Genomic DNA, 72,089 nt, shown 5'->3' on the forward strand with positions numbered 1-72,089 from the left:
GTAGCGTTCGTTGCTTAGTAAACGTGCTGCGAACATAGTTGGCAGCTTACTGAGATTTTAGATGGAAACTGTATTCACGAATCATATGTTGATTTTCGATGGTTAAATTGTTCTTTCATACTGTAAGTCACTGAATTCTTGCATGAAGGGAATCGTGATGAACACTGCTGGACGGTATAAGGAGAGAGAAAAGACTAGTTTATTATTAGGTTAACATCCCGATGATGTTCTAATAATAGCTATGCAAAACAGATGTAAGCGGAGTCAACGTCTGTTGCCAAACCGACATAAAGTGAGGATAAGGAGAAGTGAGAAATGGCCGATGGATTTCTAAGACAATTATTGCTAATGCCCCGGAGTAACTAGAGTAACAAGTTTTGGCCCTACGTAAGAACTGTACGAGGATAAAAATCACTTGCTAAGCCCCTCAGTGACTAGCAACGAAACGGAATATTCCAGATAGAAGGCCTTGGTACTGATTTTGGTTTCTAGAAATTGTTCCTTTGGTTTGTCCTTTAAATCTTCGTATGAAAGCTGCACTGAAAAATAGTGAGATGCGTGACAGCGAAATAGAAAATTTACTAACGCAATCAACTGCGGAGAGACATTCGCACTCTGCTCCCCTACGGGTAGCATGTAACGCCGGAAATGCATATCCTCCTATTTCCATCCATTGTACTATTTTTTTTTCCTTGTTTTGTTACCTTAAGATATGACATTTCTGTCTCTTTACATGTTGTAATTGTTTTACTATTTGTATATATACACTCCTGGAAATTGAAATAAGAACACCGTGAATTCATTGTCCCAGGAAAGGGAAACTTTATTGATACATTCCTGGGGTCAGATACATCACATGATCACACTGACAGAACCACAGGCACATAGACACAGGCAACAGAGCATGCACAATGTCGGCACTAGTACAGTGTATATCCACCTTTCGCAGCAATGCAGGCTGCTATTCTCCCATGGAGACGATCGTAGAGATGCTGGATGTAGTCCTGTGGAACGGCTTGCCATGCCATTTCCACCTGGCGCCTCAGTTGGACCAGCGTTCGTGCTGGACGTGCAGACCGCGTGAGACGACGCTTCATCCAGTCCCAAACATGCTCAATGGGGGACAGATCCGGAGATCTTGCTGGCCAGGGTAGTTGACTTACACCTTCTAGAGCACGTTGGGTGGCACGGGATACATGCGGACGTGCATTGTCCTGTTGGAACAGCAAGTTCCCTTGCCGGTCTAGGAATGGTAGAACGATGGGTTCGATGACGGTTTGGATGTACCGTGCACTATTCAGTGTCCCCTCGACGATCACCAGTGGTGTACGGCCAGTGTAGGAGATCGCTCCCCACACCATGATGCCGGGTGTTGGCCCTGTGTGTCTCGGTCGTATGTAGTCCTGATTGTGGCGCTCACCTGCACGGCGCCAAACACGCATACGACCATCATTGGCACCAAGGCAGAAGCGACTCTCATCGCTGAAGACGACACGTCTCCATTCGTCCCTCCATTCACGCCTGTCGCGACACCACTGGAGGCGGGCTGCACGATGTTGGGGCGTGAGCGGAAGACGGCCTAACGGTGTGCGGGACCGTAGCCCAGCTTCATGGAGACGGTTGCGAATGGTCCTCGCCGATACCCCAGGAGCAACAGTGTCCCTAATTTGCTGGGAAGTGGCGGTGCGGTCCCCTACGGCACTGCGTAGGATCCCACGGTCTTGGCGTGCATCCGTGCGTCGCTGCGGTCCGGTCCCAGGTCGACGGGCACGTGCACCTTCCGCCGACCACTGGCGACAACATCGATGTACTGTGGAGACCTCACGCCCCACGTGTTGAGCAATTCGGCGTTACGTCCACCCGGCCTCCAGCATGCCCACTATACGCCCTCGCTCAAAGTCCGTCAACTGCACATACGGTTCACGTCCACGCTGTCGCGGCATGCTACCAGTGTTAAAGACTGCGATGGAGCTCCGTATGCCACGGCAAACTGGCTGACACTGACGGCGGCGGTGCACAAATGCTGCGCAGCTAGCGCCATTCGACGGCCAACACCGCGGTTCCTGGTGTGTCCGCTGTGCCGTGCGTGTGATCATTGCTTGTACAGCCCTCTCGCAGTGTCCGGAGCAAGTATGGTGGGTCTGACACACCGGTGTCCATGTGTTCTTTTTTCCATTTCCAGGAGTGTATATTTATGCATTTATGTCGATGTATAATTGGTTTGTTTCGTAAATATTATTTTTTTTTTTACGCTGCGTCTTGCCTAGGGAAAACTGCTATCGAATGATTACATCGATATGTCGTGTGAAGACTCAAAGTGTGTAGGATCTTTGGTAGTGTTAACTCTGCCGCGTGGAGCGCGGGCAGAGCTGTGGGGGTCCGGCGGGAGTAGCGAGTGGAGCAGGTGTGGTGTGACGCTCCCGTGAGTTGCCGCGCTTTCGGGGTTTGGCAGCATGTAATTGCGCTCGACTCGCGATGATAGTTTCTGACATGGTGTCGCGGACGGGAAGCATTAGCTGGCGCACATCAAGAGCCCGTTTCGCCTGGTGACCGTGTCTAGAAGAAGGCGCGCCAACATCCAGCTTCTGCAACAGCGACGGCCGACAATGAGTGACTGTCGCCACCTCCTCGATCCACGACTTCAAACCTTCAATCAACCAACAAGGAAGACTAAAAGCACGTAAAGTTTCAGAACTGTATGGCAGACCTCAGCTTTTCAAATTGTTCCATTTGCCTCGCAAAATTACAGCAACTTAGCATGAACCTTTGTTGTTAATTGTCCCAATTGCATTGCCCAGCAGGGTCCCTTCCTTATCCGAAATGAACCCGAGTGTCGTTGAAATTCAAACGCCAGCATAATTCCATTTCACTGCTTTAATTTCAAAGTTCAATTTTAGTATTCATAGCTGGCTACAATAGTTAGATTATGCAAGCACAAATTAAGAGTGCGAGTTTTGTTACCGTATTTTAGCTTACCTGTGACTGCCGCTCAGCTTGGTACGTACTAAATTTTACTATTGTTAATTGTTCAGAATCGTTTAATTCAAGTTCAAAGTTAAATCTCTTCTTTCTAAATTACGTAGATTCAAGTAGCTTTAGAAATGATTGTTGAGGTAGTCCAAGACTAACTGTATTTCGATGTGCTTCAGAAAGAAAGCTCACTATTAACTTCAGTCACTAAATTAACTTTCGATTTTCCGGTTTCATTAATTCTTTTGCTAAATTAAGTGTAGCGAAATTTATTACTTCTGACAAACTTTCAGTTTTCACAATACACGTGTCAACCTTCAGTTGCCACGCTTCTAGTGCTAATTATATGTGTAATAACCTTTCTTTTTCAGTTATTATAGTAATTGTCCATCGGACTGGCGACCGTAATTTCCCCAAATCTCAAATATCTAATTACCGCTAGTTGATTGTTAACGTAACGGCCGCACATTTACTTTCTTTATTAACTTTATCCCTATTTCAAAACTAATTTCCACCAGTTTCACTTGCATTTTTCCTTTCATTTAGATGTAACCCTTTCCTCCCTCTTTACCGACAGGCTAACTTCGGTGACGATTGCTTTTCCAAAATTCCCATTAGGTACACGCGGTTTCATTTTTCACTGTCATTAAGGTCGATAAGTGAGGGGGAGGTTGCAAGCAGATAATCGCAAATCATTGCTGGAATTAATGGCACCAAACTATTGGAATATGGCGCACTGCGTTCCGGTTTTGCAAGAAGCAGCATGGACAGGCACACGTAATTATGGGGCTACATGCCTGAAGTTTATCTGTTAAACATTATGCAGAGGTAATACACCGATAAGCCAAAACATAATGACCACTGCCCACCGCGACGTCGGATGCCGCCTGATGGCATTGCCGGCACGTGACGCAGTAACAAAAGTACGTAAGTTGGCCAGACGCGGACAGCATATCATTCTAGCGAAGATATGGCTGGAAATGGGGAAATCCATTCAGATAAGCGACTTTGAGAAATGGCAGTTATCACTACGCAAAGCCTGTGAACGAGATAGCAGATCACTCAGTTTTTATAATTATACTACGATTAAGTGGTCTGACTGCTGCTTCTCGTAATCCGAGGAAGTGTTCGTGAACTAGCTGTTGACGTAGTGAGTGCATGATGTGTACGAGTTACTGGCTTCACTTGCACTGCAGTTCATCCGTAATTGTTTCATAAAGTCAAGTATTGCATTTGTCATACAATTACTTCTTACTTGAAGTGTCTGGATGTCAGACAAATTGTGGGTTGGTTTAGATGGTATGAGAGGGAGCACTCATCTTTTGGCTTAATTCACAGATGACTAAATTAAAAGGTTAAAATTAAATGGGTTAGTGCCGTTTAATGCCAAGGGATAATTCTAATACACTACTGGCCATTAAAATTGCTACACCATGAATAAATGTAGATGATATACGGGTATTCATTGGACAAATATATTATACTAGAACTGACATGCGATTACATTTTCACGCAATTTGAGTGTATCGATCCTGAGAAATCAGTACCCAGAACAACCAACTCTGACCGTGATAAAGACCTTGATACGCTTGGGCATTGAGTCAAACGGAATTTGGAAGACGTGTACAGGTACAGCTGCCCATGGAGCTTCAACACGATACCACAGTTCATCAAGAGTAGTGACTGGCGTATTGTGACGAGCCAGTTTCTCGGTAGGGTTTCCCGGCGGAGGTTTGAGTCGTCCCTCGGGCATAGGTGTGTATGTTTGTCCTTGGGATAATTTGGGTTAAGTAGAGTGTAAGCTTGGGGACTGATGACCTAAGCTGTTAAGTCCCATAAGATATCACACACATTTGAACATTTTTTTTTTGTTTCTTTGGTAGGATTTCGCCGGGATCGAATGAAGGGTAGAGCCACGGGTCCACTGTCCAATCTGACGTCAATGAGAACAAGAGGTGACCGAGACGCGTAACCAATGGCACCCCATAACATCACGCCGAGTGATACGCCATTATGGTGATGACGAATACACGCTTCCAATGTGCGTTCACCGCGATGACCCAAACACAGATGCGACCATCATGATGCTGTAAACAGAACCTGGATTCATCCGAAAACATGACTTTTTGCCATTCGCCGACCCAGGTTCGTCGTTGAGTACACCATCGCAGGCGCTCCTGTCTGTGATGCAGCGTCAATGGTAACCACAGCCATGGTCTCCGAGCTGATTGTCCATGCTGCTGCAAACGTCGTCGAACTGTTCGTGTAGATGGTTGTTATGTTGCAAACGTCCCCATCAGTTGACTCAGGGATCGAGATGTGGCTGCACGATCCGTTACAGCCATGCGCCACCACCGGCACAACCTTCTGTGAATGCTCTGAAAAGCTAATCATTTGCATACCACAGCATCTTCTTCCTGTCGGTTAAGTTTCGCGTCTGTAGCACGTCATCTCCGTGGTGTTGCAATTTTAATGGCCAGTAGTGTACATAACAATGACAATGAGGAAGAGGTTATGACAGTGAGAACAGACAGTAGCAGTAGGAAGCAAGGAATGAGACGTCAACAGTAATGGAGGCAGTCAGAGTGAGAGGTGGCTGTAGTAGTAGCACAGAAAGAAGGTAACTGTGGCTCTGACTGAGAATTTAAAGACATGGAGAGACAAAGAGATTATGACAATGAGTCTGGCTTAATGAAGCGAGATAGGGCCACTGAGAGTTTATGGGTATTAGTGACTAACTGTGATAGACTAATGCATGTGAATGAGTTACAATTAGGGTTACTTCTGGGACTTTGAGATGCGTTGCACGTGTAAGAAAAAAAAGCGTGAATAAGTTCGCACGCCAAAAGCTTTCGGAAAAATTTTAAAGATGCTCAGGAAGATAGAATGAGGCAGGTGGTACCCTCTCTTCCTGTCGAAATCTTTAAAACAAACAGAATCATATTAGCGTTTTTCAGCCCTGAAAGGAACATTTTTCCTCTGCTTATTTTTGCTTGATAATGATGCTTAGGTTCTGTGTCTTTGGATTAAATTTCATAAAGAAATAAAGCAACCAGTTTTAATAACAAGGAGAAGCGTTTAGTATACTCGTCCATACTCAGTGGGCGTAAATCTACATTTTCATTAATTCGACATTTTGTCGATTTCGGTTTAAAATATGCTACTGTATCCTGCGAATTAATAATCCATTTAACTACAACCATTCTACCGTTTTGTATTTATATTTTGTCTGCAAATTGTACTTAATGTTTTACTTGTATTTAATAATTAATCCTTAAACTGTAGCAGAGGCGTTCAGGAGCTGTAAGTTATTAAATAAAAGGAAGCTCAAACAGGTATTAATTAAATGAAAATATACATTATAGAAACGTGTTAGCTTAAGAACCAGTAACCATCACCCCACATTTTGGTGTCGATCTCTTCTGTATAAAACATTCCTTCACACATCTAAATGTTTGTGACGACATACCTCTTGAACCAATATCGTAAAACGGCAAAGTTAAACTTCCGCGCTCTGGATCTACACGAGCCAGTCGGTCCCGACTGACCGTCGTGTCATACTCTGGCAATGGCGTCAATGGAAGCGGAATGGAAGGGAAAACGGTCAGCACACCGTTCTTCCGGATATTCTCGGATTTATTGACCTTGGAAATGCTATTGATTGGTCGAGTATCTCCTCAGTATATCTCATGAGGCGGAGTGCACCCTTGGCATTCTTACCACCAAGTAAAAAACCCAGGCAGTACCGCGGCTAGACGTTGGACCTCCACATGCCAGTAAACAGTGCTTACCTCCCAGCTTTGGAGGCGGACTGTTGCTGTCGTACAATGGTATAATTCAGTAGACAAATTCCGTAGTGTACTTGGATATTGTCTCGAGAATGTATTGATGAATGGATGGCTGGATGGATATGTTGGTATGGACACACGGCAGCAACGTCTTCAGGGCCTGTTCGACACTCGTCGGTAAAATTCAATAACAGGAGTATAAGCAGCACGCAAAATGAAGGTAACAGAAGTTGGAAAACTATGTGCGTGCCCACACAGAAGCACGGAAGGAAGCATCACGTCAATCTTAAAACATTAACTAAACGGGAATAAAGTGGTATAAGGAGCTAAAACAATATAGCAGATGGAAGTGGCTGGCTGACCGCAACAGGAGGAGCCAGCCTTTCTGCAGCACACTGTAACCTCCAGCCTAAATGTTTACGCCAGAGTCTAAACACATCTCAAATCTTTAAAACCTTAGTCATCCTCGTCTCAACATCAACTAAAATAGAGGGCGGGTGCCCACCAATATTTCCTTCTGCCCTTGCATCACGGTACGAAATGTACTCTATTAAAAATGGTGCAAGGGGATGCGCACGCTACAAGCATCACAAAACGGGGATCCTGTCACCGTAGTAAAAAGCAATGTGTAAGTGGCCCGGTCCAGTGCGAAGATGTGTAAGGGTCATTTCATCCCGCCTGTGCTACTGGACGGAGGAACGCCACGGCGGGATAGCTGATTTCACCAGCCCCAGGCCGGCAGGAGTGGCCGTGCGGTTCTCGGCGCTACAGTCTGGAACCGAGCGACCACTGTAGTCGCAAGTTCGAATCTTGCCTCGGGCATGGATGTGTGTGATGTCCTTAGGTTAGTTAGGTTTAATTAGTTCTAAGTTCTAGGCGACTGATGACCGCAGAAGTTAAGTCGCATAGTGCTCAGAGCCATTTGAACCATTTGAACCAGCCGCAGCTTATTGTCCGTTAGCGCCCGCCGTTCCTCATCCCACAACTGCATGTACTTCCCGTACGAGTATAGTGCGGAAACGACAACCTGCAAGGGAACAGAAGTCTCTTTCACATCCTGTCCTGTCTCCTTGCAACATGATTGGCCTGTTCATTTCCCCATATTCCTACAAGACCTGGAAAGAAGCAATAAATTAAAACGTCGTGTCTGGTTCTGAGGATTTACAATACGAATAGCAAAAATGTACTTAACGATAAACCTTTTCCCTTTACTTTTGGGGCTAGGGGAGGGGGAATCAGCGAAAGAAGTTTCATATAAGTTTGAAATCGACACTTCTATATACAGACACGTCGCTGATTAAAGCTTTTACCAGTAATACTGGGAAGTTCTTTACCAATTTACTTAAGACTTTTACACAGCACTTTAACATACTTCGGCTATACATTTTTTAAACAATAAAAGGAAATGCTGCTGGCAAAAATCTCGAACTATACCTTCGTTGAGTTCCGTAATATTCTGATACTACTATAATTCAAACAGGTGGAGGCTACATATATTTTTTAAAATAATAATGTCCAGGTTTTCTCTTAAAACTGACAGCAAGAAAAAAATTGTAGTGCTGTGCTGTGGTGTGACAACGCCTGATTTCATGTTTTTCCCGCAGTTTTAGCTGCATTAGCAGGGCATACAAACAAATTGCCCTCCAAATTCCTTCCCATTCTATATAATTTTAAAGGAAAATTGTACAAACAATTACGTGCTGTTTTGGTTTCTTCCTTGCAGTCAGTTTTAACAGAAACAGAAACTTGTATTTAATGATTATCAGCTTGCGATTAGAATACTACTACGGAATTTGAATCACCAGAAATGTGATAATCCTACCCATTCACATATTAAAACAGTTGAAGTAATGTCATTGAAGCTACCATTCTTACAGGTGCAGCAGCAATTGTGGTCTGCCATGCTCCGTATATTGTACTACCATTCATTTTATGGCACTTCTACTCCCAATCAAAGATTCGTTGGCACTAACAGTAAATAAAACTCTGAGTCATAGAGAAGCGAGTAGGGAAAATGGATAGCGCAGGAGGTGTGGGTTGGCGGAGGATACGGGAGCAAGTTGATATACAGGGTGGTCACACACAGTCTAGAGAGCTTGTAACAGTGCTGTAGGATGGGTTGCGCTGAGAAATAATTGTTAAAAAATCGAGTTAAGTAGCATTGAACTTATACAGTCAGATCGATGAGATTGAAATTTCAAGCGACCTGCCATGCAGAATTAGTGTCAGAGGTACCCATAACGTGGAAGATAGTGGACGAGACTGCACACCCTTTGGCTCGTGTTCGATCCTTTATACCGTCTCATGTCCTACGTTTGTATCGTTTTCTTGATTGGCTTCAGGTAATGAAACGAAGAAAAAGTTTGGTGACACCGTCTCTGGCGGGCCGTTTCAGTTTAACCAAGCAACTGCCTAAAATTCTAAATTCAATGTTAGAGAACTCGGAAACGGCATGAAGTATAGAATTTTTTTGAACATATATTCCCCAGCACAAGCTAACCTGTGAAACCCTATAAAAATTTTCAGACTCTTTCTGACGACAGCTGGGAAGAAGGAGTTGTCAGGAGATAGAAGGTGATGTACACAAAGAGGGGGATGAAAAGGAGATCGACAAACAGAAGAGGAGGACAGGGAAAGGAGGCTGGCTGGCTCTGAGCACTATGGGACTCAACTGCTGAGGTCATTAGTCCCCTAGAACTTAGAACTAGTTAAACCGAACTAACCTAAGGACATTACAAACATCCATGCCCGAGGCAGGATTCGAACCTGCGACCGTAGCGGTCTTGCGGTTCCAGACTGCAGCGCCTTTAACCGCACGGCCACTTCGGCCGGCTGCCTTTAGGTGACACAGACGAAGCTTACGGCTAATACACGAGCAAAAACAATTCTTTTTCAAGAAATTCGTTTCGCTAGTTGCCTCACAGTTATCAGAAATTAGGCAGTGATCCCGGAGATGCATGCGAATTTATCTCTCTTGCATGCTCAGGACTCACACTGTCGTCAGAAGTAGCTTTCGCGCTAGAATCAGTATCAGCAAGCGAAGCACACAGAGGTCGGCCCCAGAGCATTCCGTTGCGCAACTGCACTGCGATTTGCGCATGCAGGTAGCCACTATGCGGGCGCCCCTGGCGCTGCGGGCTATGCTCGCGATAGGAATCGCAACAGCCTGCCCTGGCGAACCCGGCTGTGGGCCCTGCATGTCACCACCACCTCAGACAGAGTGCACCGGCTTCCACCGTCGCCACTATTCAGAAAGTCAAAGTGGCGTCAGACCCAAGATTAGGCTAAAACCCAAACCATTCGAGGTTAGCGAGAAGCTATTGTGATTCAAACAGGTCATATACAGGCTGAGAGCCTCACAGCGAGGAAGTCGCTACTCTCAAGACAGCGCATGCACAGAGCAGATTGTACGACAGCATTTCCGTCAGTAGAAATCGTCTTCTTCACTTCACGGAGCAGACTTAGCGCCTGTTCAGTCTTCACTAAAGCCATCTGTTCATCGTACGTTCTATATCTCTCTTTTCGGTTCGTTTATATTGATTGTTTGATTAATTAATCTATAATCCTACATTCTGTTGACAAATTGTTTCCATTTCCTGCGCCTTACTTCTGTGTTTTCATTCATGAAATATTATTCAGCTCTTGCCTTAAAAATTTACTTTTTGATCACTAACGATACAAACAACAACGTCTTTAAAACTTCCGTTCCTTCAGATTGAATCCTTCCATCGCCTGTTTCAGTTGCAGTCCAATATTCTATTACACGTACTGTGATGGCTGTAGCAGTTAATATGTAAATTTTAACTGTGTATCTTTCCTTGTCTCGAGACCCAATTTGCTGTGTATTTAGCTACATTCCATCTATAACTTATCTGACTTATAAGTGACATCATTTTCATAATTATCGTTAATAATGCAGTCCAGCAGCAAAACCTGTGACATTTGTCGTATTGACTGTTCATCTACAACTAATAAAAGAAATTCCTTTTCAAGGCGATTACTTTTGGCTACGCAGATGAATAGAAAACTATGCTGTAACGATCCAACACAGCATTAGTAGTGCCGTGGTTGACATACGTTGATTAAATACCTGGGCGTAACGTCGTAAAGTGATACTAAATGGAACTATCACGTGAGGACGGTAGTAGCCAAGGCGAACGGTCTGTCAATATGGAGAATTTTAGGAAAGGGTACCCCCTCCATAATGGAAACCGCGTGCGGAACATTGTTGCGACCCATTCTGCTCCGTGAACTCAAAGGGGAATGGCTCTGACCACTATGGGACTTAACATCTACGGTCATCAGTCCCCTACAACTTATAACTACTTAAACCTAACTAACCTAAGGAACTCACACAACACCCAGTCATCACGAGGCAGAGAAAATCCCTGACCCCACCGGGAATCGAACCCGGGAACCCGTGCGCGGGGAGCGAGAACGCTACCGCACGACCACGAGCTGCGGACTCAAAGGGGGATCCCTCTAGAGAAGACGATGTTTTGTTTCACATGGCACTATTGAGAAAATTTAGAGAAGCAGTATTTGAAGCTTACTACAAGTATTTTCTACTATCTCCAACGTGTACATTTCACGTATCAGTAACATAAGGAGAGAGAAACTGCATCCAGCACAGAGGCATATATACTACTGGCCATTAAAATTGCTACACCACGAAGATGAAGTGCTACAGACAGGAAATTTAACCGACAGCATGAATATGCTGTGATATGCAAATGATTAGCATTTCAGAGCATCCACACAAGGTTGGCGCCGGTGGCGACTCCTACAACGTGCTGACATGAGGAGAGTTTCCAACCGATTTCTCATACACAAACAGCAGTTGACCGGCATTGTCTGGTGACACGTTGTTGAGATTCTTCGTGTAAGCAGGCGAAATGCGTACCGTCATGTTTCCGACTTTGATAAAGGTCGGATTGTAGCCTATCGCGATTGCGGTTTATCGTATCGCGACATAGCTGCTCGCGTTGGTCGAGATCCAATGTCTGTTAGCAGAATATGGAATCGTAGGGTCCAGGAGGGTAATACGGAATGCCATGCTGGATCCCAACGGCCTCGTATCACTATCAGTCGAGATGACAGGCATCTTATCCGCATGGCTGTAACGGATCGTGCAGCTACGTCTCGATCCCTGAATCAACAGATTGGGACGTTTGCAAGACAACAAACCCATCTACACGAACAGTTGGACGACCTTTGCAGCAGCATCGACTATCAGAGACCATGGCTGCGGTTACCCTTGACGCTACATCACAGACAGCAGCGCCTGCGATGGTGTACTCAACTAAGAACATGGGTGCACGAATACCAAAACGTCATTTTTTCGGATGACTCTAAGTTCTGTTTACAACATCATGATGGTCGCATCCGTGTTTGGCGACATCGCGGTGAACGCACATTGGGAGTGTGTATTCGTCATCACCATACTGACGTATCACCCGGCGTGATGGTATGGGGTGCCATTGGTTACACGTCTCGGTCACCTCTTGTTCGCATTGACGGCACTTTGAACAGCGGACGTTACACTTTAGATGTGTTACGACCCGTGGCTCTACCCTTCATTTCATCATTGCGAAACCCTACATCTCAGAAGGATAATGCACGACTGCATGTTGCAGGGCATCCTGGATACAGAAAATGTTCGGGTACTGCCCTGGCCAGCACATTCTCCATATCTCTCACCAACTGACAACGTCTGGTGATTGGCGGCCTAGCTAGTGGCTCGTCACAATACGCCATTCACTACTCTTGATGAACTGTGGTAGCGTGTTGAAGCTGCATGGGCAGCTGTACCTGTACACGCCATCCAAGCTCTGTTTGACTCAATGCCCAGGCGTATCAAGGCCGTTATTACGGCCAGAGGTGGTTGATGTAGATACTGATTTCTCAGGGTCTATGCACTCAAACTACGTGAACATGTAATTACATGTCAGTTCTAATATAATATAATTGTCCAGTGAGTACCCGTTTATTATATACTTTTCTTCTTGGTGTAGCAATTTTAATGGCCAATAGTGTACAATCTAAGACGTAAAAGAAACAAACGCTCAAGGATGTTGTGTTTCAAAGTGGTTTCAAATTGATATTCATACAGATATGGACGGATAATCCAAATTTACAAATTTGGGAGGCCGAGGGACGAACGTGTTAAGCTGCCGGACGATTTTATCAGCGATTTAAACAGTGGTAGTAAAGTGGGGACATGTCCGTACTGTATCAGGAAGTCTATGCCAATTTAATTCCGCGTACTCAATTCTACAGTAACTGTGCCACACAGACAGGCGCGCCAAAAATATACGCAGATTCCAGCATCTGAGAGATGACGTGTAGTTAGACGTAAGGAAGCAGGCTGGAGCAATCAGCGAATCGCTCGACATTTGAATAGGAGAAATGTCACCATTTGACGAATTTGGCAGATATGGGAGAAACATGTCTGAATGCAGTGTCAAGAAGGAAACGTTGGACCCTGAGAGATGAATGACTGAGAAGGGCGAGCAATCGTCAGACAGACCCACAGAGTTCCAGGTTCTTCACTGTCATCGGCTCGAGTGCAACTCGTGCTTCGGTGAGCACAAGGGCCGTTAAGAGGCGGCTCACAGAAAGGGGGCAGAGTTCACGGCAGCCCTAGCGCCGACTGTCATTGTCGTCGATATACAAACAAGCCTGTCTGCAGAGGGGTGGGGCACATTACGACTGGAATTTCATTAATTGGATTGTACTAATTTGGGGGAAGAGAACAAACAGAAAGGTCATCGGGTCCTTCCGATTGGGGATGGGGAAGCAAGGCGGCCGATCCTTGTGAAAGGAACCATAAGGGCATTTGGTTGAAGCGATTTTAGCGAAACCACGGAAAACTTAAATTAGGATGGCCGGACGCGGGATTGAACCGTCGTCCTCCCGAATACGGGTCCAGAGTGCTAACCACTGCGCCACCTCGCTCGGTCATTAACTGGAATAGAATTGTCTTCAGTGATGAGATCTGCTTCGAATTGATCCACCATGTTCAGCGAAGACGTGTTCGGGTGGTGGGATACCAACTATATTGACGCCCGCCGTACGACCCAAACTAGGGGTGGTTGTCCTGGCTGACAAATCATTTCATTGCAGGACCCCTTTGGTTGTGACCCACGTCACCCTTGGCATATTGGTACACTCAATATATTCTACGCCCCGTTTTGTAGCCCTTAATTGGTAGCCATTCTGGGCTTACATTTCGACAAGATAATGTCCGGCCACACGCCGCGAGTGTTTCTATTGATTGTCTTTGTGCTTGCCGACTCTTACGCCAGCAAGGTCAGGTTCTTCCCAGTTGAGAACGTATGGAGCATTTTAAGCAGGGTTCTCCAACCAGCTCGAGATTTTGACGATCTAATGCACAAACCAGAATTTTACAAAACTGTAATCTTTGTATGTCTGCACATATATATGTCACACCTCTCGATTTCAGTCTTATTAAGGAGATCCCGATGTCTATTTATTTATTTATTTTTTTTTTTTTTTTTGAGCGCGCATTCTTTCTTTCCTTGCTCCATTTACCAGTGGAACAGAAATGGAATTAACTAGTACTAGTACAAGGTACCCTCCACCATGCACAATAGGTGACTTGCGAAATATGTATGCAGGTGATGTTTCTCAAATATTTCAAAAAATGTTCAAATGTGTGCGAAATCTTATGGGACTTAACTGCTAGGGTCATCAGTCCCTAAGCTTACACACTACTTAACCTGCATTATCCTAAGGACAAACACACACACCCATACAAGAGGGAGGACTCGAACCTCCGCTGGGACCAGCCGCACAGTCCATGACTGTAGCGCCTTAGACCGCTCAGTTAACCCCTCGCGGCTTTCAAATATTTATGTGGATGTGTTTGGCTATTTATACTTCTACAGTATCAGGTGAAGATGCCATTCTCTGGGTTTGTCGGGATGGCGTTCGTCTCTGGGCGTCGTGAGTTTGATTGTTTGGCGGTGACTTCAGGAACCCGTCGCAGGTGAAAGTGGCTGCAGCCACACAGGCAGCGCTAATGATAAACCTTCACTGTACATCAGCTAGGTAAGAGACAAGTGCCGCAGCCCGGCGTCGACCAACGTGTCTTTGTATCGGTGTAGCCGTGGCGGACCCCACATGCTGATGGGAGGCAGCCTGATCAGAAGGCGATGAATGGTAGCGGCTGCGTCTGAGGCTAGTGTCGTGTTACTGTACGTCGTAGCGACTGTATCTGGCACAGCCTGCGGGAAGTAGGCAAACACTGTGGCTCCGAGGCGAGGCGGCACAGCGACCAAAACTAAAGACCTCAGCGTTCTAGCAGTGGGCTCATGACAGAGGCAGCTCTCTAGGGAATGTTCGAAGGTCCTGCAGCACAGCGACTATCTCCGATTACAATCGCCAGTCCAAATCCGCTTGATGTGATCGGCGGGTGTAAATAACCCCCCCCCCCCCCCCAGTGTCTGTGTGTATGGCTGTATGGCAGTGAAGGTGTGTATTGCCGATCGGCGTAAATGCTACGTCGACGACTCGTCTCGATCCTCTTGCCACATGCTGATGTAACGTGGGGGGCATTTTGCAGGTCGATTGGATCGTCAAACAAGTGTTCTTGCGATGGTAAGACCATGCCCCAATCTTCCTTGTGGCTGCGGTACTCTATCGATACCGCAACACACGTTCTCACATTGGACTAATTTTTCCCAGCAGTTAACTTCATGTAGGTCTGAAGAAAACTAGATTGATCTCACAGTCAGATACCATTACTAACAACAAATCTCTCTATAGCTGTAACAGCTGCAGTCGCTGTCTAGTTCTGAAAACCAGACAAGTTCTTGAATACGATACGTAATGTAAGTTACTATACTTTGCCTTCGATGGTTACTTTTCCTCACATTATTCAAACATGTGTGCAATATAGTGCATGTAATCCACCAGCTGCCCCATGTAATTATCTATGGTCTATCTCAGCTACCTCTAGACAAACGTAATGCATAGAACACAGTCTACGGCATTCCCTCGTCTATTTGGCAGCAATATTACATAATCTCGCAGGGATAGGGTGCTGGTATTATGAACAGGTTCCTAGAAATACCTTAGTACCACTGCTTGACGTGTCTACAAGGGACTGTTAATAAATTATGGAACATATCTTTCTTATCTGGGTCAATTTCCGTTGAAATAATACGAAATTTATTGTGGAACATTGAGAATATTCCCGCTTCAGTTCCTATAGTTTCATGAATTTCCGCAAATTGGCGGTGTTATACGTAGCCTTCAAAAAGTCGGCTGTAGCGGACATGCGTTCCAATCCGAGAGCAGTGATTGACTTTCTTTTGGCAGAAAACAAGAATACCGCGGATATTCATAGGCGCTTTCAGAATGTCTTCGAAGACCTGGTAGTGAACATAGCAAGAGCCGTTGGGGAAGTTGTCTCTCATCATCGCAGCTAGGTCGCTCAAACCTGTCTCATTTCCGGCGTACCATCCTGTGTGATTAAGCTGTGGCTGCTGCAGAGTTGGAACGTGTGGACATTCGAGGTTATCGAAGGGTCATAATCAAACACCTCGCTGCACAACTGGACGCCTCTGTTGGTAGTACTGACATACTCGTCGACTAGTTGGGGTACTCAAGAGGTGTGCGCCCGCTGGGTTCATCCGTACGTAACAGGAGATCATAAATAGCAACAAAGGGCCATCTGCGCGGAATTGCTTTCGAGTCACAAGGCTGATTGCGACAAATTTTAGTCGAACTTCATCACAGGCTACGAAACATGGGTTAATCGCTACGAACCGGAAATAAAACGGCAGTGCATGGAGTGGAGCCACACCACGTCTACTCTGAAGTAAAAGTTCAAAGACAAAACCTCAGCCGATAAAGTCATGGCGACGGTCTTCTGGCACTCTGAAAGGGGTATTCAATTTCATGTCCACCCTCATAATGCAACGATCAATGCTGAAGCGTGTAGAGCTACCCACAGTAAACCGAGGAAACGACTTCTACGTGTTAGGCGCCAAAAAAGTGCAAACGTAGTTCTCCATGACAACGCAAGGCCTCACAAAAGTCTGCGCACCAGAGTGGAGCTCACAATACTTCATTAAACGGTTCTTCCTCATCCACTCCATATCCCGGTTTTCCCACCTTCGTTCTTCATCTGGTTGACCCAATGAAGTGTTCATCCCACGGGAGGAAGTATGTGGGTGATGGAGAGGCCATTGATGCAGCGACATGTTGGCTCCGACGCCAGTCTGTGGAGTGGCACCCAGTGGGCATACAGGCCTTCCCATTATGGCCGTCAAAATGCACTGAGGTTAGGTTCATAAATAGAGTTGAGTAGAAAATTCAGTGCAGAATTATAAGGAGTATAGGATTCCTGACTAAAACAAAGATGCCTGAAGAGAAATAATGTATTGCATTACTTATTGAACGTCCTCGTACGATTATAGAAAGTTGCAGGATTACACACTTGCTGATATACACGAATTAAATCTTATCTGTTAAATCTATACCTGGCTGCACCTCTTCAATGTTCCTGCTGATCCCCACGTTACGCGTCATCCTACTAACGCATTATGTCTTATCACGTCGTAGTGAAACTTGTTATTTAAATTACGAGCAGAAGAACTCTACAGGAAGGACTTCAACTGTATAGAGAAACAACAGTTATGTAGTCACTACCACAGCGTTACTGATCATACAGTCTCGAAAGCTTTCGCTCAGATCTTAAATTTTACCATCTCATCCCATAGAGACACGTTCAGAGTGCATAGGTCCTGTGATATGAGTGACGTATTCATTTAACCACAGGTGGTCTACCTGTTTAAACCTGTGTAAACTTATTTCTGCCCCTACTGCTCAAATAACTTTTTATTCTCGTCAAATTCTACTGAAACTTGAGACGATGTTCCATTATGATTGCCACTCATCTTACAGTAATTCCGAATTTCTCTCAAGTACGTTCTATGAGATGAAATGACTGTACTTCGAGTGACTAAGAGCGGTAAACCGACATGTCACAGCCAGTGACACATCCCTGTTTCGTGAGGTACTGCATTGCCCTACAATGGGGCGTATAGTCAGCGTTGCATGAGAAAACAAAAAACCTGAACCATAGATACTGGCGTGTCACTGTTTATTTCTTATCCTGCCAGAGCTGTATCATGGCTTTCAGCTCCTACACTAGAGAGTACAGTCACCGATTGTAGCTGGAGTGCGGCGCTGAAACTGAAAGGTAGTGCTAAACCTCTCCACATGAGGTATACACACTGATCACACCGCACAAGGTATCTACTAGTATAAATTTCTGCTACGGTCTTAAACTTATACCTTACATTTTATCATTACTTTCGTTGTATTTCGCTTATATTCGTCCAGGTACAAATGGCTTTGAGCACTATGGGACTTAAAATCTGAGGTCATCAGTCCCCTAGAACTTAGAACTACTTAAACCTAACTAACTTAAGGACATCACACATATCTATGCCCGAGGCAGGATTCGAACCTGCGACCGGAGCTGTCACGCGGTTCCAGACTGAAGCGCCTAGACTGCACGGCCACACCGGCCGGCTATATTCGTCCGGTAAACGCGTCTATGCTTCCCAAAGGTCTACAATTCTGTACTTTCAGCCTTGCATTTTCCTACGTTATCTGGCATAATGCCCTCTTTGTCGTCGAGTCCAATATACTATAGCTTGGTACATAGAGCTACATGACATGGTAGGTTGCACTGGGAATATAGTTTTGTCTATTCATTGTCTCCTGGACCCTTCCCCAGTATGACAACCAAACCTAGTCCCAAACTATTTATGATATATGAATGGTCAAATAAGAAGATGGACACAAACCCAGGAATAATAGACACATGGAACCCATTTATGGTTACAGGACACACATGCGGCCACTTACTCTCAATATCGATGATAGTGATGTTACCATTCCACCGATATGACGTCTGATACCACTTATAGAGGTGTCGGGATGTGTTGACCTCTAGGTCGGCAGTGGATGAGCCATTCCTCAGCTTTGTTAGAATGGCGTCGCCTCTTCCACGTGAGTGTTGCGGTTTCAATGGTTGGAGATGAGGGTGGCTACGGAATGACAGACGGTGTTCAAAAAAACTGCTTACCGTTAATCGGCTGGATCAAATACGTGCGCATTAATCTGGTGATTCAGCCTAGCCTCAACCCTCGTGTTTTCATATCGGCGTAGTAGTGGAGGACACATCTGAAGATTTCGCGTGCTGCTGGTAGCCAGCTTGCTAATAAGAGTAACTTCCCATCAAACCTCGTCAAATTTGGTGGTAAAATATCCAAGTGGCTTGCACGTCAAAATCTGAACACAAACAGGAAGAAGGTGTACCGCATTGTGAAGAAAGAAACGAAATAGAAACAGTGAACCGTTCAAGCTCAAGATGTCCAACGTCGAGCGTATTGCCACAACCACGGCGTCGTTGTTGTGTGGTCACGAGGTTGGACTGCAAGGCGGGAAATCCGTGTTAAAATTTCCCTCACGCCCATTTCTACACAAAATTATGAACTTTCTTGCCATTGAAGTGGCTGCCCTCCTTCTGTAGTCTTGACAATTGTCACACTGTACATTGGTTGTAGAATATGAGTCATGTGCTAAGAATATATTAGCGACGCAAATAAATTTAATGAATAGTGAAAGCAGACGAGACGCTTCATAGACCTCTCACAGAAATGAAAACAAGTAAATGAATTCGAACTATGTTACAATAAAGAAATTAAAGAGGCAATTTAAAAAACGGAATGAAAGAGCCATAAGATGTGGTACTTGTGTTTAACAAATAGGACCTTCGTATATCTGCAGGTCTTCCCTTACTCCTTGTTGTTGTAACAAACATTACACCACGATACAAACACAAATCTGAATACAGCGAATAGACAAGTCGATGACCACACGGCAGCTCATATTTTTGTGAAAAAAAATGGGCACGAGGGAGACTTGAACACGGATCTCTCCCTCCGCAGTCCAACATCGTGAGCACCTAAAAACAACGCTGTGGTTTTTCAAATTTACTCGATGTTGCACACCTTGAGCTTGGACCGTTCACTGTTTCGATTCTGCTTCTTTTTGCAAATGTCAGTACATCTTCTTCCTGTGTTAATGCTCGATCTGTGTTCTGTTTTTGAAGAGCTATGCACTGGGACATCTTGCTGCTAAATCCGAGGGGAGTGCAATAGGGAGCTTCCCATGTAAGGAGGCGCTGAGTGCCACCGGAGGCCATCTGAATTTTGCGCAAGCATACCTGCAGGCTGCAGTGACTGTGCGTGGTATTCAGCAGCACAGCGATCATCTGGTTATGGCTGCAGCCAGGAATCCACCTTCTGTTGCGATACTCTGTCCAGTTTGCAACATTAGATTTTAGTCACTTATTGTAAACTTTAGACCATTTTTGGTCTTCTGGACATTACTTTGATCTCTGACTTAGAGCAGAATGTCTATAATTGCGTGTCATGGTATCAAACTCTGTTTAACTTCTCATGTCCACTATCTAACAATGTTGTACAAGTATACAGGTATACTGAACCAGAGGGAAAATGCTGCTACCGGAGCACGTAAAGGGCCCATATGCACAACTCCGACTGAGAAGTGGGGAAATCCCTATTCCTTCCTCAGCAGTTTTAAAAGTTTTCCAAACATTTCGGCATGCGAACAAATTTTCACTCTATTTAACATGCAATGCTCGAAATCATTAACTCGCACTTGACCATTCTCACTATCTCATGCGGCCCAAAATATTGTCATTATCTCTTTGTGGCTCTTTAATTGTCACTTTCACCTGTCTCACAAAAACGTTCTCCTGTGTTGTGTCCTGCTACTCTCTGTCTCCTCTCACTGCCACTGTTCTTGCTCTCTCTTACAAATGGTGCCTGACTCTATTTCGTTCCCTTACGGCTGAGTACTCTCACTAACAATATCCCTCTTCCTCGTTATAGTTTTCATAGAACCTGTCACTCGTTATCACTGGATATCACCTATTTATCGTTTCTCCTTGTTTCTATTCCTCTACAATTGATACTTTCTCCTTTGCTCTTTTCCTATCACTGTTCAGTCACCGGCAACTGTGTTCCAATACACTGTCCCCTTTTCTTTTTTGCTCTTTGCCGTTCTGTCCTTAGCTCATTCTCCCAGTATTTATTGCTTTCCTGACTCTTTCTCTCTGCCACTAACTCTTCCTGTCTCAACATATGAAAGTGCAAATATGATTATACGCCAGAATTTATGGTAAAATTGTTAAAGGTGTTGAGAAAGGTAAAATTTGGCAGCTGGTACCAAACTCTTCAGTCAGTCCGTTAAACAAGAGCCTATTTGCCTCTTTTGTACTCCAATATGAGCACTTTCCGCTGGTTCCCTTCATTTCCCTGCTACAGCAGAACATGTCACTCATCTGAAAAGAACTTAACGGGTCAGTAAAATTTTGATAGTTTTCTTATGTGAAATCTAAATTACGCAAAACTAATATTACAGCTCAGACCGTATTTTACGTACACAAAAATTATGCATGTGCTTCAGTGTTGCAACAGGGAGTTCACAGAAACCTTTTGATGATAACTGGAGCACTGTACAGCATGTTTCTCCGTTCTACGTCAATTAATAAACTACATTTTCGCCTCTAACTCTATTTTATGTACGTATTTTACATTTGGAAGTAGGATAACTTTAAACCTATTTACGTCGTAATCGGATAAAAATATCAAGAAAATTTTCAAGGTTGTTCGAGTCTGGGTCTTAGAAACAGATCGTAAAAATCATAGTCACTTGCTGTGCATAACCGTTTTGGAGTTTGCGGCTCAGTTTTGATAACCATTGTCCATATTACTATGGTGTTTCTCGATAATGGACAAAGACTTACAAAACGAGAGGATTGCACACTAGATAAATAACTAGACAAATTCAAATGTAAACTGTTTTTTGCTGTTATTTCTTTATATATCTGTTGCTGACTGCGAAAGTAGGGTGAAAAACGCATTTTTCGGATTCTCTCAGGAACCGCCTATGTACAAAGTGGTGGGTCTACAAGCCCCATCAGTCGCACCATAGATCCCATCTAATGCAAATAGAATCAACCGACTTGCTCTATTTGCCTAATTTATATTCAAACTTTGACATTTGGCTGTAGGATATCTACATTAAGACGATCCTTCTCTTGGGTACAATAATGCTCCTAACCGATGGGCTATTGTAATCGTATGATCCTATCTTCATAACGCCAAAAGAACCCGAGATACGAGCCTCAAAAAAATCGTTTTTATGCGCTGAGTTTTGGAAAGTTTTGGTAGCGCATGAGTACTAACTACAGTAGGTGGAAGGCTGCCTTGTCATACTCCTTTGCTTAAATGTACTGGCACTGTGTTGTCTTTTCTGACAAGCCGAAGTGGGAGCATCACATTCAGGGGAAAGGTCTCAAGTACAGACCAATGATGAATGACTCAGTATAATCTAATATGCTTATTTTTGTATGTTTTCGAGTTTCTAGATAAGCAAAGAGTAAGGAAAAGGGGCGTAAGTGCAGAAATGGGAAAGCTAGATAAGAGAGGAAAATCCTTGGCTGACAGTCATCACCCGCAGCCGAGAATCTGGCGGCCTGAAAGGGTCACGACAGCCATCCGCAAAAACAGAACTATTTTTATAAAGTCTAAAAATACCGTTCTTTTATTTGAAAATGGTTCCGTACATTATTTTTTGTGTAGGGTCTTAGTAGTGATGTAGTAGGTCATTGCGTCTTAACTGAAAATATTTTTTGAATTGAGATCCCTAGTCTGATCGAATAGAATCCACTAACACCTGAAAGATGAGTGAAATGTAAAGAATTATTTTACTGGTGTTGGATAAAACATAGTAGCAGCACTGCCGTACCATGAAAGATGTGCGTCTAAAGGCATGCGCTCTATATGAGGCTGAAAGCGCTGGCCACCTGAAGTAGTGCAGTGAGCGGCAACGACTACGTTTGGGTCGGGGACTGTTCAAGCCCCGTACCTGTATGTTCAGGAAACATAAACAACGTGCTTGGATCAAGACCGAGGTCAACTCTCATGAAGGACGATGATCATCCTTAATGAGAATAAACGATGTAGTATCTGCCGTCTGCTTCACATCTCCTGTACTGCAAGTTACGTAAATTTAAGTATTAACTCTGTTCTTCTGACTTGTCACTTCTTTTTCCGTGTGTTTTTGCTTTTGGGAAGCTTTAAGTTTCGAGTACTAGTTATAGTGTTCCATAGATTTCGTGTTTGTTTTGAGTACAGTCCAGAGGCAGTTAGTGCTTGTTTTCATTGTTTCTAACAAGAAGTGTCTAGTAATCACAGTTTGGTCAGCTCCCAGCTGCCTTTATTGAACTTGCAGTCTAGTTAAAAGTTGATTACTTAACTCTCTACCGTATATTGTTGATTTATTAGGATGGATAGAATGTGTGACTGCTGTGTACGGACGCAGGAGGAGCTGGCCACTGTTCGCGAATAGCTGAGAGTGTTGATGGCCGCGGCGAGCCGTCTTCAGGCTGCTGCCTCGGAGTGTAGCGGCCGTGGGGAGTCTGGTGCGTCGCATGGTACACTCCAGGTGTTACATGCTTCACCCACTGTCCCTGCTGTCGAGATATCTTTGCTGGGCCACCCTCTCCTCAAGGGGAGTGGCGGGTTCCACGGCGTTCGCGTCGCACGAGGTGGAGGGTCAATGTGGTGGCTGGCCGTGTGACATCGCCCGCACTGCCTATGATTGGACTTTGGCCGCTCCTTCAGCAAAGTCCGAGCAGGCACACGGGGGGAGAGGTCTGTTAGTGACTGGGAGCTCCAATGTTAGGTGGGTAATGGAGCCTCTTAGGGAAATAGCGAAAAGGTCGAGGAAGAAGGCCAGTATCCACACTGTCTGCTTGTCGGGGGGGTCTCATCCGAGATGTGGAGGAGGCCCTACCGGCGACGACAGAGAGAACTGGGTGCACCCGACTCCAAATTGTTGCTCATGTCGGCACCAATGGCACTTACCGTCTGGGTTCAGACGTCATCCTCCCTCAGTTCATACAGGCGGTTGGCGGAGTTGGTGAAGGCGGAAAGCCTCGCTCGCGGGGTGAAATCTGAGCTAACTATCTGCAGTGTCATTCCCAGAACCGATCGCGGTCCTCTGGTTTGGAGCCGAGTGGAAGGCTTAAGCCAAAGGCCCAGTCGATTCTGCGGAGATCTGGGGTGCAAATTTCTCGACCTCCGCTATCAGGTGGAGAAATGTAGGGTCCCCCTGAATGGGTCAAGCGTGCACTACACGCAGGAAACGGATAGAAGGTTAGCGGAGTACGTGTGGAGTGGACATGTGGGTTTTTAGGTTAGAGAATTCACTCCCTAGGCCCGACAAGCCGCCTCCTGAGACGCGACAAGGTAGCAGTAGTCAAAACGCAACAGGGAATAACAACTTTAATGTGGTAATAGTAAACTACAGGAACGTCTATAGAAATGTGCCAACACTGCTCTCATCAATAAACAGTCACAATGCCCACATAGTACTAGGGACTCAAAGTTGACTGAAACCAGATGTAAACAGTAATGAAATTCTAAACTCAGATTGGAATGCATATCGCAGAGACAGGCTGGACAGTGAAGGGGCAGGGGTGTTTATAGAGAAATATGTGCAATAGTATCAAAAGCAATTGACGGAGATCCGAAATGTGAAATAATTTGGGTGTACGTCACGGTTAAAGCAGGCTGAAACATGGTAACTGGATGTCTCTATAGGCCCCCTGGCTCAGTGGCTGTTGTGGCAGAACACCTGAAGGAAAATTTGGAGAATATTTCGAGTAGATTTCCTTACCATGTTATAGTTTTGGGTAACTGAAACGTTTATAACGGGTGTCAGGGACAAAGAATCCAGTGAAATTTTTTTAAGTGCATTATCTGAAAACTACCTTGAGCAGTTAAACAGAGAACCAACTGGTGGCGTTAACATATTAGACCTCTTGGTGACAAACAGACCCGGACTATTTGAAACAGTTGACGTATAACAGCGAATGAGCGATCATAAAGGGGTTACAGCATCGGTGATTTCAGCCGTAGATAAAAATATTAAAAAAGGTAGGAAGATTTTTCTGTTTAGCAAAAGTGATAAAAAGCAGATTTCAGAGTACTTGACTGCTCAACACAAACGTTTTACCTCAAGTACAAATAGTGCTGAGGACCAGTGGAAAAATTTCAAAACCATCGCACATTATGCATTAGATGTGTATGTGCCAAGCAAGATCGTAAGAGAAGGAAAAGAGCCACCGTGGTACAACAAACGAGTTATAAAACTGCTACGGAAGCAAAGGGAACTTCATAGAAAACATAAACATAGCCAAAGCCATGCAGACAAACAAAAATTACACGAAGTGAAATGTAGTGTGAGGAGGGCTATGCAAGAGGCCTTTAACGAATTCGAAAGTAAAGTTCTATGTATTGACTTGGCAGAAAATCCTAAGAAATTTTGGTCTGATGTCAAAGCAGTAGGTGGATAAAAACAAAATATCCAGACACTCGGTGACCAAAATGGTACTGGAACAGAGGATGACAGACTAAACGCCGAAAAACTAAATAACTTTTTCCAAAGCTGTTTCACAGAGGAAGACTGCACTGTAGTTCTCTCTCTAGATTGTCGCACAGATGACAAAATGATAGATATCGAAAGAGAGGGATAGAAAAACAATAAAAATCGCTCAAAAGAGGAACGGCCGCTGGACCTGATGGGATACCAGTTCGATTTTACACAGAGTACGCGAAGGAACTTGCCCTCCTTCTTGCAGCGGTGTACCGTAGGTCTGTAGAAGAGCGTAGCGCTCCAAAATATTGGGAAAGGTCATAGGTCATCCCCGTTTTCAAGAAGGGACGTCGAACAGATGTGCAGAACTATAGACCTATATCTCTAACGTCGATAAGTTGTAGAATTTTGGAACACGTATTATGTTCGAGTATAATGACTTTTCTGGAGACTAGATATCTACTCTTTAGGAATCAGTATGGGTTTCGAAAGAAACGATCGTGTGAAACCTAGCATGCGCGATTCGTCCACGGACCTCAGAGGGCCATAGACACGGGTTACCAGGTAGATGCCGTGTTTCTTGATTTCCGCAAGGCGTTTGATCCGGTCATTTAATGAACAAAAGTAAGAGCATATGAACTATCTGACCAATTGTGTGATAGGATTGAAGAGTTCCTAGACAATAGAATGCAGCATGTCATTCTCAATGAACAGAAGTCTTCCGAAGTAAGAGTGATTTCAGGTCTGCCGCAGGGCAGTGTCGTAGGACCGTTGCTATTCACAATATATATATATATATATATATATATATATATATATATATATATATATATATATATATATATATGACCTGGTGGATAAAAAAGGAAGTTCACTGAGGCTTTCTGCGGATGATGCTGTAGTATATCGAGAGGTTGTTCACAGTGGAAAATTGTACTGAAATACAGGAGGATCTGCAACGAATAGACGCATGGTGCAAGGAATGGTAATTGAATCTCAGTGTAGACATGTGTAATGTGCTGCGAATACGTAGAAAGAATTATCCTTTATCATTTAGCTACAATATAGCACGTTAGCAAATGGATTAGCTAGTTTCTCTGTTCACAACACATTTTGCAGACAGTATCATCATATGCCGCAGAATGTATTTGTAAAAGTATGTCATTGTATGGTGCATAATTCAGGAGATACGTCGTAATTAGTATAGAGCTGAGTGAAAATGAAACTGCTGCGCGCAATTTGATAAAGTTACAGGGGAAATATGTGTTCAAATAATTGCGAATTACTTTAAAATTGTGTGACATAAACGTGATATGTGCGTATGTAGGTAAAACCACACGTAAAACGCTCATCGTAAACAAATTTGGTACATACCTTCGTTAATATCTGGGAAAACATACTATAGGAGTAATAATCACTAGCCTGCTATTGTGGTGAGGAAGATAACGCGCAGAGACCAGAAGTAAGAATGAGATGGAAAGACAGGGAGGTAAAAGAAGATGAACACGGATGTATTGCAGATGGACGGATAGGGGGGAAGGGAGAAATGTATAAAGAAAGAAAAGGACATTGGAGGAGAGAGCGGTAGGGAGAGATGTACAGAGGAAGGAAATAGGGGGAAATGGAACACGCCAGGCGAGAAGAAGAGATTAGTAGAGAGAGGGGAGGAGGAAATGGAGAGATGTAGGGATGAAGAGGAAAGAGACCGAGAGAGGGGAGAGGAAGAGCTGGACAGAGAAAGAAAAGAGGAGGAGATGGACATAGAAGGGAGAGACATATAGATGGACTTATAGGAGGAGAGGAGCAGACAGGGGGATAGGAGAATATGCATAAAGAAAGGGGAGAGGACAAAATAGAATTATATATGGGAGGAAGGACTTACGAGGAAAGAGGAGAAGCACTGGGGTGGGGGGGGGGGGGGGGAAAGGAGAAAAGGGATAGAATGGGAGGAGCAGATTGATAGATGGATCGAAGAGGAGGATGTGAACAGAGAGAGGGGAAGGAGGAGGTAGACAGAGATGGGGAAAGTAGAAGATGGGCAGAGAGAAGGAAGAGATGGCCTGCTAGAAGACTGGAATAATACATACCACGGCAATGTCAGGTACTCAGCTATTAAGTCTCAACATAACTCTCTGACTGACTCACTGATTCGTCATCGCCCAGTCCACACAACTAAGGACAAAAACTTGAAATTTGCAGAGTTTGTTGATCTTACACCATAGGCATTTTCCGAAAAGGAATTTTCTTAAATGCCATCTTTCAGTAGATAAAGTAGGGGATGAAATGTTTCTTGAAAATATATCGCTATTAAGACAATTTTGAGACTAGACTTATGGAAATTTATGTCTGGTTTATCAGTCGGTAATACAGAACTTCGACTTCAAGCATGTTTGAAAATTTAACCCTTATTTGGGTGAAATGGTGGGTGAAATCTATTTTGGGAAATAAATCATTATTAAAGAATTAGTAAAGTATTTTTAATGCTGAATCTATGGAATTGGCATTTGACGTCCCTGTGGCCAATGAAAAATTAGGTATTTCAGTGTTTTTTGGAAATTCAGCGCATAAGGTCGTGTATTAGGGGATGAAATGTTTTATGGAAATATTTCATTATGAAAGTACTATTAAAGTTTAATCTATTAAAATCTGAATTTCGCTCCCAGTTAGAAATAAAAATTTACGTTTTCACTGTTTTTGGAAACTCAATTCCCAAGGGAGTGAAATAGGGCTATCATCATCGGGCACAAACTACTGAAGACAGGAACTTGAAATCTGGAGAAGAAGTTGATTGTATACTGTAGCCATAGTTTAAGAAAGGATTGTTAGAAATTCCACTCCTAAGGGGGAGAAATGAGGGATGAGAAGTTTTATGAAATTATTTCATAATGGAAGCATGTTCAAAGGTAAATCTAAGAAGATTAGTATCTCTGAGGCACGGATTTTGCTATCAGACGTCATTCCTAATGACTAAATGGCCCTCCTTTTTCCTATCCATCGGCTGTCTCCCTACTGCTACATTTCCTTGACAATTTGTTTTGGCGTACGTTAACATTCTGATCAGCGCATTTTGAGTTACATAACAAAGTGGATCGTGCTTCTCGTATAATATTACAGAGGACACCGAGGTCTCACTGTCTCTGTTGCACTGTTCTTTCTGAAACGCTAGGAGTCACATACTGCCCCGTTGAGCTTGCTGTTTCAAAAACTGGCTCTGAGTAGTACAGGCCTTAACATCTGAGGTCATCAGTCCCCTAGACTTAGAGCTACTTAAACCTAACTAACCTAAGGACATCACACACATCCATGTCCGAGGCAGGATTCGAACCTGCAGTCGTAGCAGCAGCGTGGGAGCTTGCTGTTTCTGTCGGCGTGTTTGTGAAACGTACTTCCTTAAGACTCATGCCCCGGCTGTTGACACACTGCCCTCCCCGACAGACGCAATGCTCGGCAGGTAAACTTAGAAATGTTCTATATGCTACAAATGTAGTGTGCGGGCAGTATGTTGTAAATGTGGGTCTCATGGGGAGCGTGCCAGAAATAAATCCCTCAGGTCGCCCTGTCCTCTGTGTCCTCGATGGCCAGTGTCGCCTTGCGCGTCGAGACAGATGGTCGTAGTTAATTCCCGCCTGTGCCGCAGCGCCGCAGCTACTCAGTCTTGTTGGTGTATCAGCCGGAGTCACATCGTAGTTGCGTAGCGGAGTTTCTTCTAGTATTCTGCCCCATTGTGTCTGTTCCTCGTCGAGCTACTGTTAGTTTCAGTTTTGACAAGAGTACGCGTCGTGTTCAACCTGGCACTTTAGAAATTCACGACTGGCTGAAGTTATCCGTGTTACACCTGATCAGGTAGACACTTCTTTCTTTGATTCTGATTTGTATGAATTCTTTGTGAATTTTTATTACCCCGTTCAAGTAGAACGGTTTCTCTCTCGGGTTAGTTCTAAAGTGTTGTTTACAAATCGAGACGGTTCCGTTAGTCAAGTCCTCCTTGAAAATACGGCGCTAGATTATACTCCGGCTGTGTTGGCTGCCACACTTATTGTGCGGTGTGAACGGACAGAGTTACAGTTAAACGCCGGCGAGCTAATTTTTAAGTGGCATCGCGGTGGACTGGTTATCTGACCGGAGTACCATGCCAATAGTTAGACTAGGGGCCAATAGGAGTGCTTGACTTCATCAAGGCGTAGGGACAGTTTGATTGGCGAAGGTCAATCCAGATAGAACGAGAGTTATCTTATTTCTCAGCAGCGAGCGGCGCAGACAGCAGTCATCGCAGCTTACGGTATTGTGCGCTACAGCTCTTGCGAGTCCCATGTTTCCTCCACAACAGTACACTTCACTACCTTTCATACACGACAGCCTCGACCGTACCTAGCAACATTGTAATGGATAATTATTCAAGTTGAGTAGGTGTGGCTCTCAGCCATTCTGGCAAGTCAATAACAATCTTAAACTTTGTATAGAAATTTCATTAGCGAATCCTATCCTTGAAAGGTAACTTCATATTGCGAAAAGAACCCGGAAATAACTTGTTCAGTTCATAACTAAAACTGCCATTGTGATTTCCAAGAATTTTTGCAAAATAAATAATAAGTTTCGTTAGTTTCATGTTTTCCTTACACTAAGTAGCACTACTCAAGTACCCAAGTATCCCACTATTTACGTAAGAAATCTTGTGAATTTTTGTGTCATTTCCTTACAGCGGACGACTCCAGAAGATATTTATTGCTGAAAGTTTTTCAGGCAATTCTCTTTAGAACGTTAGGAGCGTCTGTCTTGACTTCAGTAGTAGTGTGTGGGTGGAAAAAGCATCTTGCAGGAGCTACAGGGTAAAGGGTACATCTCAGATTAATCCGTTGCGCAGAATGACAGAATAGCACCCACACGTAGCTCACAAAGAGTGTATGTTTTCACGGAGTGGTGTGAAACAGCGTTTTCAACCTGCCCGTCTAGCGGCGCATCGTAGAAAGGAATCTGAGGATTCCTCGGCATCCGGTGGGGAGGATTAGAGCTATACCTTCTTTCCACCGCCTCCGGAAATTGAGGAGAGAAGGACGAGATGAGTGATTTTTCCTTAGTGTTGTTTCATTTACCTTACATGTGCTGATGGATGCAGGCATTTACATTATATAAGATATGTTCCCAATTACGCCTTGCTGCGTTACGCCAGGTTATTTACGATTCCCAAGCTGATGTCGTGTGCTTACAAGAGGTATATTTGATCTTACAAGAGGTATTATTTGATGTGTTTTGTCTTCCTGGATACTCCGTTTTTCAGTGTCGCACCTGAAAATTCTACCGGTATGGCTTTGCTTTATCGCAATGTAATCCCGCTAACGGACTTCGAAACGCTGGATAATGGTTGCGGTATAGGCTGTAGCTTTTATGACCTCACTTTAATTTTTCTTTACGCTCCGTTGGGATCCGGTCGTTCATCCGATCGCGCACGGTTTTATAAGGAAGAAGTTTATTTACTCCGACGGAACCCACGCAAGGTTTTGTTGGTGGGCGATTTTAGCTGCGTCTTACGTCGGTAGATCAGACCCCCAGTTATATATATTGTCGTGAAATTAATGATATGGAGACGTCTTTGCATCTCCGAGATGCTTGGGTTCCCTGATATCCTACACTGGTGCGGTTTACGTTTTTTACAGGTACTTCAAATAACCGATTGGACAGCTTTTATTTATCTGCCCCCATACGAAGTCAGCTTCTATCGATTGATGTAATTCCTGCCTGTTTCACTGATCATTGTACTGTTTCAATGACTTTTAATCACATCCCGCAGCGGGTCTGTCTTTCACGCCCTTTATGGAAGCTAAACACTGTCACGAACCACTCTCTCGAAGACATCATCGCAGGCGTATGGCGCGCTATCCCTCACTTCTAGAATGGTGGGTTACCTTTGCTAAACCACGGATTCACAATACACTCAAGCATTTTAGCAAATTAGGGAATTTTATTATGTTGTCCTTCGCGATCTTTACGATAATGCTCGTGAAGCCCCCTTGAGGGTTGTCGATGTCCACCGTGTAAAGGAAAAACATCTACAACTCAAACATAGGCAAATGGATGGTGTCCGATTGCGTTCCCAGCTTCGTTCAATCGTGCAGGATGAGTTGACCTCTTTCTGTCGTCTTATTCGTCTTCACAAGAGATCTCAAAAGGGAGTGACTTACTACCATTCGTTCTCTAGATGGGCGTGAATGGTCCCCCCAATCTGATGTCATGCGTAAACTTTACCAGTATTTTTCCGAGCTTTATACTGAAGTAGATTCAGACAGTCCACCGTCTATTGATTTTACCTCTCTCCTTGATAGTGTTGTTACGCCAGCTCTCCAGGAAGAGTTTTCTCTGCAGACCATCGCGATGATATACTTGATAATGTGGCTCGTTCTCCCTCCCACAAATCTCCTGACCTCGATGGCCTTCCCAAAGAATTTTATATTTGATTTTGGCCACTCATAGGAGATGCGATAACATGCGATAACACCTTTAAGGTTGCTAAAATTGTCCTGATCCACAAAAAGCCGGGACGTTTGCGTGTGGATCAGGTCCGCCCGATACCCTCTTCAACTATGATTATAAATTAATAGAGCGAGCGGTAAAAAGCCGCCTGTCAGTATTGTTGGCTACCATCATCGCGAGCCATCGAAGTGGTCTTCCGGATCGTATTCTCCTGACTCCCGTTGCTGACTGTGGTGATTTAATTTCGATTGCTGCCACCATTTCTGTGCCAAGCGCATTGCTTTTCTTTGATTTTCACCAATCGTTCGACCGCGTTAATCATGGATTCCTTACGCGCGTATTGACGACTGTTGGTTTTAATGATGCTGCACGACGGCTGTTAAGTTCTCTAATTACTGTTATTCGGGCGTGCATTGACGTAAATAGCCGTCTTACATCCCCCATCGCGATGTGTCGGGAAGTCCTTCAAGGGAGTCCATTATCTATGTCGCTCTACGTGCTGTTTCTGGAACTCTTGCAGTGAACTATAGCTGCTCGTTTGGGTAACTGGTCGATGTCGGGAGAATGGCTTATCGTTTATGCACATGCTGATGACTTTATGGTTTCTCTCCGTACCCTTGATGATACACCACTGCCGAAGGAAGTTTTGGATGCCTATTGTCGTCTTACGCGAGCGCGGGTTAATGACCACAAATGTCGTCGATTTGACGCTGTTGAAATCCCATCGGCTTTGAAGGTCACCCGACATCGGTCGTTAGGTGTTATAATTGACAGTTGTCCGCTAAAGTTGGCTACGGTAAACGGGAAGTCTGTCACGGATAAGATTCAGGGAGCAATCATTGAAAATTTGATAAGGTCTGGGCCATCTTGTGTTAAGTAAGACTTATTTTATTTCACAAATCTTTCCACTTCATGTGATGATGTACCGCTAGTTGCAAGGTTTAACTGACAGGTTTATCTCACGCAACTCTATATTTCGCTTGCGTTAGGTCGTCATGGAGAGCCCACGTCTGCTGGATGCTTTGGGCCTCCCTGACATTCGGGTTAAGGCTTCTGCCTTATTCATCGGTCGCACATTTTTAACATGTCCAGGCGCCCCCAGTCACGTAAAGCTCGTCCTCATGACTGTATCCGACCGGCGAGTTTAACACCTCAAATAGATACCGGTAGGATTGGTTATAAACTACGGCACTTTAAGGAACGTTTTCTTGAAGTCAGTTATTTAGAAGTAAATTTTTTTTTCCCAAGTGAATCTCACCCTAAAAATGCTGTTAAGCCCCTGGCTAATTCTTCATAGTATTCACTCTGTGGAAGCCCTATCGCCAGAAACGATCTGAAAGATTGTTTGGTCTAACGTTAACCTCCCGATTTTCCCTATGGAAGTGGCGTCCTCATGGTACCAAGTTGTTCATGATATTGTACCTACCAACGTGCGACTTTTTCGTATTGGCCTCAATGTGACAGATCGCTGCAATCTTTGCGGTGAAACTAATACATCATATCATCATTTGATCTTCTGTGGTCATGGCCATCGGAGATGGCTGCGCCGACAACTGGCTTTTCTCCTCAGGACGTCGGTGGCGAGTATATCGGGGTAGGTTCTCCTGCGTTCGCATTCAGTCTTCTTTCCCCGATCGAAAAACAATGCCATCATGTAGCTTGTTGGACATTATGTACACTACTTGATGGTCAGTGGATATGACGCAGATGCAAGTGCCTTTTCCCAATGTATGGCCTCAGTCCATTGGACGTGGCTCAAGATGCCACGTGATCGTGAGCTTTCTCCTAGTATGCTGCATCTTGTTTTTCATCGACAAGGATTTGGATAAGTTGCAGTCTCCCTTTTCTTTGTGGACACTCTTGTTTGGATTTAAATGTCAACGATGTAGAAGTGACGGAGGAAAAAAGATGTACGCACGATAAAATTAACGCCATAGACCTTCATCCCTTTCGTTTTTGTTGAAATAACGTCTTTTGTTTAAATTATGAACTGTTCATCAAGTAAAAAAAGTAAAGTTAATTCCACTACTGGCCATTAAAATTGCTACACTTCGAAGATGACGTGCTACAGACGCGAAATTTAACCGACAGGAAGATGATGCTGTGATATGCAAATGATTAGCCTTTCAGAGCATTCACACAAGGTTGGCGCCGGTGGCGACACCTACAACGTGCTGACAGGAGGAAAGTTCCCAACCGATTTCTCATACATAAACAGCAGTTGACCGGCGTTGCCTGATGAAACGTTGTTGTGATGCCTCGTGTAAGGAGGAGAAGTGCGTACCATCACGTTCCCGAATTTGATAAAGGACGGATTATAGCCTATCGCGACTGCGATTTATCGTATCCCGACATTGCTGCTCGCGTTGGTCGAGATCCAACGACTGTTAGCAGGATATGGATTCGATGGGTTCAGGAGGGTAATACGGAACTCCATGCTGGATCCCAACTGCCTCGTATCACTAGCAGTCGAGATGACAGGCATCTTATTCGTATGGCTGTAACGGATCGTTCAGCCACGTATCGAACCCTGAGTCAACAGATGAGGACGTTTGCAAGACAACAACCATCTCCACGAACAGTTCGATGACGTTTGCAACAGCATGGACTATCAGCTCGGAGACCATGGCTGCGGTTGCGCTTGACGCTGCATCACAGACGACGAACTTGGGTGCACGAATGGCACAACGTCGATTTGTCAGATGAATCCAGGTTCTGTTTACAGCATCATGATGGTCGCATCCGTGTTTTGCGACATCGCGGTGGACGCACATTGGAAGGGTGTATTCGTCATCGACATACTGGCGTATCACCCGGCGTGATGGTATGGGGTGCCATTGGTTATACGTATCGGTCACCTCTTTTTCCCATTGACGGCACTTTGAACAGTGGACGTTATATTTCAGATGTGTTACGACCCGATGATCTACCCTTCTTTCCATCCCTGCGAAACCCTACATTTCAGCAGGATAATGCACGATCGCATGTTTCAGGTCCTGTACGGGCCTTTCTGGATACAGAAAATGTTCGACTTCTGCCCTGGCCACCACATTCTCCAAATCTCTCTCCAAGTGAAAACGTCTGGTCAATAATAATAATAAGCGAATGACATTGGTGGCCGGGAGACCCCTGGCAGGGCGGTTCAGCCGCCGCTCCACAAGTTCCTTAACGCCACTACGGCGACTTGCGATTGAATGAGGAGGAAATGACGATAAAAGACACACAACATCCAGTCATCTCGAGGCAGAGAAAATCCCTGCCCTCACCGGGAATCGAACCCGGGGCCCAGTGCGCGGGAAGCGAGAACGCTACCGCGAGCCGCGAGCTGCGGACGTCTGGTCAATGGTGGCCGAGCAACTGGCTCGTCACAATACGCCAGTCACTATTGTTGATGAACTGTGGTATCGTGTTGGAGCTGCATGGGCAGCTGTACCTGTAAACGCCATCCAAAATCTGTTTGACTCAATTCCCACGACCAGACGTGGTTGTTATGGGTACTGATTTCTCAGGATCTATGCACCCAAACTGCGTGAAAATGTAATCACATGTCAGTTCTAGTATAATATGTTTGTCCGATGAATACCCGTTTATCATCTGCATTTCTTCTGGGTGTAGCAATTTTAATGGCGAGTAGTGTCTATCTGTGTATCTAGGAAACAAAGCTGTATTTATTGTGTTTATGAGGACTTTCATTAATTTCTGTCAGTTTAATCTCTTAATTATTAATGTGTAGGGGAAAAAATGGCTCTGTCGGATAGAGCGTCTACCATGTAAGCAGGAGATCCAGGGTTCGAGTCGGGGTCGAGGTACACATTTTCAACTGTCCACGTTGATAATTATTTGTAAGCAGCTAAAGGTCTGGATTTCATTGTAATTTCATAGAAATTTTCTGTCTTCCGGAACTGAACTATTCTGCTGCGCAACATAACTGCTGTAGCAATTATCATAAGATGGGTATATGTCATTATTCAACAGTTCTGATCTTTGTGTTAAGCTGTGTGGAGTACCGTAAGAACGAGTTTGGCGGAAAATTAATAACAGATGTATATTCAAAGTCAAAATAATATTTCAAGACGACATAGAGGGATAAAATCGTGAGCGATAGATGCAAAAGTATTTCATAAAAAGGGGCTAATAATCAACGTGGTAGTAAAAATACTGCTTTTGTAGCAGAAAAAGGTCCAAGAATACTAAGGCTGATATTGAAATATCACATTTGTTTCAAGAAAATTTCTTTGACAAATTGAATATGATAATACTCGTATAATAAGGAACTTTGTTAAAGTTAGTCCTTGGTCAAATTTTCTTTGATTAATTCCAGCGCCTTGCGTTAGATTAGATCCAAGAGAGCGTTCTGTACGCTGCATAGAGAAATGCACAGACCACAGATAACATAGACTGTGCATGACGTCATTAAACGGAACCAACATGTACGTCACGTGATTCTGGGTAGGACGCCCAGTTTCTGTTATCACGCACGGTGTGGGGTGGAATTGACACAATTTTTCTCATTTATAGGTGAAATGAAGCATTGATTTTAACAATAAAGTAATTAACCTTATTGCTGTTGTACATTTTAATAGTGCAGTTAATCTGATTGATCCGAAATTAATAACATTAATGCGACCGTTACCGTTTTTATGTGCGGCCATGGGAATCGTACTGTCAGTTCTGTATAAAAGCAACAAAATTACAGTTCTTCAGTGAGTATATATGCCCAGAGAAGTCTTGTTTTGACGCTACACACTTCACAAATGGATGAAAATCCCAATTTTGAAAGGGAACTCTTTCAAAATACTTGCAGAGATATTTAAGTAAGTTGGCAGTTACGATGGCTGTTGGTCCTTGGATGCAAAACTTGATGAATGACTTAGGTTTTAAGACGACATACTGTTAATATCTAGCTTGCTTCACAAGTACAATCAAAGTTTTGCAATATATTACGCTTCCTAGCTTGATATCATTTTGGTATCTGTACTGGATTGGGAAAAAGTCAGAAAATATATGCGCTTGTTTTATGTATATACCTGTCATGCACATAAACGAATTTCCTTTCCTTCGTATAACATTTCACACAAATTCATGTGGAATCGTTCCAAAAGTAATGCTGCGTGCTCCTGTACAAGTGCTGAATACAAGAATTCACAGTACTTTAGCCAACTACAGCTAATCTCCGTCTGCTAAAGAGATACAACGTAGTAGTCCGACAGGAACTTTTTATTTCCTAAAACTCGAACACCAAGAAACTGAAAAAATCTAATGAAATATAAAGAATATTAGTAAAAATCAAAGACTAAAGCAGACTGTCTGTGTGCACGTCACCACAGAATAATGTAGGGATATTTATATTTCACCCGACGTCCGGCACTCGTCTGTACTGAAGGCACTGCTTGAAGTTGAGCCTGCGGTGCTGACAATGACGGTGCTACTTCCTCTTGTGGCGTCAAGACAGTGATATACGTGTGCAGCGTGTACATCCTCTTCGATCGTTACCATATCTGCAAGTTTGACGCGTTCCAACGATACCACTTGGGTCTTCCCATTTTGATCTATATGCATGGTTGTTCATACCGAGAGAGAACTCTGTAGGGCCCAGAATATGGGGGCTACAGCGGTGTCTTGACAACGACTGTCCATAGTATCACAAGTATATGTGACCGTGTATCTTTGTGCACACACATAGTTACCGCTCCCATCTCTCAAGACAGCGTATGGGCGAAGTCTGACCAAATGCTCGCGCACCGTTTGCAGTACATAAGGCGATTCATTCAGTCATGGCCCGGTTTGATCCGTGAAGAGTTGTAGGGGTAGTGTTAAGGGTTCACCATAAACCAGTTCTGCAGTGGATGCTCCTAAATCTGCCTTTAATGCTGTACGAAAGCCCGACAAAACCAGTGGCAAAGCTGACGACAAAGAATGCGCGTGGAACATAAAAGCGGCTTTAAACGTTCTCTGCCCGCGTTCGACAATTCCGTTGCTTGTTGGGTGATAAGCCGTGGGCGGCCAGGGTGGCAGAGCGGTTCTAGGCGCTACAGTCTGGAACCGCGCGACCGCTACGGTCGCAAGTTCGAATCCTGCCTCGTGCATGGGTGTGTGTGACGTCGTTAGGTTAGTTAGGTTTAAGTAGTTCAAAGTTCTAGGAGACTGTTGAACTCAGAAGTTAAGTCCCATAGTGCTCAGAGCCATTTGAACCATTTTTGATAGGCTGTGGTGTGATGATGGTTGAAACCGCAGATGTTGGCCAATTCTAAGACCAGCGTCGATTCGAATTGATGCACCTGGTCTGTTGTGACATGTAAAGGGCAGCCGAAACGTGCGATCCACGACGAAAGGAATATCCGTGCCACCGTTTCCGCGGAAATGTACGATAATGGAACCGCCGCCACTCATCTGGTGAACCGGTCGACCGCAGTGAGGAGATAAAAGTATCCTTCCGACGGCAATAGAGTTCCCACGATGTCCAGGTGCACATGTGTGAATCCTAGCGTCGTTAAGTGGGAACTTTCCTATCGCTTTCTGACTTGTCGTCCAACCTTGGTTCACTGAAAATCTAAGCATGTTTTTACCCAACTACGGCAGTCCTTTATATGGGGCCACACGAATCTGTCCGTCATCAGGTTGACGTTGGCGTTTATTCCCGGATGAGCCAGCCAGTGGATGCTGTCAAATACATGCCGTAGCACTGTCCTAGCCTCAAAAGGTCTCGGTTTTCCCTGTTATACATTGCACCAAACTTGCAAACGTTCATCAGCAGATTGTATTTGCTGCAGACGTAGCCTGGATGTACCGTCGCAACGGAATTCGGCATGTTGTTGGTCTGTCTCTTGCGCTACAGCTAACTCCTTGTAGTCAACAGCCTGAGAGAATGATTCCACTCGAGACAGGAAATCCACCACGACGTTCCACTCCTTTTATATGCTGCAGGTCTGTCGTGAATTGGGCGATGAATTCAAGTTGCCTAAATTGTCGTGGTGAGCAGCCATCGATGTTCCTCCTGAAGGCGAAAGTAAACGGCTTGTGGCCGGCCGTTGTGGCCAAGCGGTTCTAGGCGCTTCAGTCTGGAACAGCGCGACCGCTACTGTCGCAGGTTCGAATCCTGCCTCGGGCATGGATGTGTGTGATGTCCTTAGGTTAGTTAGGTTTAACTAGTTCTAGGGGACTGATGACCTACTGCTCAGAGCCATTTTTTGAATCGGCTTGTGGTTTGTGGAAACCGTGAATGGCCTGGCTTCCACTTGTGGCCGGAAATGTTTGACAGCTTCATAAATTGCAAGCAATTCCATATCGTAAGCGCTCCATCTAACTTGTGACGGCATAAGCTTACGGGAGAGGAAGACCAGGGGTTGCGAGTGACCTACGACAGATTGGTGTGGAGCATCGCCAGTGGCTTGCCGGCTAGCATTAACAACAATTTTCAGTCGCGCTTGAGGAACCGGGTGTGTCACCACGACTGCCTGACGTAGTCACGCCTCTGTCTCATCGAATGCCATCAACATCTCTGTTGTCCATTGCAAACGTTGTTTGCCCACACCGTCCTTGCCACATGATGCAGATGTTGTTTGTAGGAATTAGCTGCTCCAACGAACCGACGTAGTTCGTGATAATCGGCGGGGCTAGCCATCTCTTCGATAACAGCAAGTTATCTTGCAGTGGACTGATGCCGGCTGCTGTGACTGAGTATGCCAAGAATGGCATCTGACGTCGTCGAAGTGAACACTTTGATTCATGACCGAAATGACATATGAATCAATGCGTTGGTAAACAGTCTTTAGATGCAGTTCGTGCAATTTCTCGGACTCAGGAAAGACCAGTATATCATAGAGGAATGCGAAGCAGTATGGTAAACCACTTAGTACTTCGTCGACAAACCGCTGCCAAGTTTGTACCTCATTTTTCAAACCAAACGGCGTACGGGAGTATTCGAATAAGCCGTCTTTGAAATATAAGCTGGCACTACCGGTATCCGGTGATACGCATTCTGGCAATCAATCACACTTAAATTCGTCACCCTTACCAGTGCGTCCTTAAAATCCACAATATGTGGTATCGATAGTAGAACCAGTACCGTGTGCTTGGTAGTTTCCACATGGTCCCCAGGTCCCGTCTTTCTTCTCTACTAGATGATGTGGAGATGACCACTAGCTATCGGATCTATGGACGACTCCGGAGCGCAAGAGCAATTCTGCCTTCACTGCGGCGAAACGACCAGTAGCTAACCGGCGCGGGCGCTGAGATGCTGGTTGACCGGGTGTAGCTCTGATGTAATGCTCACCTGTCTGCGCACACGGCACGGATTCGCATCCTGCTACGTGTGAAGTCACTCCCCGTCGGTCATAGAACGTAGAAAGAGGACATCGCCCTTGGGTGCATTTAATGGTCTGCTTACCACGGCAGCAGCTCGACGAGCCAATATGTATTTCAACTGCATAATAAAACAAGAAATCCGCACACGGTATTGCGTCTGACACATCAGCAATCATGAAATTCCATGATAAACTATCTTGGAAACCGAGGTATATGTCTATCTGGAACTTTCCATAACTCATTATTGAAGTCTGGTTTTCTGCGGTGAGTACGAGCCTGAGTCAAATCGATAAGCGCGGCCGGATTTAGCGCCTGTGACAAAAAGTCGATGGGACAGCAAGGGTAAAGAAGAAAGTTTTCTCACCAGGTGTTGCCTGTCAATGCTCTCACCTCACCTCGAACTCACGACCGGCGACGCCTATTGGCGGCCGCTGTCGCCATTTGGGTGAGTGCAAGGTGATGTGCATCTCGTCGCCTTGTTTCCGAAGCGACGGTGGTACCAACAGATACGCCCTGTATCTGCCTTGCTCTTCTTGTATGTGGCCGCTTTGCCTTCAAGTAACGTCAATATCTGCGATTTCGTAGCTCGTCCAATCGTTGAGTAATGTCCGCTTGTTGGCGTCGTTGTATCACGGCAGCTTCCTGAACGTCTGTACTGCTGCCTTCGAACGCCACAGTCGACGTATGCTCTGCATCTAACGAAGCATAGACTGTGTCGTCTAGTGAGAGGAACGATGAAATACCGCGTGCGTCGGAAAGCACCACAGCCGTTCTAACTGCCTCTGACAACTGTACGCGCCACACATTTTGCAGTGTCGTATCTGGCATCTCGGTGTCGTCGACTACGCTTCGCAGGTGCTGCCGACATTCCGAAGGCGGCTCATCTCCTCTCTTTTTACCATGTACTGCAGACCGACGTAGTCGATCAAGGAGTGACTGTTTAAAATACGTATACTTCTGCGTGGTGTGCGGGCTGAGTATTATATCTGCGCTGATCGTTGCTGTCTTACTGTCGATCGCACTAACAGCGATCATACATTTAGTATCTTCGTTTACAATGCCGTCGTGCTGGTAAGTCAGCTCGAGCATTGCAAGCCATAATTCAGATGTATCAGGAACGAACCGCGGTGGGAGTATTTTCATCTTGCTAGTGTTATCCTCCGAACGGCCGCTCCTTGATGCAATTGAAAAGTTCAACGCAGCATTTTCCAGGTCTTCAATGTCGTGTCGTAAATCTTCGGTGTATTTAAACAAAGCGTCGTGCTGGCCCGTAGTACTGTGTGTGTCGCGCGGACGCGCCGGCTCTGCGGTAGACGATATCGAACGGTGCTGCATTTGCTCGTGTGAAACGGAATTCAGTATAAGGGGTCACCACTTTAGCCCACTATAGCTTATCTCCCTCTACTAAAGAGATAAAACGTAGTAGTCAGGCACTAACTTTTTATTTCCTAAAGCTCGAAAACCAATCAACTGAAAAAAGTCTAAGTGAATACAAAGAATACTACGAAAAATCAAAGAGTAAAGCAGATTGTCCGTGCGCTCGTCGCCACAGAATAATGCTACGTTTCACTGTGCATTCACAAATGTTCTTGTGGCGACTCTCGCCGTACCAAAAAAGAATATTCATTAAACAACAATTATTCTGTAGTTTGTTAAAAAGAGCTGTCAATACGTTTCAACTTTACCACATGTAAGAATGAGAAGCATTTCTTTATTATCAGGAATTTCGTAGAAACTACGTAAACTTCAGTACTACATTTGTAACAGTGGTACTATAGTTGGCTGAATTGTCAAAATCAATGCTTGAAAATGGGAAAAACTGTAACTGTCAGCTCCACTTAACACAGCGCGTAAACCCAGGAATTCGTCTTTCTGCCCCGAGTCACGTGACTTAGATGTTGCTTTCGAGCCTTAACTTGCCAGAGATAGGGACATTTGTGGTCTATGTCTATATGGTCTATGGAGAAATGTAACTGCTTGAAGCGCTAGCATCGCAGTTGCTGTTTGACAATGTTAACGGACATGGCTTCAAAATATACTTGGTATGTAGCATTTACAACGAAATTCATCAAAATGTACGAGGTAGATGAAGCAACGTATAACTTCCAGCTTTACTAATAGAAAAACGAATAAGGAGAAACGATAGCTATAAAGAAATTGCGGGTGCCATCAGCCGTGAGGTACGGCCAGGATGTAACCCCCGAGAATACAAACGAGAAATACAATTTCTGCAGAAATAAAAATATTTGCTTAATGGTCATTGTACGCTATAAAAGTTATTTGTCTTCACATATTCGTTTTTCTTTTCTTAATAAGTAGCTTCACACGTTTCTAGGGTCATTTTCGTCAATGTACATTGCGATATTACAGTGCTATATCGTAGATAGAGAAGCTTTCTCCTATTGCAAAAGTTAGTCTTTGGTGGATGTAGCACTTCTGAAGCGAGTGGTCTGCTTTGTAATATGAAGAGCCGCTCTCTCAAGCACGTATTGAAATGTACTCTCGTCCATTCGCAAGCAATTTTCGTGTGACTTTACGTCCTCGACTTGCAGCTTCAGTAACAGATTTTCGGGGATGCTTTTAGCATCTTCCGCGAAATCCACAGGCTCACACAAGTACGTTTCGTTTTCCTTTTATTCTGCTCCTCTTCCAAATGTAATTATAGTGCAGTTATGGTACATGCAACTGAAGAATACAGTAGGAAATCTTCGTCGGCCTTCCTGAAAGAAACGCGACTTCTGAGATCTTTATCAAATAAAATTTGATATAGTGTAATACTCCTATTTGCACCACGTCAAATACTTTTGTCACTTTTCTACGTCAAAAAATTTGATAGTGAACTACCGATTCAATGTATTTCAATATAACATCTATTGAGTATTCCCTGAAGTCCTTCATTCACAGTAAAGCTTTATAATTACGTAGAGTTTAGTGCTGTTAATATTATTACACATTAAGTAAGCATAGAAACGAAAGCGTATCTCTGATCGAGAATTTTGTATTAGCAGATCTGTAAGGAACATCTCTAGACCGCCAGTAGTGAGGCGCACAGAGAACTAGAACGGAGACAATTTGTTACAGATTCTCTGTGATTATACAAGCTCTTTATTACTTGCGTTTAATGTTTCGCATAGCCGCTTATTTCCACGATTTTCCGAAGTTTGCTTCTGTTCACTCCTTCGACAACTATCAATGGAAACAATCGTTTCATTTTCTTACTGATTATATTATTGTGTTTTGAAAGGACGAAATGCACTTTCTGAAAATATAAAAAGTGGTTTTATCATCTAAACATGTTTTAATGTCCTGTACTTGTGATCTTTCCTTTGATACATCTGTCTTGAAGTAGTTATATACCGAATGTTCTCAACTTACGTCCGTTGTGTGCTGCTTCCTCGAAACTTCGTCCACCTTCTAGTGTCGTCGATCATTCCAAGTTTTCTCACTGCTCTCCTTGCCTTCCCCGACTTGATCATTAATGCATCTTCGTCGTATACGTTAACGCCCACATAGATTGGCTCATTCTTATATTTCCACTTGTTGTCCTTCCACTCACATTCTTAGAAGTACTTATGTACTCGTCATTTCTCAGACTCTTTTACTTTCACCAATTCGTTACAAAAGTTTCATTTTCATCACGATTCGCTGTCGTACTAACTACATATTAATTTCTTTATTAATTTTATGGTATTTCTTTAGCTGTCAACAAATCTTTCACCTGCCGGCCGGGGTGGCCGAGCGGTTCTAGGCGCTATAGTCTAGAACCGCGCGACCGCTATGGTCGTAGGTTCGAATCCTGCCTTGGGCATGGATGTGTGTGATGTCCTTAGGTTAGTTAGGTTTAAGTAATTCTAAGTTCTAGGAGACTGATGACCTCAGGAATTAAGTCCCATAGTGCTCAGAGCCATTTGAATCATTTGAAATCTTTCACCTTTTCGAAAGGTGGTATACCCACTTTCATTCAACTTATTTTTTCCTCCACGCAGCTTCCATTTATCCAGTTAATAGTGACATTTGAATCTTACAGGAACAGCTTTTCCCAGTGTGTTGCTTATGACGTCTTTGCCCTTGAATGGATATCGAAAGTTCCTGATACAGTTTAACAATGTGACAAACAAAGACTCGAAACAGTCAACTTGTAGTTTACGAGACTCACAGGACTCCTCCACAGTTTCACGTGTGCAGCACCTCTCTCCTAGTTTCCAAACTGAGAATCTTGTTATCAAACTTTCCTTCCTGGAGTGCTAGTCCTGAAAGGCGCTCGAGAGATCTTGCGCAAAATTCTGAAAGGAAGACTGAGATACAAGTGGAACTAAAGCTGTCGGGGCATTGTTTATCGTGCCGAGATAGCTCAGCTGCTAAGAACATTGCGAACAAAAGGCTTGTTTCTGGATTTGAGAACAACTTCAGAATGTAGTTTTAACCTGCCATGGCGTTTGAAAATGGCGCACACCCTCTTGTATACTGATTTTTCCATATTGTATGAATTCCACTATTCCATTAGTTTGTTAAATATCCATTAACAAACACAAGCAGAAGGAGTAGACAACGTACTCTATTGGAGACGGTTTTGCAGTTCTGCAAAGAGAGCTTTGATGTTTGTGGGCCGCGTGACCATAACACTGCTACTTATTTTCTGTAACTAAGTGAAATTATAAAAACAGAATTAGAAGAACTTTAGTTTCTGACTGCGTCGTAACCTTCATTTCCGTAAATTCCAAATAAATATTTCTGGTGTTCTAGAAAAAGCTGCTGCAGTGATCTGCCATTTCCTTAAGCGTAAGAGTCCCCTATCTGTCACAGCAACATTCGATCAGGGACCCGGGAAGATGGGAATTTCGAAAACAAAAGTTTCTTTAACAATTATGCCCGAGTTGATACATTCAGGCAGCGATGCTTTTCATTAAATAGGAAGAAACAGGGTGTATTTAGGAGGCAGATAAGAAAATTGCAATGTATGCAGTCGCATTCATTATCATCTATAAGGCTATTGAAAGTTTTTACTTAAATTGTAATCACGAATTGAGTCCAGCACATTCAGATGGCGTCAGTTAGTCTGTACGGTGCCTGCGGGTATTGTTAACGAAAAGTATTATGTATGATGCACATTGCGGAAGGTTTCTAATCTACGTCAGATTTAACAGTAGAGTGAAAGTGCTGTGTTTTCTTGCGATACCAACTTGCAGCCACTAAAGTCATATTTCACGCATTTCCCAGAAAACATAGCTGGGGTGTTTGGGACAACTGAATATCTAGAAAAGTAGCTGATCGTACGGAAGATATTTTCTAGGTGAAAAATTGGTACCAGTAAAGGTGACATCTCTTTTTGATAAACTATTCATCTTCTAACCAGCCCTCCTGTGTTGGTGGGGTGTACTTTGCGTTTTCAAATGGGAACCCTCCTTTTTATTGCATATTCGGCTTATGCGTCAGAAAGTACGTGCTATTTCGTCAAACCATTGTTTCCCATTCGTGGTAGATGGCGTGATTAATAGCTACACGTTTGATTCTATATTTAATTTACGATGTAAATGTAAACCTATTTTCTAACGGTTCGTAATGATGTATAAACATTAGTTGACTGTTGCAAACGTGATTGTAAAGCACAAATGATATGTATAGACAGCGATTATTTCCGGCAGATAAGCTACTTATATGATAACATAGCTTTCTGTTACCTACGGCGTTGATTATAAGGTGGAATGATTTTGCCGTGCATTTCCATCCAACCACCGTACCTCTTACGCTGACCGCTATCTGCCTACTGGCGGAATACATATCGCAGCCGTTATAGAGAGGTAAAATGTCTATAAAGTGATAATGAACAGAAAACTATTACATCTACGTCGATCCTGGATCACGTTATTTGTAGTTTCTAAACATACTCTGAAACGGATATCCATATTGTACTGTACAGTCAAATTTGCTACACTAAAATAAATTTCAAACATTATACCAACCTTAGAAAGGAAAGCTTTGCATTTACATACTACATGAAGTGTAGAATCAAATCTGTCACTTCTTAACGGCAACAACAGGCTAACTTGTTATTTTTGATTACAGTCCCATCTACAACGAATGGAAAACAACGGTTTACTTAAGCCGTATGCATTCTTTGGCGTAGAAACCGATAATGATAAAAAAGGGATGTTTCCCATTTCAAAAACAAAGTTGACCCCGCCCACGTAGGAGGATTAGTTAGGAGGTGGCCAGTTACAGAGCTGACAGATGCCCTGTTTACTATAATTAAATTTTCATCTACAACATTTTTCTCGCACCGTGCGTCTTTTCTGAGATATGTAGTTCTTTCAAGTTAAAACAAACACATTGCACACACTTCAAAAAAAAGGGGAAAAAATGGCATCATATCGGTTCGGAGAGTTCCGGAACCCGTGCAGAAATTTGGAATAGGGATAAACAAAAACATCATTTCCGGCCTTCTTATTGCTCATGAAAACCACACATTGCGTGGTTGCAAAGATGGACCTCGCCATGGACGTCGGGAATGAAGTTGCGCATCACGCAGCCTATTGCACGCAGTTTCAGTCGTAACACGACGTCCTGTGGCTGCACGAGAAGCATTATTCAACATGGTGGCGTTGCTGTCAGGGTTCCTCCGAGCCAAAATCGGTAGGTAGCGGTCATCCACTGCAGTAGTAGCCCTTGGCCAACCTGAGCGGGGCATGTCATAGACAGTTCCGGTCTCTCTGTATGTCCTCCATGTCCCAATAACCTCGCTTTAGTTCACACTGAGACGCCTGGACACTTACCTTGTTGAGAGCCCTTCCTGGCACAATGTAACAATGCGGACGCGATCGAACCGCGGTATGGACCGTCTAGGCATAGTTGAACTACAGAGAACACAAGCCGTGTACCTCCTTCCTGGTGGAATGACTGGAACTGATCGGCTGTCGGACCCCCTCCGTCTAATAGACGCTGGTCATGCATTGTTGTTTACATCTTCGGACGGGTTTAGTGACATCTCTGAACAGTCAAAGGCACTGTGTCTGTGATACAATATCCGCAGTAAATAACTATCTTCAGGAGTTGTGGGAAACGGGATGATGTAAAACTTCCTTTGATGTGTGTATATACCCTCAGTCGACGCATAATTTTCCGTTTCAGCCACACTGCCGTTTCCCAAGTCACATTCTAGAATATCTGCAGCTCGTCAAGCCACCGACATATATTGCAAACACGGGAACATGGATGTATTTTCATTCAGTAAGCAACGGCTGTACGAGTCTCATGGATGGGGGACATACCGAGAATATCCGTTCCACATAGTATCACATTTTATGCATGTAATTCATCTCTGTCTCATAGCTTAGCCTATTATCATTACATCTTTGATGCCGATTCCAGTTGGTCACGCTGGACGTACACTTTAAGAGATAATTTCATGGAGTTACCAAATTGCATTATATAAATGTTGATATTACCTATGAGAGGGGGCTGTACAGGATGGCGGGTATGGGCAGGCGGTGGGCGTTATGGAATAATAGTGTAAATTTTAGGAAAAGGCCATTTATTGGCTAAAGCATGATGAAAAGGGGCTACATAGGCCTAGGGAGGTGAGGGTGAGCCAGAGCTTGCAATTTGGCGAACATTGTTCGCGAAGCTACCGAAGGTGGTTGTCTGCCAAAACTAAGTCCACAGTGCCGTAGCACCGGGAGAAACGGGAGATGTTCAATGCTACAGGACGCGCATCCGACTCGCGGGTGAGCAAGAATACAAGAGAGCGAGCCCGGCGACGGGCGGCCGGGTATGTTCGACGCACCACGCGGCTTCCTCCACCCTGATTGGTCAGGACCGAGCAAACCGTGCGGGCGGCATGGAACTTTCCAGAGCGTTGCCTGCTAAGCGACGCCTGGGACGGCGTTACCTCGTCAGCACACGAGAGAGGCGCGTGAACAAGGTGCCCTTTCTCGGTGCTGACTTCCTGTTACTAAACCGTGGGACGAAAGAATTTACAGGCAGCTAACGCTGCCGGCCGTGGCTTGGCCGCAATGGAAAAATGAAGTTACTGGTTGGAGGCTCATATAATAAAGTAAAATCTCCTATTGTCTGGCTCATCCTTTACATTCCTCCCCCTTCCGTGGGAGCGGAGAACGTACGTGAATTCGCTCAATGTAATTATTATTTGGATGTAATCAAATTTAGCTTGTAAAGCAAAGTAAACATTACTTGATTAAGAATGGCTCTCACGGAAGACGGTAGGGGTCTTATTCTATGGGAGGATATAGAGACTCTAAAGACCTCCTAAGGGTCGCAAGGGGACTTACACATGTCAACAATATTGTGTGTATACAAGAATCATCATAAAACATCAAAACATCGTAAAACATCAGAACATCATAAAATATCATAGAATATCAAAACAAAATTAGAACAAAACCTAGCAGTGTGAATTAGATAAACATGTCAAGTGTTCTTGTTGTTAAGTTGAGGTAAAAATGTCTTTTTTCTTCTTTTGTTGGAATAAGTTGAAAATATAAACACATCACCACTGATGAGTCACGGCGAGGGCGAGTGGCACGAGGCGGCGTGGTGTGTTGTCCTCAGCGGGCAGCGTGCAGGCTGCCGGCGGGTAGGGGGCGTGGCCGTGGCCAGGTCCGTGCACTGGAACTCAGCGCAGGGGGGTATGAGGGGAGGTCCACATGTTTCAAAACACAGTTGAAAAGGGAGTTATCACTAAGGGAACACTTCACAACACTACACTAGTTTCTCCAATATTAGTATTGCACTCTTAAAACTAAGGGAGGGCACATGCCTGATAGGTTCTTGTTTTCTCTTTTTTGTTTGGTTTAATTTGCGACTGTTTGCCACTCATTTAAGTGTGCCAACAGGCGAAGGTAAGAAATTTGTCCTTTTTTCATATTTTAGCAAATCATCAATTGACGTTAGGATGTGATTATTTGATTTTTTAGGTAAAACTTGAACGTTAGCTGACAGGGGAATCATGAATGAGCTTTCAGGTATAAAAGCATAATTAAATGGGTGTGAATACTAAGTAAGCCGTAGTGGCATGAAAGGTTATTAGTGGTGTTCCAACAGGAACCGTTTGCTAAAGATCTGCGCGGAGGCTACGTCAGAGTGGCAGCTGACTGCAAGGCCGAATCTCGCGCTAAGTCAGAAAGGCGCGCGGCAGATAATTTCCAAGGCCAGCGCGGCGTCGAGGCTGCACGCGGCAGCTGAGGGGTCTACGACTGTCAAATGCCGACTGTCAAATGCAACAAAATAGAAGTGGGATTACGCGTGACATAAAGCTAGATGAGCTGTTACAGTGGGTTCTGTTTAAAATTACATTATGCATCAGTAAATTGGTTTATAACATGAAAATGTAAAAGTGAAGTACACATATATCATATTAAATTTACTGCATATTCCACATCGGTAAACAAAGAAAGTTAAGTGCCTCTTTGGGCTGACCCTCTACGTGTAATAACATTCACATTGTGAGAGGAAGTTTCTCATACATCAATACATTTGCAAAACACCATAAAGTGAGAGTGACAAAGAAAAGTGACACCAGTTTGGTGCAGGTGGGACATAGATTGTGTCGTAGGATGTCAACGCTGTTGCTAGCGAAAGGAGAGAAACAAAACTCGAAGGGAATCTAGAGATTTCCATAGTGGAGACAGAAAGCGTAAGAAATTGGATTAAATATAATTTGAGCGTAATTTCTGAAGGACTTTTCCTTTATGAAGGTACAGTGCAAGGCGCATCGTTTACACGACGTTATCGCCTACTTAACTGTGTATATGACAATGCTGCGACTGCAAGATAGCTGCTACTTACTTCTTCCTAAAACACGACTTCTCTCACTTAAAAGAAAACTTTACTGTGCGACAAAATTCACCGTCTTCATCCTCTCAACATCTTGCGACTAACTTTACTTTGCGACCAAATTCGCCGTCTTCACCCTCTCAACATTTTGCGACTAAACTCGCCGTCTCTGTAACTCCGTAGTGCTGGCCTCCTCGGGCCCAGCTGGTTGCTTAAAACTCCGTCTATCCTTGCTTGTATCGCAGTGTCCTGGGACACGTCATACAGTTAAATGCTACTACTTCAATAGTCGGTATTCCTTCGGAAAATACAACGGGAAAACAAAGAAGGCTCAAGGTTTTGAACAGAGATTTCCGCTTACTGGCGTTTAGCTGCGGGCTAGACGCGGTTCGCGTCTGACGTTGCCTGATCAGCTGTCGTCAGAGAGCACGGAACACTGTTCTCGTGAACTCTTCTTCGAGATGGAAGATCAAAGTCTGGGCTGAATAGTTTTGTGTCTGTTGAAAGTTGACAGATCAAAGTGAGTAGAACGGACTATGCCGCGAAACGGAAAAGTGAAGGAACGACAAAGACAGCTAAGGGACCGCGCGGGTGCCAGCCGCGTCACGTAAGATACGTGCCCTTGCGGGTGGTGTATGACTCTTCATGTGTTGTGTTGAGAGAGGAAAGATGAAAGTGGGTAGGATGGACTATGTCGCGAAACGGAAAAGTGAAGGAACGACACAGACAGCTAAGGGACCGCGCGGGTGCCAGCCGCGTCACGTAAGGTACGTGCCCTTGCGGGTGTGGTTCTCTTGTTCATCCAATAGACTAGATATATGGCCAAAGCTTGCTCGTTCTGTGGGCGTGATTCGCTCTGTTTATGTTACCTATGATGGCGGCAGGCATGTGGTATATCCCTCCTGATAAACATTCAAATAAAAATGATGATAAAGCATGGTTACATCCTAAACTACTCTTCCAAAACAATTTATCACCTAAGACATCATTATTATTAAACAAATAATTGGCAGTACTCGGGGACTTACTCTAGCATGCTTGAAATCCTACAAAATTATTATCTTCATCAGTATAGTAACACAGCGACACATGGAAACACTAGGTTGATACAAATACTAAATTACTGGTGCTGGCAAACTCTAGCTAAAACTGTCTAAACATTTGATAATAGCATAAATAAGACCTGGACAAAATGAACAATAGTAAAAATAATACATCGAATTAGTAATTAGACATAACTAATTGGATGTAAGTAATTGGACATAAGTAATTGGACATAATCAATTAGACACAAGCAATTTGACATAAGTAATTGGCAACTCGTCATAGTGATATAAGCGGTGGCAAAACCGTAACAAAAGCAAAAGTTTAAAATATTATTTCCTTCAAACAAAACTTCCTTATCCTCCAGTTACATTTCGTAGCAAAATGAATGTAAGCATCCCTTGGTATTCCTTTACGCTCTCGTTTGTGTCTTCATACCAACTAATAGTCTTTGGTACTTTTATCTAGAAGAAAACTGTCGTTAAGTCATGGCAATGTTATGTGTAATGCTGTGGAATAGTGTAATGTCACGTTAATACTTCCTGTAACAAGATTCTGATGAAAAATGATTTTATGTCTCCTTCAATGAACAGACCAATAATTATTAAACGTGTGATAAACCGTTTCCTGTGTTGATTTGTTCTTGCAAATATTTGTGATTATCAGTCACCCAGTCAATCGTTCCGGTGTGTATTGGTTGTTCCTTTTGTTCATTCTCTCACTTACCTGCTTCCATATAATCAATATTGGCGGCTTGACGAAGCTAGTTGCATCTCGAAGACGTCGATATGACTTACCTGTCGGTGCTTTGGTTTTTAATAAAATTAGAGTTCATCTGTCATATAAAGAGTGTGTAGGGAGCAAAGTATGTTCCTTACTATTGAAAATGTGCGCAAGGTTATTCAAAGGGTTCGTTATATAATGGTTAAGAATTTCTGTGTTAAGATTCAGTGCAGCTTGAGGTGCTAAGGTGCGACACGCGTCGCGCTCGTGAGATTGTAAAGTTGCTGACAGCACAGCTGACAGTACGGCTGCGTCCGGTTTCACTGGCTGGGCGGCAGAACTGGCGTTCACGCTGGGTCCGTCTTGCTACGCGTGGAGTTAGTCTCTCGGTACAGTCACAAAATTTCCTTCCAGAGTTATCTTATGTTGTTCACGACAGTTATGCATGGAGGATGTTCTTTTCTAAGGGACTCTAATAACTTCAATCGCTAGAGGTCACAAAACTATCGGGTTACAACTATTTTACTTAAACACTCTGTTCTTCAAAATTTAGGTAAATGGCAGGTGTTAGGCTTCTATATAAACTATATTTTGCAATGGCATTCCAAACCCAACTCCTTGGCTAACGCGTTCCCCACACAGCGGTCGTTTACAGGACAGATATAGCGGCAAGTGCCGGTTTTCTTGACGCCATATAGATCCGTTTATTAACCGTGGTGGTAATACAACATAGCCGGAGATCGATCTGAAATTCCAATGTTTTCTAATCCTGATAGTTTCCACAATGCGTACCAGGAAAAGTTCTCTCTCACGATTTTTGTTCCATACTGAAAATTCAAATAGACAATACACATGGATTCCCGTCTTTAGATAAGACTAATAAAATCTGTAGGGCAATATTAAGCTGGTGATTTTATTTTTATAACCATCCCTTTAGGTTTGCTGTTTAAACTGCAACGTACGAATGTAGGAATGTGTAGCGTGGCTGAGGCACGTGGCCTGCAGGGCGATGGTTGGGTGGTGAGGAGGGGCGAGGGAAGAGGTGCAGATGCTGCACGCACCATGGACAGAGACGGTGGGTGGGGAAGGGGGAACTGCAATGTCCGCTCTCTCGGCAGGCCGGTGGATGGGGAGGGGAGGGGGCCGCGTCGCCAGCTGACAGGGAGGGGCGGGACTCGGCGCATGTGAACAGCTGTAGACCACAGTGGAGGTATTTACGCACTCCTTCCGTGGCATTTAATATACAGAAATACATGGTACCAAAAAACTTACCTCGTTGTCTGTTCAACATCGCATCACGAAAACAATAAAATAGCACTTCAGGAAGACTCCTTTTACTTTAGAGTAGCCTATTTGTTGTTTAACTTGGACGTATTTATTCTTGTTATTATCGTTGTGTGATCATTTAGCAAAACATACATGTAATAGGGCGTCTTTCAAAGTACAGGTAGACGGCTGCATGTAGTCACTGATCTACTGGCAGTTACGAAGGCGTATTAGTATCATGTTTTTATGGTAAAGCTTTAATACCTGTGTTCGTGCACTATTCACTAAATTAACAAGTGAAATGTGAATCTCTTTGAAATATACAAGATTAACTGATTCTTTCTCTACGTGTTCTTTTGACAAGGACAACTTTCCCCTTAATTCCATGATTAAAGAATGTTTGTGGTATTAATTCTCGACTGCTACGATAACATGACTGGAGACGTTAAATGACAAGACAAAATGATCACATAACTTCAGTCACTTCCATTAACATGTGACGTCATAAATTCTATTACCAGTTACCAACAGTTGCCAATTCTTATGTCTACTTATAACTAACATGCACAATTTAATTAAATGTATAGTAACTACGGTGTTTTCCGTCAATTAATTCTCTTGCTGCATGCAGGACTTTGCCAACTGTTTACATACCATTCCAGACCAACTTTCAGGAACGCAAATCATAGGGGTTTCACCTTAGAGCATATCTACGTTGCTGTCTAGGCGGTTGTAATACCTTCTTTCTTGCTTTCTTGAGTGGAACTATTGGCGTAATAGGCCGAGCTTCTCCGGTCGGAATTTCGTGCTGAACCAAATCCGTAGCCGGTAGAAACTGCCTCTCTTCAAACAACCACGAAAATTCCTCTAATACTGGCTGCAACATTCTTTTCTCCTCACTGTTTAAATGACCTAACTTCTCTGTTAACTGACTCCTTAACGTCGACGCGACATATCGCACTTCCCTAACAGAACATTTCTTTCCTCTTCTTCCTTTCTCATCTTTATCTCGCTGCTTCTCAGCTACTCTTATTTCCTCAAAAATTTCCTGTCCACTAGCAACAATAGTACCCTTCGGTATCACAACATCTTTTACACCAAAATTATCTATACTTACGGGTATCGCAAGACCCTTCTGTCTCCTTTCCGGTCGGCAGATACTTCTCTTTATATGTACTGACTGACGATCTAAAACATCATTCTGGGTGAGCGGGTCAACCAGAATGTCTGTATTAGGCTGTTCTTGATTTTTGACATCTATCCAGAGAATCTTTCCACTTCCGCCTTTTATCCTCACAGGGTCAGTGGTTCTTTCGCCCACATCTGCGGTTTTATGGGAGACTGTGAACGGCGCCTTTCGCAGCTCCCTCGCGTCTGACGGGGGTGCGCACTGCCAAATCGGTGAATTGCTTCGCCGAACTGCACAGAGGCGCGTGAACAAGGTGCCCTTTCTCGGTGCTGACTTCCTGTTACTAAACCGTGGGACGAAAGAATTTACAGGCAGCTAACGCTGCCGGCCGTGGCTTGGCCGCAATGGAAAAATGAAGTTACTGGTTGGAGGCTCATATAATAAAGTAAAATCTCCTATTGTCTGGCTCATCCTTTACAGGGCGAAAGTCATGGGATAGCAATAAGCACGTATACAGATGGCGGCAGTATCGCGTACAAAATGTTCAAAAGAGCAGTGCATTGGCGGATTTCTCATTAATACTTAGGTGATTCATGTGGAAAGGATTCCGATGTGATTATGGGTAGAAGACGGAAATTAACAGACTCTGAACATAGAATTGTAGTAGGAACTAGACGCATGGGATCTTCCATTTCGGAAATTGTTAGGGAATTCAGTATTACGAGGCACACAGTGTCAAGAATATGCAGAGAGTACCAGATTTCTGGCATTACGTCTCACCGTGGACCACACAGTGGCCGACGGCCTTCACCTGAAGACTGAGAACTGCGGGGCTTCTGTGGAGTTGTCAGCACCAACAGAGGACCAACACTGCCGGAAATAACCGCTGAAATTAATGTGGGATGTACGAAAATATATTATTTAGGACAGTGCAACGTAACATGGCGTTAACGGGTTAAGGCAGCAGACGACGGACACGAGTGCCTTTGCTAACAGCACCATATCGCCTGCAGCGCCTCTTCTATGATCGTGACAACATCGACTGGACTCTGGATGACAGGAAAATCGTGGCCTGGTTTGATAAGTGCTGCTTTCAGTTGGTAACAGCTCACGGTAGTGTTCTAATCTGTCACAGAACCCTGAAGCTATGGACGCAAGTTGACAGCAAGGCACTGTGCAAACTGGTGGCAGATCCATAACGGTGTCGGTTATCTTTACATGGAATGGCCTGAGTCCTCTGATCCAACTGGACCAAACATTGATTGTAAATCGTTATCTTCTGCTATTTTAAGTTCATTTGCAGCCGTTCGTGGGCTTCATGTTCCCAAACGACCATGGGATGTTTATGGACTACTATGCGCCATGTCACTGAGCTTCAGTTGTTCACGATTTGTTTGAGGATCATCATGGATAACTCGAGCGAATGATATGGCCCCCCAGATCGCCCAAAATTAATCCCATATAACATATAAGGGACGTAATCGAGAGCCCGGTTCACGAACAAAATTTTACACCGGCAATCCTTTCGCAGTTTGAAAGGTGACATACCTTTTGCATGTCTTGTTGGGCTGTTCCCTCTCATTTTTGTCATGTTTATAATCGTTTTATTATGTATCTATGCAAGAAGGCCGATGAAGCTCATCTGGGTAATCCAATTCGCACTGAGAACCCGAATCATCCTAGGTGTGGAAACCTGCATGTTTTCTTTGCGGTTCTGTTAGCCTTCATTTATAGATGGTGTGCGGCAGAACCAGGATTCCTGCAAGGGCCAGTTACGGCAGAGGCGGACTGACTTCCGGGTGGCCTTCCTGCGAATTCTTTCTTTACGATCTGTGGACTACATTGGCTACCCCGTCCCTCTGCCCTTGCGAACAAAGTTACATTCTAGCCTATTGTCTCTGCGTGAAGCAACTAGGAAATAGACGATCTGGCGCTGGTGTAATCGATATACGATAGTCTGGCGTTTCGGCGTAACTTGGCCTTCACCACCAGCGAGCAATGTATTTTAATGCTGCCACAAGCGGACGATAGACGACCCGCTGTGTGCGACTCTTTGGCGCCGGCAGTTCAATAAAGTTCTGATCTTATGAGCGTAGCGGTGGGTGGGACTATTTTTCCGCTACGGCGTGGGTGTAGGAAATCGACTGAGCAGCTCACGATGACGCTCTGTTGCATCAGAGGGCCTCGTCCTCAAGTTGACGGGGCAAGGTCCTATTGGATAGATAAATGTCGCTCGCCAGTTTCGTGGAATTTTCCATTGCATCTTGCATCTTATGATTGGCGACTGTTCACGCGGTTTCCTTGGATTAGGAACTTTCGACAGTGATGGGGATCGCGGATGGCTCAATATCGTAAATTTGAACGTAGTATGTATTAGAGAGGTCACTCTGGATCTAGCCGACTCCGTATTGCAAAAGACGTTTGTGGTAAAGTATTTTGGCTGCTCCGGCATTGTAGGGACTATAAAAAGTTTTGCACTGAGGCTCTCAGCAGCATGAGTTCTCGGTGTCGTTAGTATCAACAAAGTTTTCTGTTTTTTCTAATCGGAGTTCTGACTACTGATCTTCATACTGTTAGATAGTAGGGGTGTATTATTTAATGTGCTGACTCAAGAGGTTGCACACTTTTGTCATTATTTGAGAGTAGGAGCCAATTCATGTAAGTGGCCAACTCGGTATTCAAGATTCCATACGTTATGCTCTTAGTGTGAAGATTTATTGTGAAGCATAGTATATTTTTCCATATCTTTTACTCAATGAATCATTTTGTTATACTTGAAACTGGTTGTTACGCAGTAGTCGGTTTGTACCTGCCGTTTCCTGACATTCTGATTAATAACTACATCATTAACTAACTAAATTGTCCCGCGTTTGTAACTCTTTGCTACTATCATTTACAGGGTCACTTTACTAGTGGTTTCCACGTAAGTGTGTTGATCCTTTCGCTATAGTTATGACGGTAGGTAGAAAAGGGGGGGGGGGGGGGGGGCGCGGTTATCTGCGTGATCATGACACATGTGGATTCTTTAGAATTAAAGTTTCCACAAATCACTTCTGAATCCCAACATCTCGCATCTTATTGACGGATACAGACGCAGCATAGCTCAGTTTTTCTGCAGGGGACTTACAGAAACTTGGCTAAGTCCATGCCACGTCTAGTTTGAACACAACGCGGAACAAAAGGAGGTTTGACGCGATATTAGGAGGCATCTAATGACTTCTGTCACTTCAGTACATGTCATGAGAGTGTTCCACAGGCAAACTAAGGAAAGCCGCGCGAGATTAGTCTAGTGGTCTAGGGCGCCACAGTCGTGGACTGTGCGGCTGGTCCTGGCGGAGGTTCGAGTCCTCCCTCGGGCATGGGTGTGTGTGTTTTTACTTAGAATAATTTAGGTTAAGTAGTGTGTAAGCTTAAGGACTGATGACCTTAGCAGTTAAGTCCCATAAGGTTTCACACACATTAAAAACTAAGGAAAAACTCGGGTGGGTACTTCAGCCATCGTCAATTACTTTCATGACCAAATAGTAAATATAATCGCCTGCTGTTACTATCTCACTCCCTATACTAATTCTATCAGCATCACCTGTTACGTCTTGTATCGTATCTAATCAAGTTTGGTCATGGTCATGACAGACAGAAAACAGCATATTCTCTTGAATTCAGTCACAAACACAGACAAAAGTAATATTAGGTTGTGCATTATCCATTGCATTCACATGTTATAGGTCGTTTATTTAGCTAGTACTAGTTTATGTGTCGCAGTCGAACGCTTTTCACGAATGACATTGTTACCTGTCTGGTGTTGGAGTCAAATAAATATTTTAGTGGAATCTAATCAGATTTAGGCATAACGATATTGTTGTGCAAAAATCGACTGCTATTTTACAACTACACGCCCGAAACCTCTGTGGAGCGGAAATATGCTGGTTCCTCCCCTACAAAAAAAGAAAATCATTGTGACTCAGTCTGCTGGAAAAGTGCTTGTGACAGTGTTCTAGGATATGCATAGTGTATTGTTGGTGGTTACGGTACGGTACGTCATACCCTTCGTGGCAAACGCTGTAACGGTAATGCTGACAGCGCCAGACTTCTTCATAGCAATGCCCGCTCTCGTATTGCTGTTCCTTTTCTTAAGGAATTCACGAGATTTAGGTAGGACGTGCTCAAGCATCCACTATAAAGTCCGGACTTTGCACCATCGGACTTTGATCTGTTTGGTCCCATGAAGAAATTCCTGGCCAGCCAGCTCTTTGCGTCAAATGTGTAAGAGAAATCAGCAGTCCGCCTATAGCTATACTACAACCCCACAGACTTCTATGAACAGTGCAAATTCAAACTGAATTCAACGTTGGAGAAATGTGGCAAGAACGGTGGTGACTATGTAGAAAAGTAAGTAAAAGGTATAACTTCGATTGTGGTTTTTGGTTTTGTTGGCCCTATATATGAAATTTTTAGGTAGTAAAATTACTGTGTATTGCATCACATCTTCACTCGTATTAAAAGCTGTCGGTTTTCTAGCAGCCTGTAATGTATTTTACTCATATTCGACCCGGCACAAAACTGACAGCATCTTATAAAAGACGTTCATCACGAGAAACATCGTTCTCAATTCTAAAACGTTTCTTGATTTACGGAAACTATCACTGGATTTATCTATACAAACATTTACTCTAGTTTCTAACTATTTCACCAGCAGATAAATTGCCATTCACGAAGATGAGGAACGAAGTTTTTAAGGTTGTATGCCAGGTGGGAGGATTAGAGGTTAACATCCCCAAGATAGAGAGTTCCTGGGAAACGTATTACGAGCTGTGATTAGGAGAGAATGCTGTCTGTAATCGGACGGAGCACAGAGAACAGCGTCCTTGAGTCCTATCTCTCTGCTTAACTTGGAATCATAGTATGAGTAGTTACCTGAAGTGGTAGGAAGCTGACTGGGAAGAGGAAGGTGCTGGGCAAATTAAAACATGTTCCACTGAGTGCAGTTTATTGTCTCTAGCATTCTCTTAACAGCAAAGAATAACAATTAATGTGGAACAATCAATTGTCTTTAAGAAGGAAATTAACTCAAGAACACAGAATACTTGTATAAGTGCCGGTTGCAGTGGCCGAACGGTTCTAGGCGCTTCAGTCTGGAACCGCGTGACCGCTACGGTCGGAGGTTCCAGTTCTGCCTCGGGGATGGAAGTGTGTAATGTCCTTAGGTTAGTTAGGTTTAAGTAGTTTTACGTTGTAGGGGACTGATGACCTCAGATGTTAAGTCCTATTGTGCCCAGAGCCATTTGAACCATTTTTGAACTTGTATAACTACATACAAACACGAGTCAAGACAACATTAGCAATTTGCAGGCAAAAGCATCAGGTCAAGCAAATATTATTATTATTAACTCATTTCTCAGACGTTATGTCTGGTTAAAAATGAAAAGTGACGTGGACCTTGATCAAGCGTGACTTCCTTTTAACTGTACGGTATATGTTACATTGCATTTAGGAACTTTCGGGTAATTGAACATGTATCAATAATTACAGATTTCTGTAGTTGTATATATAAGTTTGGATGTAGCTGTATTGCGTTGATGTATTGGTGGATCTTGTGTGTTATGACTCCTTTAGTTGATAGTATAGTTGGTATAATGTCAACTTTATCCAAATGCCACATGTCCTTGACTTCCTCAGCCAGTTGAATTTATTTTTCAATTGTTTCTTCTGTTTTCTTCTGTATATTTGTTGTATTGGGTATGGATATTTCGATTAGTTGTGTTAATTTCTTCTTTTTATTGGTGAGTATGATGTCAGGTTTGTTATGTCTACATCTACATCTACATTTATACTCCGCAAGCCACCCAACGGCGTGTGGCGGAGGGCACTTTACGTGCCACTGTCATTACCTCCCTTTCCTGTTCCAGTCGCGTATGGTTCGCGGGAAGAACGACTGTCTGAAAGCCTCCGTGCGCGCTCTAATCTCTCTAATTTTACATTCGTGATCTCCTCGGGAGGTATAAGTAGGGGGAAGCAATATATTCGATATCTCATCCAGAGACGCACCCTCTCGAAACCTGGCGAGCAATCTACACCGCGATGCAGAGCGCCTCTCTTGCAGAGTCTGCCACTTGAGTTTATTAAACATCTCCGTAACGCTATCACGGTTACCAAATAACCCTGTGACGAAACGCGCCGCTCTTCTTTGGATCTTCTCTATCTCCTCCGTCAAACCGATCTGGTATGGATCCCACACTGATGAGCAATACTCAAGTATAGGTCGAACGAGTGTTTTGTAAGCCACCTCCTTTGTTGATGGACTACATTTTCTAAGCACTCTCCCAATGAATCTCAACCTGGTACCCGCCTTACCAAAAATTAATTTCATATGATCATTCCACTTCAAATCGTTCCGCACGCATACTTCCAGATATATTACAGAAGTAAGTGGTGTTGTTTAATCTGTTAAAATGGTTCTATTCCAGGATAATTTGTATTCATCATTCTCCAGTACATTTTGTGATGCATACTTGTGTGTGAGAACGTGTTGTTTTATTAGTTTATGTTGTATGGCAAGTTGTTGATGTATTGTTTTTGCTACATTGTCATGTCTTCTGGGGTATTCTGTATTTGCTAGTATTGTACATCCGCTTGTGATGTGATCTACTGTTTCTATTTGTTGTTTGCAAAGTCTGCTTTTATCTGTTGTGGTATTGGGATCTTTAATAATATGCTTGCTGTAATATCTGGTGTTTATTGTTTGATCCTGTATTGCAATCATGAATCCTTCCGTCTCACTGTATATATTGCCTTTTGTTAGCCATGTGTTGGATGCGCCTTGATCGATGTGTGGCTGTGTTAGATGATACGGGGGCTTGCCATGTAGTGTTTTCTTTTTCCAATTTACTTTCTTTGTATCTGTTGATGTTATGCGATCTAAATGGTTGTAGAAGTGGCTATGAAATTGCTGTGGTGTAGCCGATGTATTTATATGAGTGATTGCTTTGTGTATTTTCCTATTTTCTGCTTGTTCTATAAAGAATTTTCTTAAATTGTCTACCTGTCCATAAGGTAGGTTTTTATGTCGATAAATCCCCTTCCTCCTTCCTTTTTGCCTAATGTGAATCTTTCTGTTGCTGAATGTATGTGATATACTCTATATCTGTGGCATTGTGATCGTGTAAGTGTATTGAGTGCTTCTAGGTCTGTGTTACTCCATTTCACTACTCCAAATGAGTAGGTCAATATTGGTACAGCATAATCATTTATAGCTTTTGTCTTGTTTCTTGCTGTCAATTCTGTTTTCAGTATTTTTGTTAGTCTTTGTCTATATTTTTCTTTTAATTCTTCATTAATATTTGTATTATCTATTCCTATTTTTTGTCTGTATCCTAGATATTTATAGGCACCAGTTTTTTCTGTCGCCTCTATGCAGTCTCTGTGGTTATCCAATATGGAATCTCCTTGTTTAGTGTGTTTTCCCTTGACTATGCTATTTTTCTTACATTTGTCTGTTCCAAAAGCCATATTTATATCATTGATGAATACTTCTGTTATTTTTAGTAATTAGTTAAGTTGCTGATTTGTTGCTGCCATTAGTTTTACATCATTCATGTATAGCAAATGTGTGATTTTGTGTTTGTATGTCCAATAATATTGTATCTATAATTTGTATTATTAAGCATGTTGAATAGTGGGTTCAAAGCAAGGCAGAACCAGAAAGGATTTAATGAGTCTGCTTGGTATATTCCACGCTTAACTTGTATTGGCTGTGATGTGATATTATTTGAATTTGTTTGGATATTATGTGAGGTTTTCCAATTTTTCATTACTATGTTTAGGAACTTTATCAATTCAGGATCTACTTTGTATATTTCCAATACTTGTAGTAACCATGAGTGGGGTACACTATCAAAAGCCTTTTGGTAGTCAATGTATGCGTAGTGTAGCGACCTTTGTTTAGTTTTAGCTTGATATGTCACCTCTGCATCTATTATCAGTTGCTCTTTACATCCTCGTGCTCCTTTGCAACAGCCTTTTTGTTCTCCATTTACAATTTTGTTCTGTGTTGTAAATGTCATTAATTTCTGTGTAACGACTGAGTTAATATTTTGCATATTGTTGATAGGCAAGTTATGGGGCGATATTTAGCTGGGTTTGCTTCATCTTTAGGTTTCAGATAAGCTATTTCATGTGCAACTGTATTAGGGAATGTGTATGGGTCTTCAATGTAATTGTTAAATAATTTTGTTAAATGTGAATGTGCTGAGGTGAACTTCTTTAACCAGAAATATACTATTTTATCTTTTCCAGGGGTTTCCAATTGTGAGTAGAATTAATTGCTTGGGTGACTTCATGTTGCTAAAATATCACTTCAGGCATTTCTGGTATCATCTTGTATGTGTTTCTGCTTGTATCCGCCGTTCATGCCGGTTATGCTGTACCAGGTTTGACCATATGTTGCTCCAGAAGTGGTCCATGTCTGTTATGTTTGGTGGATTGTCTATTTTAATGTGTGAGTTATCTAGTGTCTGGTAAAATTTCTTTTAGTTTGTGTTGAATGTTTGGTTTTGTTTCCTTCAATTTTCACTTTTTTGTATCTTCTACGTCGTTTGGCCAATGCTTGTAATTTCTGCATCTTTTCATCTAAATGCTCTATCGATTCTTGTTGTGAGATTTTACCTAACCTTTTTCGTTTTTAGTCTGATACTTCATTTCTTGTAAATTGTGTTAGCTGTCCAATGTCTTTTCTCAGTTTCTCTATTCTGATCGGTAACCTGTGTTGCCATGCTGGTTTTGTGGGTTTCTTCTGTGTGTTGGTTGGTTCTGATCTCTGCCTAGTGTGTATATTTAGTGTAGTGAGCGCTCCTATATAAACCAGTAGTTGTAACTCTTCCATAATTGTATTTTCATTTATTTTGTTGTGTATGATTGTGTTGATAGTTGTTATTGTTGTTGCAACTTGTGGGTTATTTGGTGGTGTATGCAAGAATGTTCTAATGTCTGTATTTGTGTCTTTGTATTCTATATATGTCAGCTAGAATTTTTCTTCCATATCTAACATGTGTGTCACTTCGTGTTCTATTTGTGCTTGTTCTGGTGGCTGTCTTAAGATTTCGTTTTCTTCCCATTGTTTAATTGATGCGTGTTGTTCTTTGTTTGTTTGCTCTGGGATGTTTGAGTCCATTACTGTAGTTTCTTCTTCTTCTGATTGCACGTTATGTTGTTCCAGTATTTGTTGTACTTGTTGTTTGATGTTTTCTAATTCTGACTGAGGTATCCTGTTATTTTTTATTATTACACGGATCTGATCAGCTAGTCGTTGTTCTGTTAAAAATTTTAATTCTGGGTATCTGGTAATAAATGTTGTGTATACTTGTGATCTGTACCCAGTTGTGTTGGTTCCCAAGTTTTTTGCTTGGTAATAACAGAACATGCGGTGTCGGTTAACTACATCTGACCATCTCATACTCTTTGTTTTCCTTCTAGAGTGGTTGCAGGAAGCATATCCTGCAAAACACCTCTATTTGGATTTCAATCATTTTCCGTGTGGCTAGCAGTGCCGTTACCATAATGGACGGGCATATGGTTCAAGCGTCGTCCCCGACCATGACAGCGCTTGTCCGCGGCTTCATTAGTTCTGTCCTGAACCAACTAATCACACTAAGAGATGGGTTAGACCTATTAGTGGTTTGTTCTTTTCGTCGCCTTTTACGACAGGCAGAACATACCGGAGGCCTATTCTTTTCCCGGGCCTCCACGGGTTTTATTATTATTATTATTATTATTGAATAACGTAATTTGCAGCTTAAGCCCAATCATGTTGTTTCGGAATAGTTCACTAGATTACAAGAAGGCGGACTGAAAATGCGTATATAATGTCGATAGAAACACGCCATTTTTATATTTATTTATTTATTTATATTTGGAGACAGTTTTATTCCAGACCCACGACCAATGGAATGTTTGTAATAAGTAAAATATGTCATAATGATAACGTACACACAGTGCTAAACTTACGTTCAAGTAGACTTACTGCGAATGAGAAAATGATTTTAAATGTTCTGTCATCGGAAAATGCAGTAAGATAACAACAGGCCATTCTCTATGATGCTATGACTGATTTTCACAAATTGCTATAGCTTCAACGGTCGTTAATAATTAAGCTTAGTACCAGTTATTCAGATCATTAAGAAAGTTATAAAATTAACTGTGTACACTACTCGTTATTGTAGCGAGAGGTCGGTTGCCTGCACGGCTGTGAACTTAAAATAGAATAGCCTTGAGGCAACTTAATTACGTTAAAACAGTTAGAGGCTTTCTACAGCCAGAATTACTGACGATAAGTACATCAGCTTAAGCCCACTGGAGCGGCTGAAGGAGACAAACGACCACACGGGCACAAGAGGTGAGCACACTCAAATGCAGTAGAACAGTAAACAACTTATGTTAAAGCATAAACATGAAATCAGTTGGCCAGCTTTCTTACAAAGACATAAGACACACTTATGAAATTGTGTAAAGAATTAAATGAAACCCCGAATTCCATTTTCTTACCTTCATTAATGTTCTTTATTAGCTTTGAACTTAATTCTACTGGGACGTACACAGTGGAATACAGCAAGGACGGTTTCTTGGCTACCAGTTGAATTCAGTACAGCAACAGCTATGAAATAACCACTTGATCCCCTGCGATACACAAACTGCTTAAATCCCAAGAAACTCACACAAAAACGAAAGGGACAAGGCTGGCAAGCACAAAAGATACAAACGCCAACAAAGTTTCAGTGCAATTACTCGCGAAAGTAGCTCTCTAGAAAACACAAAAATGCAGAGCTTGTGCAGACATCAAGAAGCCACCTACTCAGCAGTATGAAGACAGTATGCCAAAACTGCCGATAGTGAATTTAATGATTAGGCCACGTTCGCCACAAGTCGAGAAACATCCTCAAAACAGCTAGAGATTGCTCCGCACAGAAACAAACAAGCGCATATACGATCCACAATATATCATGCTAGCCACACGAAAATCAATGAAAAACTAGAAAAGTAACCAGGACGCTGGGGACCACAACACTTGTCAATCAAATTCTAAATTATTGTCCGTTGCCGGAAGTGGGCGCACACCATAATATCCACAGAGACAGAACGAATTTTGAAGCCAAGTATGCTTCCTCTAAATGGTTGAAAGGCTGACAATTCGAATTCCAAATGGCTTATAGCCCCAAGAACACACTCGCCAAGGCAGGCTGCCAATTTCACGTGATGTTTAGCTTACAGTGAAATCAACACATTCGTGGAAACAGTTAACCCTAATCTAGTCACAGCCCCACCAACAAGAGGAGACTCCATAAATACGCTCCAAACGTCCATGTACTGCCATTAGGCATTGTATCCGTGCTCTCTTGTGAGAAGACATCCATCGGCTACCCAGCTGCTGGGCAGAAACGTTTGCTGCTAACCGCTGCTATCGATATAAACGAGCGACCCATATATGGATCGTGCATAGGACAATTTTCTAATACTTGAGTGAAAGTTAAACGATTGTCTGTAAGATGCAATAAAGCAGTAAATCCAGTTGCTGTACTTTTCATACACAGATAATCAAAACGCATATTCCTGCAGGAGAATTTGCGAGTGCATATTTCAGTTCACACCACCAGCCACCTTCAGAAAAGTACAGATCCGTCACTGGTCACACTGATCCCATGATTTCTCACCCATTGAACACAGGAGAGTAATTCCACCAGTCTTCCCTGAACTATATTCAGGAAATGACTTACTATGTACTTACGGAATCATGGTTATGAAAGCTTAATCGCTTAATCACCTTTATTTAATGAACATCTCCACAAAATATAACAAATATCAGACTGGTACTTAAAGTAAGAGGGTATTCTTAACGTAACACTACGGCTGCGAAAGATTGTCACTTGGAAACAGTTAGACATAAAGAGCTGTGGATTGCTCTGAAACATGTAGAAGCTTTCTCAAACTACTTTCCTTTAGTCTGCCGTTGCAGATTTGACTCAAAGTGCATCAAAATGACGAAAGACTAGAAGAACCCCGAATGTGATGCCTGTTATCCAGAAACCAAATCTGTGATAAAAATACTCCAGCATTTTCGGTGTCAATAAGGGGGGAAGGGGGGGGGTGGCGGGTACCATCGGCTAAATCAAGCATATTGAGGGAGTTCAAAAACACTGCTTGGACAGGCAAAGGCTTTACTTGAAGGGGAGTCCCCTTGTGTGGCAACCATGTGTTGGCAGACTGCAAGCTGAATTTCAGACCAGCCAGTCATCGGCCATTAATTGAATTTCAGGAAGTAAGATCCACTGCACTGTACCAGAACGTAAATACGAAGCGAGGACTGGGTGCCAGAAAGACGGATTTATGCTTTCAAATTTTTATTACAACTTAACGTGCACCTGTGATTACGAATATTAAATCATTAATCACAATCTTGTATTTTGGATACACCTTCTGTGGATAGTACACTATGTGATCAAAACTACTCAGACACCTCCAAAAACATACGTTTTTCATATTAGGTTCATTGTTTTGCCACCTAATGCAAGGTACTCCATATCAGCAACCTCAGTAGTCATTAGACATCGTGAGAGAGCAGAATGGGGAGCCCGGCAGAACTCACGGACTTCAAACGTAGTCAGGTGATTTGGTGTCACTTGTGTCATACGTCTGTACGCGAGATTTTCACACTCCTAAACATCCCAAGGCCCTCTGTTTCCGATGTGATAGTAAAATGGAAACGTAAAGGGACACGTGCAGCAGAAAAGCGTACAGGCCGACCTCGTCAGTTGACTGACAGAGACCGCAAACAGTTGAAGAGGGTCGTAATGTGTAAAAGGTAGACATCTATCTAGACCATCACACTGAAATTCCACACTGAACCAGGATCCACTGCAAGTACTATGACACTTAGGAGTGAGGTGAGAAAACTTTGATTTCATTGGCGAGAGGCTGCTCATAAGCCACACATCACGCCGGTAAATGCCAAAAGACGGCTTGCCTGGTGTAAGGAGCGTATACATTGGACGACTGAACAGTGGAGAAAGGTTGTGTGGAGTGACGGATCACGGTACGCAATGTGGCGATCCGATGGCAGGGTGTGGGTATGGGAAATGCCCGGTGAACGTTTACTGCCAGCTTGTGCACTTCAAATGGTTCAAATGGCTCTGAACACTATGGGACTTAACTTCTGATGTCATCAGTCCCCTAGAACTTAGAACTACTTAAATCTAACTAACCTAAGGGAATTACACACATCCATGCCCGAGGCAGGATTCGAATCTGCGACCTTAGCGGTCGCGTGTGTAGCACCAACAGTAAAATTCGAAGGCCGTTGTGTTATGGTATGATCGTGTTTTTCATGGAGGGGTCTTGCACACCTTGTTTTGCGTGGCACTATCACAGCACAGGCCTGCATTGATGTTTCAAGCACTTTCTTGCTCCCCACTGTTGAAGAGCATTTCGGGGATGGCGATGGCATCTTTCAACACAATGGAGCATCTGTTCGTAATGCACGACCTATGACGGAGTGGTTGCACAACAAAAACATCCCTGTAATGGACTGGACTGCACAGAGTCCTGAGCTGAATCCTATAGAACACCTGTGGGATGCTTTCGTGTGCACCCCTCGTTCCAGGCCTCACCTACCGACATCGATAACTCTCCTCATGCAGCACTCCATGAGGAATGGGCTGCCATTCCCCAAGATATTTTCCAGTACCTGACTGAACATATGCATTCGAGAGTGGAAGCTGTCCTCAAGGCTAAGGTTGGGCCAACACTATATTGAATTCCAGTATTACCGATGGAGGGCGCCACGAACTCCTAAGTCATTTTGAGCCAGGTGTCCGGATACTTCTGATCACATAGCGTTCTTTCTGAGAGGTGAACGCGTCATGAGTGTCCCATCCCTTACCATAGCCCCCATCCTCATCCGACGTCACGCCATTAAACTCCTTTTTGTGGGTTCACATCAATGATACTGTGTACACAACACCATTCAGTAACATTGCTAACCTGCGTGCAGTAATGAATTAACCATTACATGTACACAACTCGAATACCACCTTAATGTCCTACTACTGATGAACAGAATCAAAATTGAAATTCTGACATCGTGGCTGACTCATCATCGCCCAGACACCTAATTCGCTACGGATAAAAACTGCAAATTTGGTGTCGATGTTGACGATATGCTGTGGCCATCATTTAAGAACACCTTTTTTTGACATTCCGCCCCCAATGGGATGATATAGGAGACAAAAGGTGGTTTCAAAATATGTCGCTACAAAGTAAGTTTTGAAGCTAGGACAATAGGAATTCGTATTTGATTCGTCAGACACAAATAAAAAAATAACGTATTTCATCATTTTTGAAAATTCTGTCTCTAAGACGGTGAAAAAGGAACTCTGATTCACTAACTAATCATCGACCAGCCCAAACCACTAAATAAGGAGAGGGTGTTGATCTTACACTGTAGGCATCGTTCAGAAAGAGATTTTTCGAAATTCCGTCCCTAATGGGGTGAAATAGGGGATGGAATACGTTTTGAAAACATCTAACTCTAACGCAATTTTGAAGCTAGAGCTACGAAAATTATTATATTGTTTTACAATTTTTGCTCAGTGTGTTGATTTACTCATGAGCAATGGTCATAACATCACAAAAAAGATTAAATGAAAAAAGTACAAACCACAAGGTAATGTAACCGAAGCAGCGAGCGCTTAGCTAGTCTGTAATAATTTCTAAGATACGATTTTCTGAAATGATACCGGGAATTTGTGGACACCCTGTATAACATTTTCCATTTTCGTCAGTGTATTATCTACTGGCGCCCGACAGTGAGATACGACAAAATCTTTTGTCTCTCAGGCAATACGTGATCGCGATAAATTGCTTACATTGGCACGAGTCTCACGGAGGCGACTCGTTGGAATGTGATACGATCGCACGAGGCGATAGTTGCCGCCAACGGCTTTTTCTACGGCCGCATCACCTTTAAGCGGCCGCAGTAAATGTTGAGAGGGACGAAGACGTGAAATCGATTGCGCAATATTGTGCGGCAGCGGCAGAGTAGGTGTCACACGGGGGAGAAATCAGCGTTCACTGGCGCCACTAAACGCGGCTTCGCGCGTTCGTGCGCGCCCGACGTCGTTGCCGGCGCTAACTGCCTTTGGCACACAGCCGGGCGGATGTGACACCCAACTCCCATCGTCTGCGAGAACTCCCGGGCCGGAAATTCTGGCTGCGCACTCTGAGTAGGGTGTGGGTCCTCACGTTGCAGAAGTGGTGCAGAGAGATAGAGAGAGAAAGGCAGGGGTGGGGGAAGCCAATAGTTCTGGGAGGGACGCTGATATTCACACATGTGTACATGGAACGCTTTTTTAGTTATGCCTGTATACAACTGAATAAATGCAACGCAATTTATATTTTAGGCAAAATCTCAAATCTCCGAAAGATCTTCACAGATTGCTTTGAAATTTTGGCACAACATTACATTTGAATATTCATTTATTTTATACACATGCTAGAACGCCATCTCATATATATGTAATAAAAGAATAAATTGGTAAATGGTGGGCTGTTCAAAATCGTTAATCTCCGTAAGTTCTTGAACGATTACTTTGAAATAAAGGCAAAAATCTGAATTCTAATTTGGGCATGTTTTTAGGTACCTGATTCATTAATATATGATGTATAATAAGACGTAACCTTTTTGATGTTTTAATGACGTTTGCCTATTATTAAATTTATATGAGTTTATGTGTCATGTGTATTTAAAAATTGGTAATAAAAACCTGCACGTATACCAACAGAATGTTGTGCGAAAATTCCAACGCAATCGGTGATAAACTTTTGGAGATTTGGGATTAGGAACTTGTTTCTATATAAGTAAGATGACTATGTCGGTTTCTTCAAGATCTCAAATCTCCGCACGTTCTTCACGGAGTGCTTCGAAATTTCGACACAACGTTCCATTCGAATACTCAAGTATGTCTTATACCAACTGGACTCCCATCTGGATTACATGTGATATATATGTAATAAAAGTGGAAACGTTATAAGAATGTTAATATTGGTCTGTTGAAAGTCGTTAGACTCCGAAAGTTCTTGACAAACAGCTTTCAAATTTTGATAAAACGTTGAATCCTGATGTATGCGTATTTTTAGCTGCCTAATTCTTTATTATATGACGTATATAATACATGTATATGTAACTTTTATATATTTTTATAAGAATATTTCCCTACTATTAAATTTTTATAAATTTATGTATCACATCCATTTAAAAATAAGTAAATAAGAACATATGCGTGTATCAGTGGAACGTTGTGTGGAAATTTCAGAACAGTCGGTCAAAACATTTGTGTAATAGCGATTACAGACTTCTTCGGTTTTTTTATAAGTAAAAATGTAGATGTCGGTTTCTTCAAAAGCTCAAATCTCCGAAAAATTCTGATGAGTTGCTTTGAAATTTTGACGCAACGTTGCATTCGAGTACTCAAGTTTTAATATACTTACTGGCCTGCGATCTACAATATATGTATAATAAAAGGGGAAACCTCATAAGAATGTTAATATTGATCTCTTCAAAATCGTTGGTCTCCGAAGGTCCCTGACCAACTGCTTTAAAATACAACTCAGAGCTGAAATCTAGCATCTGCTGGTTTTTAAATACGTAATCCTTTATTGTGTGATGTGCAATATACGTTTATGTGACTTTTCCATATGTTTATATAATGCTTCCCTATTATTACATTTATTAAAAAATTCGTACATGTAACATGGCGTAACGTAAACGTCGAAACTGTTGTATGTGTGTGAAAATATGTGTTTATTTTAGGCCTCTGAAGATGCTTCAATACATTACGTGAAACGCATATGGCAAATATTTCCTCCTTTTGAAAAGCAGCAATATGTAAGGACATATCGTCGATTTACTACTACTGGCAACGACGAACTGTCAGATTAACAACATTAAATATATTACATTCCTTTGGTAGCCTGGTAATATCGCTTATGAAGGATTTCCTTTCCTGTATTTCATGCCAGCTAGGTTCAGACTTCGAAACAATGAATTTCAGTACTATGCTAGTGATAGATTTTCTCTAATTACACGCATGAAAAATGTGGGTCTGCTTTATCTTAAAGCATTTCTTAAGACAAGTTGTTGAGTACTGATTCGTGGCTTCCTGCAAATCACCAGAACCCAAACGATCCCTCATCAAATGGCTCTTAGCACTATGCGACTTAACTTCTGAGGTCATCAGTCGCCTAGAACTTAGAACTAATTAAACCTAACTAACCTAAGGACATCATACACATCCGCGCCCGAGGCAGGATTCGAACCTGCGACCGTAGCGGTCGCGCGGTTCCAGACTGTAGCGCCCAGAACCGCACGGCCACTCCGGCCGGCGATCCCTCATCCTCACACTAAAACGTCACTATCTAAGTGTGGTGCATTATATTGCCTGTTGCCGGAGGCATTTATGTTACAATCTTTTAACTGAAAATAGGTACTTAAAGGAACAATATTATTTCCTCATAACGGCCGCTTCCAGTATTCTGAAACACTTTCAGTTATTTCTTATCTTAACTTTGACTCGATTTTCATACGGGGTCCGATCACCGGAGGTCGTCATTCCGTTATTGACATGTATTAACCTACATCACTCTTCCGGTGTGTACTATGCACTCCGGAGTTTAGCATATAATGATACCGACATCAAAGGGTTTCCGTGTTTGTATCAGTGCAGAGAACATCACGCAAAGTACACTGAGGTGACAAAGGTCATGGGATACCTCCCAATATTGTGTCTGACATAATTTTGCCCGACGTAGTGCATCATCTCGATGTGTAGATTAGATTAGATTTACTTTCATTCCAATTAATCCTTAATGAGGAGGTCCTCCATGATGTAGAAAATGTCAGAAAAACAACAATGCATGACAAATATGTACAACTCAAACAAATAAGCTAATGTACCATTCCACGGGTCCAAAGTGGAATGACAGTCATTTTTTAATGGACACAATATGAAAGAGTCATTTTACAAAAGCTACTGCACTGACTATAAAATAAAAAG

This window comes from Schistocerca americana, chromosome 7 (assembly GCF_021461395.2).
Source record: "Schistocerca americana isolate TAMUIC-IGC-003095 chromosome 7, iqSchAmer2.1, whole genome shotgun sequence".
NCBI classification, from domain to species: Eukaryota; Metazoa; Arthropoda; class Insecta; order Orthoptera; family Acrididae; genus Schistocerca; species Schistocerca americana.